This window comes from Gadus chalcogrammus, chromosome 3, assembly GCF_026213295.1.
Source record: "Gadus chalcogrammus isolate NIFS_2021 chromosome 3, NIFS_Gcha_1.0, whole genome shotgun sequence".
NCBI classification, from domain to species: Eukaryota; Metazoa; Chordata; class Actinopteri; order Gadiformes; family Gadidae; genus Gadus; species Gadus chalcogrammus.
In genome coordinates, this window is record NC_079414.1 from 2,362,676 (window position 1) to 2,433,938 (window position 71,263).

At 47.3% G+C, this 71,263-nt stretch overlaps 5 protein-coding genes across 14 annotated transcripts in view; 3 read left to right on the forward strand and 2 right to left on the reverse strand.

The window, feature by feature from the left end:
• The window catches only part of spred2a (sprouty related EVH1 domain containing 2a), a 14,808-nt gene extending 5,589 nt beyond the window's left edge, over positions 1–9,219 (forward strand). The window contains exons 2-6 of one of the 2 annotated variants that reach the window (XM_056584826.1): positions 3,054–3,228; positions 5,564–5,732; positions 6,129–6,196; positions 7,843–7,983; positions 8,363–9,219. In XM_056584826.1, coding sequence (XP_056440801.1) covers positions 3,054–3,228; positions 5,564–5,732; positions 6,129–6,196; positions 7,843–7,983; positions 8,363–9,112 — 1,303 coding nt within the window. In that variant the 3' untranslated portion in view covers positions 9,113–9,219. The remainder of the gene's footprint in view (positions 1–3,053; positions 3,229–5,563; positions 5,733–6,128; positions 6,197–7,842; positions 7,984–8,362) is intronic. The other variant, XM_056584832.1, reaches the window with a different exon arrangement.
• Positions 9,220–17,452: 8,233 nt separating this feature from the next.
• On the reverse strand, positions 17,453–35,130 carry LOC130377725 (actin-related protein 2-A). 2 transcript variants are annotated; one of them, XM_056584867.1, is made up of 9 exons: positions 35,002–35,130; positions 33,530–33,640; positions 24,765–24,980; positions 24,510–24,582; positions 22,328–22,464; positions 19,665–19,814; positions 18,208–18,353; positions 17,892–18,024; positions 17,453–17,682 (listed from the first exon to the last, which is right to left on the reverse strand). In XM_056584867.1, exons 1-9 carry the CDS (start codon positions 35,047–35,049, stop codon positions 17,512–17,514), a joined length of 1,185 nt encoding a protein of 394 aa, XP_056440842.1. In that variant the 5' UTR covers positions 35,050–35,130; the 3' UTR covers positions 17,453–17,511. The 2 variants fall into 2 exon arrangements, with proteins under 2 accessions (XP_056440842.1, XP_056440843.1); XM_056584868.1 differs by lacking the exons at positions 33,530–33,640; positions 35,002–35,130 and adding an exon at positions 27,258–27,995.
• A 2,586-nt stretch (positions 35,131–37,716) lies between these two features.
• rab1aa (RAB1A, member RAS oncogene family a) lies at positions 37,717–41,756 on the forward strand. The gene is made up of 6 exons (XM_056584870.1): positions 37,717–37,909; positions 38,578–38,650; positions 38,832–38,927; positions 39,443–39,538; positions 39,742–39,873; positions 40,105–41,756. The coding sequence occupies exons 1-6, from the start codon at positions 37,896–37,898 to the stop codon at positions 40,300–40,302; spliced, it is 609 nt and encodes a 202-aa protein (XP_056440845.1). The 5' UTR covers positions 37,717–37,895; the 3' UTR covers positions 40,303–41,756.
• Positions 41,757–45,257: 3,501 nt separating this feature from the next.
• Positions 45,258–56,325, forward strand: LOC130377751 (SERTA domain-containing protein 2-like). The gene is made up of 2 exons (XM_056584869.1): positions 45,258–45,491; positions 50,589–56,325. Exon 2 carries the CDS (start codon positions 50,593–50,595, stop codon positions 51,742–51,744), a length of 1,152 nt encoding a protein of 383 aa, XP_056440844.1. The 5' UTR covers positions 45,258–45,491; positions 50,589–50,592; the 3' UTR covers positions 51,745–56,325.
• Positions 54,398–71,263, reverse strand: part of aftpha (aftiphilin a) — a 21,564-nt gene continuing 4,698 nt past the window's right edge. For 2 of the 8 annotated variants that reach the window (XM_056584802.1, XM_056584789.1), the window contains exons 3-10: positions 63,376–63,548; positions 62,672–62,801; positions 61,142–61,198; positions 60,730–60,849; positions 60,095–60,158; positions 59,232–59,315; positions 58,691–58,814; positions 56,422–56,820 (exon numbers count right to left, since the gene is read on the reverse strand). In XM_056584802.1, coding sequence (XP_056440777.1) covers positions 56,676–56,820; positions 58,691–58,814; positions 59,232–59,315; positions 60,095–60,158; positions 60,730–60,849; positions 61,142–61,198; positions 62,672–62,801; positions 63,376–63,548 — 897 coding nt within the window. In that variant the 3' untranslated portion in view covers positions 56,422–56,675. Of the gene's footprint in view, positions 56,821–58,690; positions 58,815–59,231; positions 59,316–60,094; positions 60,159–60,729; positions 60,850–61,141; positions 61,199–62,671; positions 62,802–63,375; positions 63,552–71,263 lie in introns of all 8 variants that reach the window. The other 6 variants (XM_056584795.1, XM_056584776.1, XM_056584784.1 and 3 more) reach the window with 5 other exon arrangements.

A 71,263-nucleotide genomic window follows, 5' to 3' on the forward strand; every position in this document is an offset into this window, starting at 1 on the left:
ACGTTCGTCTGCATTCTTGGGGAGGAAGACGCTGTTTACGATGTTTACGTAGCTGCCGCGGCGATCGACATCCGGCCTACCACAGGGTACTGTCGGCAGTGGAAACGCGACCTCGGAACTGAGCTGGGCCCCGTTTCCCGAAAGCGTCGTTAGCCTAGGTGGATCGTGAAGTGCGTCGAAAGGGCATCGTAGAGTTTTCACCGCGTTTCCCGAAAGCATCGTGGGGAACGAACGTCTTGAAAACGCTCGTAGCTAACGAGTACTCCAGGGGTGCTCGTAGGTACTCGTAGGACGCTAAGAGCATCGTCAGCTATAGCCTCAGTGGCGACACCATCGGACATTCCGTCTATTGGATGCGTTTTATTAAAACGCATTGCGCCTTTATGTTCTTAGTTTGGTAATTAATAAAGATTATGAATTAATTTATTAACAAAGATGTTAAAATGGCCAAAATAAAACGGGACAGTCCAGAAAATGTTTGCGCAGGCAGGGCACTCAAAATGTGTGAGAGAAAGTGGGGGGATTTGTGCAGACTGACATAGGCTACTCATAAAACGTAGCATAAAATAATGTAAAAAATAAAATTAAATTAAAAAAATAAAAATAAATTAAAAATAAAGAAATAGAATAAATTATAAAAAACAAGCAAAGGAGCAGGCAAAAGGCTGGGATATGGTGGGGATTGGTCACGTTGACGGGAATGTTTAGTGACATGTGGGAGGGTGGAGGGGGTTAAAAAAAAGTCTCAATCACTCTTCGACGCGCATGAAAAGCAGCCGCGTAGTTATGAGGGAGGCCGTCCTCACACCGATCTTCCTCGTCGTCATCGTCCTCAGCGTCCTCCGGTTCAAGCAATGCCACCCAGCCTTAGCTGCAATGTTGTGCAACATAGCCGTCACACATATCACGGCGCATGACTTGGCCGGCGAAAACTGGAGCCCTCCGCCTGACCTGTGAAGGCATCTAAAGCGCAACTTCCACCTCCCGATCGTGCCCTCAACGATGCACCGGGCCAGACGGTGGGCTTCGTTGTATTCCTCATCAATACATACCTTACCCTATTTCCGGAGGGGCTTTTATAGCCAATCAAATTATCAATCAAGGAAACCCTTATGCGGAATCAGATTAAGTCGGCTCTCTTTGCTGCGCAAAGCATGTTTCAGAAATCAGCCCATTAAGATAAATGTAGTTGTCACACAAGCTATTTTTAATTTTTTGTCATATGGAATTATTTCAGGGGGGAAAATGCCGTGAAACGCACAGTGCATTCAGGATTAGGACTGATATATGTCGGTTTCAGCCTAATCAATTGTGTTTTAATGTCTTTAGCATTCATATAATTGCAGTCTATTTTTTTCGTAGGCTACTCTGCTGTTGTCCTTGATGGGGATATATTTTAACCCTTTTTAACACAATTTTCCTGCGACATTCCTGCGTCTCCCCCTCCTACGGAGCCCATTTCAGCACCGTGTCAGTAGACAGTTACAATCCTACGACGTCGTGAGTGCAGCGAATGCGCGTTCACGTTAAGAGGAGTTTCGGGAAACGCTCCAAAGAAATTATCGATGGATCGCAAGATCCATCGGGAGAATGATCGTACGAGCGAAGATCCATCGTTATCGGGAAACGGGGCCCTGCCTATACTGCCCCCTCCCTACCGCACCTTTGCGATCCGATCCGTTCCGCACCCTGCAGTGGAAACGCGGCAAAAGCCTCCCCACTAGGGACTGGGAGGTTAATAACAGAGGATGGACGCTTGTTTGAAAGATGGATGAATGCATGAACACCCACTTCCCTTTGTGGGCCTGACAGAGTTGGGAATATGCCCATGCAAGCACACATACATCGGCACACACTGATTTCGCAATTTGTATAAAGACTTTAAATGCTCCACTATTAGTTTATTAAGTACTAAAAAGTATTAAATATTAATCATAAAAAAAAGACTCCAAGGAGGATTGAACCCCTGCGTATTTTTGTGTGTGTGTTTGTGTGTATGTGGCTTGCAGCATGGTTGTGCGAGCATGTGTTTGAATGTATTGCCAATCAATGCAAGCTTTTGGCTAATGCACAATGGGTGTCAAGCAATGACTGAACACCAACACACACACAGACATGCACACACAAACACACCATCTGTTTGACTCGTGCGATGAATCATACAGCGGGGAAGGAGATCGCATGCAGGTAGACAAGCAGACAGGCAGGCAGGCAGGCATGCAGGTAGATAGGTAGGCAGGCAAGCAGGCAGGTAGACAGGCAGGCAGGCAGGCAGGCAGGCAGGTAGACAGGCATCCACAGGCAAGCAAGAAGGAAATGCAGTCCCACTGCAACAGACGGTAAGGCCCAGAGCCCGGGTCACATGTTGTTCTGTTTTAACATGGACTCTTTTACTCCTCGTGGAAGGCACCCGAGAAATCATGATGATAGAAAGTGTATGTTGTGAATCACTACACATCCCTACACATACAAGGAGTGGTGTGTAGGGTGTTAGTGGTTAGTGGTGGTGTTAGGGTGATAGTGGTGTCAGCGTGCTAGGGTGTCATCGTGTTTGTGGTGTCAGTGTAGGTGGTGTTAGGGTGTCAGGGTGGTATGGTGTCAGGGTCTAAGGGTGCTAGGATGTCAGGTCGTTAGGGTATCAGGGTATTGGGGTGTTGGTATTAGGGTGTCAGGGTATTGGGGTGTTGGTATTAGGGTGTCAGGGTATTGGGTGTCGCCACTGATTTCCCCAATCGATTCAATCCCCATTCACAAGGTCCGGATTTGATTTGGGTTCTGATCAATTCATTTAAACTCCCTCTCCCAGCTGGCCGTGCCCAGCTGGCCAAGCCCGGCTGACAGTAGAGGTATATTAGAAAAGACCTCTTGGGTGACTGTTTGGTCAACCACCACCCTCACCATGTTTGTGTGCGTGCGTGTGTGGTGAATCGTAAAAGTAGCATGTGTACACGCTGTATCTAAACAGTAAACGTTTTTATATTCAATTGACGACCGCTCGGACAGCCCAGTTCTGGGAGCGATGGGAGCTGACTCCGTCCCTCTGTGTCCCACAGCGACAGCTACCTGGTGCGCGTGAAGGCGGTGGTGATGACCCGGGACGACTCCAGTGGGGGCTGGCTGGCCCAGGACGGCTGCCTCAGCCGGGTGGGCGTGTGCAGGGTGCTGTCGGCAGAGCTCCTGGGACAGCGGGCCTTCTTTATCCACGGGGAGCGCCTCAAAGACCAGCAGGTGGGTGATCTCACTGTGCCTCTGACCTGGCTTGGGGTATCATTAGGGTATGAGATCTGCTTCAAGAGCATGTTGTGGATAAAGATTGCGGTCTGCAACCTCTACTCCATGGCCGGAAGTGCTCCGCCCAACAGGACCACCTGAGAACACAGCTCCAGGACCCTCTTAACGTCGCCCCAGGTGGCCGGTGGTCTGATCATGTGATGTAGTTGTAACTTGGTGGTCAGCTCTCGGTCTGAGAGTCTAGACCTCACTGTCTACACTGTCGGCGAGCTGGAGCATGAAACAAGGCCCAACATGCTGCAGGCGTGTATACCTTCCTGGATCCTTAAAGGTGAACGATTGCATGCTGTATGAATGTGACGTACAACGATCAACAGAAGGTTAAATATTTCCATGTATTGCGTTGCAGAGAATAACCTTAATGTAATACATTAATGACAAAGATATGTATATTGGGGATGTACAACTAACCAAGTCCTGTCTCACCATGTGAGTGTGTTTCACTTTGCGGTGGCTAGATTTCTGTAGCAGCTACTCTGTCTGACAGAGGCGAGTAACAGCACGGCTGCTGTCGTTACAACAGGATTCCATCAGAGACTCTGTCTTCAGATCGCTTTAACATCAACCATAAGTATCAGATATTAGTTTCATTCCAATATGACAACAACTCAGGGGTTCTGTATCAGAAGTGCTGCATACAAACTGTTTGCAATGTTCCTATGGAGTGAAATCATTGAGTGAGAGGACACATATTTCTGCAGGTCCAGCAACCTCTTAAATCCAGATTGCACTTTGGCTTTGCGGGCTGGGGGCGTGGCCATGGTCCGCGTCCAGCTGCCAGGGCATGACCTCGTCGGTCGAGGAAATGGCCAGGATCCGAGCCAGGATATGGGTCTAGGTTTCTAGGTTTTTCTTTCTCGGTTAGGGACGATGCACCACTGGCTGAGCTAAAGCTAGCGTGGCCAGGCTAGCTCTCCCCCGCTCTCTGATCCTGCAGCCGCTTTTACAAAGGAACACTTATAATTGCCTCTTTTCCACCGACAGTACCAGATTAACTCGCCACGATTTAGCGTGGCACGACTTGGTTGGGTTCCAGGCAAGTCGTGTTTCCATCTAGAATAGTACCTCTTCACGCGTCCGGTGGAATCAGGCCGTAATGTGGGCGGGTCGCATAGCACGCATGCGGGAAACTGCGCATGCTTATCCACGCGACACATAAACAGACAGGACTACGCACAGGAGCGTCTCCACCTCTGTCAGCGTCCACGGCGTGTTCTTGCACTTTGATCCTGCGGTGTTCAATAATCAATCACTATTGTTGACTGAACGCTGATGCTAGTATTTAAAGATGCCGGTGTCGTGCCGAAAATGGAATCCCCGTCTGAAATCGCACCCCCTCTCCGCGTGAACACGCTTTCGCTTATTTCGTCTATGCTTTCTAGGGTCACATCATGCATGCATGTATGACTTGTAAACTATTACGTATTTTAGTGCCCTCGTAGTTCATTATCGTGAATGTGACATCTTACGTTGTGGGTTTCTTATAAAATGTAACAACGCTTTCTGTGACAAGTTGCTCATCTTGTGATGATATGATATCACTCCTATAAACTATAAACCCTCTTCTCGTCAGAAGAAGAAATCTTATGGCTTTCTGTTATCAGTTGCTCATCTTGTGACGATATGATATAAACAGTGCTATAACGCGGAGAGGGGCTGCGATTTCAGACAGTATTCAATTTTCGGCGCAACACCTAGGGTCGGGTTTCAGGCTTGGACCGTCGCGCCCGTCCAATGGCATAACTCTGGCCAATCAGTGGCCAGCAGCCTGTTTACGTCACACAAAAGTACCGGATCAGCTCTCATGGAACCTCGGCAGAGGTGAGACCAAAAAAGTATCAGGTACCACATTTTGTTGATGGAAACGCAAAGAAAGGCGGGCTGAGTCGAGGCAAGTTGAGCTGATACTGTCGGTGGAACAGGGGGGAATGAGACCCCCCATTGGCCCTGTATCATAGTAGCATACGCCAACAGCCGGCTTCTCAATTAGTCATAAAGCCTGTTATGCATAGCATTATAATACATGGGATTGGATTAACTTATTCAATTCACTAATGAATGTTGAGGGGTTAGCAAAAGCTCTGGTTAACGAAAAAAAACAGCCCGCTGGAATAGATCCCAGGATACATGATCAATGACCCCAGTGGTGTATAGTCTCTCGATGCTAGGCGCTTTAGAAGAGTAAATCAATAATTTATTTTGGTAGCATTTCGCCCCCATCATGTCCTGTTGTCATGACAGTATCAGCGGTTGATTGAGCCTCCATCACCAGGTAATCCTGGAGTGCTTCCTGAAGAAAGAGCTGGTCTACACCAAGGCCACGCCCACCTTCCACCACTGGAGGGTGGACAATAGGAAGTGCGGCCTGACCTTCCAGAGCCCGGCCGACGCCCGCGCCTTCGACCGCGGCGTGCGGAAGGCTGTCGAGGACCTGACAGAAGGTGTTTGTGTGTGTGTGTGTGTGTGTGTGTGTGTGTGTGTGTGTGTGTGTGTGTGTGTGTGTGTGTGTGTGTGTGTGTGTGTGTGTGTGTGTGTGTGTGTGTGTGTGTGTGTGTGTGTGTGTGTGTGGTCCTCTCGCCAAAATGCCTGTTCCTCTCAGCTTTAAACATATATCATCTATATATTCTTATTGTATCTTAGACCAGGCATGCAGAAGAAGTATTTGAATATGTAAGGAATAATATCAAGAAGATCCAAGTGCAATTTAAAGTGTCTCAATAGGATTCAGGAAGGGTCTGACTGATCAGGGCGACGGTCAAATCCTTCTCCCTGTGTATATACTTTACTGCGTAATGGCTGATCAGACATCATGAACCAACGACCCCCGTTCCCTCCAGCAGGCTCCACAACCTCCTCCTCCACCCTGCAGAACGAGGCCGAGCTCGGGGACGATGACGTCTTCACGGTCAGTCTGCTCCTCTTCCTGCACCACCCGCCTCCATACAAACCCTAACATCTAACCCATAGACCTGGACACCACCTTCATACAAACCCTAACATCTAACCCATAGACCTGGACACCACCTCCATACAAACCCTAACATCTAACCCATAGACCTGGACACCACCTCCATACAAACCCTAACATCTAACCCATAGACCTGGACACCACCTCCATACAAACCCTAACATCTAACCCATAGACCTGGACACCACCTCCATACAAACCCTAACATCTAACCCATAGACCTGGACACCACTCCTAACCCTACAACTAAGCTCAACCTCAAACCAAAACACTTAACTTACAACTATTCATTTAAACTATTGGATCATTGTCCAACCCAAACACACACACACACACACACACACACACACACACACACACACACACACACACACACACACACACACACACACACAAAACACACACACACACACACACACACACACACACACACACACACACACACACACACACACACACACACACACACACACACACACACACACACACACAAAACACACAAGTCCAGAGGAATGTAAGCTCATCTTTTTGTTGCACATGTATGTGTATACGTTTGAATTCCTGTGTTGTATAGCTCTTCTTAGTTGGCCTGGTTCCCCAGGCGAGGGAGGAGGGACAGAGATGAGTCATCATGCATCGACACAGAGTAGCCATCACTGCTCTTTCCTCTCCTCTGTTCCCAGCCTTAGCCCTCCTCTGTTCCTTTGAGCTCCATACCCATCCCCAGCCACAGTAAGGTGGACCAGTCTAGGATGATACTTGGAGCTCATGGACTTCAGACCCCCTATAGCCCACCAGCCTCTCCTGGAACACGTCCTTGCTCAAGGATGCATTTCTCTAGCCGTCTGCTCTGGGGTTGCTTGCAGAAGATGGGTTGGCGAGCCGGTAACGGAAAACACACATCATCATCATCATCATCATCATCATCATCATCATCATCATCATCATGTATCCCTGGAACAGCTACAGGGGCTCTGGTATAGCAACAAGGGCTTCTGAGACAGCTACAGGGGCCTATGGTACAGCTACAGGGGCCCTGGTACAGCTGCAGGGCCCCTGGTACAGCTACAGGGGCCCTGGTACAGCTGCAGGGGCCCTGGTACAGCTACAGGGGGCCCTGGTACAGCTACAGGGGGCCCTGGTATAGCTACAGGGGCCTATAGTACAGCTGCAGGGCCCGGGTATAGCTACAGAGGCCCCTGGTATAGCTACAGGACCTCTGCGACAGGGGGTATGAAACGTGTCCTATGGGTGAAGCCTCACAGAGGACTATGCAATGAATGTATTTTTATCGAAAAAACGTTATTTTAATTCCATGTCAATTTAGCTACAAGCTTTGACATGGAATTAAAATAAAGTTTTTTCGTACAGCCGTTCCATTAAAATGTCATCTTAGCCATGAAGAGGAAGTGCTGCAGTTAAGGTGCCTGCGGTCTGATCACTGAATCCCCCAAGCAGGGAGACGGGGCAGGGGGGTCGATAACCCCCCCCCCCCCCCGCGGGGGACTGGTTGAGGGTCTGTTAGGCACCATGGATGGGTGATTGCATCATGGTGTCATACTGACGCCCAAGCCTTCCCTCAGAACGCCACAGACAGCTCCTCCTCCAGCTCCTCCCTGAAGAAGGTCCCCGTGCAGCTCTTCAGCGAGCCGCGCCGCCACCACCGCTGCCTGCTAGGACACCTGTACGACCAGAGGCCCTCAGACCACTACCTCCTGGACCAGGTACCTCCACCTCTGACCTTACCTCCTGGACCAGGTACCTCCACCTCTGACCTTACCTCCTGGACCAGGTACCTCCACCTCTGACCTTACCTCCTGGACCAGGTACCTCCACCTCTGACCTTAGCTCCTTCACCTCTGACCTTACCTAGACCAGGTTCCAGACCACAAGGATGTACCTGTAACTGATGACAAGCGGGCATAGCAGACACACACACACACACACACACACACACACACACACACACACACACACACACACACACACACACACACACACACACACACACACACACACAGATAATGGGCTCTGAATGTCTTAGCCATTTTGCCCTGGAGGAGCCGCCGTGTGAACCATGGTGTTGATGTTCTGCGTCCGCAGTCGACCGCCATGTTCCCGCGCCATGTCAGCTTCCAGATCGCCGAGGAGGAGATTGTTCGCATCAACCCCCGCGAGCGGGCGTGGCTGACGGGCTACGAGGACTACCGCCACGCCACCTCCGGGGGCGGGGACGACAAGCCGGCCCCGCCCACGGAGCCCGGCGACGCCTACGTGCACTTCGGCAAGAGCCCTCCGTCCAAACACGACTACACCGCCCCCCCGTCCCCCTACCCGCTGACCTGTGACCGGCGGCCCCTGGCCCCGGACCCCAAGGCTGAACCCCTCACTTCCCGGGGGCAGCGGGACGCGGTGGTGAGCGCCCAGCCCCAGGTGGCGGGGGGGCGGCACGGGCAGAAGGAGGTGGCGGGGGAGGACGGGACGGGCGGCTTGAAGCGCGCCCCACGCTGCGTCTACTGCCGCGACGTGTTCCTCCAGGAGGAGAACGGGCGGGGCCGCTGCCAAGAGGCCCCGGACCCCGTGCGGACGGGTATCCGACGGGTCAGCTTCATGTGGTGCGCCGACAGCCTGCTGTACCACTGCCTGTCGGACCCCGAGGGCGAGCCCTACGCCGAGGAGCCCTGCTCCTGCGACTGGGCCGGAGACGAGCGCTTCTGCCTGCGCTGGAGCGCACTGGCCGGCCTGTCGCTTGTGGCGCCCTGCATGTGCTGCTACGCCCCGCTGCGGGCCTGCTACCGCTGTGGTGTGGCCTGCCACTGCTGCGGCGGCCGGCACAAGGCCATGTCCCAGTAGCAGGACAGAGGGCGGGGCCCAGTAGCAGGACAGAGGGCAGGGTTCAGCAGCAGGACAGAGGGCAGGGTTCAGCAGCAGGACAGAGGGCGGGGCCCAGTAGCAGGACAGAGGGCAGGGTTCAGCAGCAGGACAGAGGGTGGGGTTCAGCAGCAGGACAGAGGGCAGGGTTCAGCAGCAGGACAGAGGGCGGGGTTCAGCAGCAGGACAGAGGGCGGGGTTCAGCAGCAGGACAGAGGGCGGGGTTCAGCAGCAGGACAGAGGGCGTGGTTCAGCAGCAGGACAGAGGGCGGGGCCCAGTAGCAGGACAGAGGGCGGGGTTCAGCAGCAGGACAGAGGGCAGGCTTCAGCAGCAGGACAGAGGGTGGTCTTGTGGAGTGGGAGTGGCTACCTTGCTCGCATTATGTTCTTGTGTTGTGATTGGTGTTTTGTTGTGGGCCAAATTATGTACTGTTTATTAGATTGAAACAGGGCCTACGTGATGTGTGTTTGTTTGTGTGGGTCTGTGTTTGTGTGTCTATGTGTGTGCATGCGTGCATCTTTGTGCATGCATCTTTTTACTTGTGCGTTTGTCTGTGTCCTTCGGTTTGTGAGTGTGTCTGTGTGCGTCTGTGTGTGCCTGCTTCTGTCTGTGCGTGGGTCTGTGTGTGTGTGTGTCAGTTTGTGTTTGCGTGCGTGTGTGTGCATCTGTGTGCGTGCGTGCCTGGGTGTGTGTGTGTGTGCGCAACCCTGTGTGTATGTGTGCGTAAGTGCTCTATTTGTGGACATGCAACAACTCCATATAAATATTACATTACAAATTGACATAGATATATGATATATAGATGTAAATATTGATACATATATATACAGTATATCGTTTGTGAGAGTGAGCGTACATATACATAGAATTATATGTATGTATACACAAATATATGTCCATATATATACATATGTATATACATGTATATAAAACAGGTACTTTATATTTTTGGTAAAAGCTTGAATATGTTATTTTTCTTATGCTCTATATGAGCTATGTTTGAAGGACTCTGGTGTCCCCACCTACCAAAAGCACTGCTAAATCTGGATGAATAGAAACATACATATTAACATGTGCTAATAAGGGGGGGATGGTGCCTATTCTTTATTTGATTTATTCCTTCGGGGTTCTGTTGTGTTTGCTGCCGTGTGATTCTGGAGCTACGGTCAAGCCTACGTCGGCGAAGGCTTTTCCACCATGGACTTCTGCTACGTCACCAGCCACGCCCAGCGGGAACGGGCTGGAGATTATTGTGAACAAACCCATACTGTTGAATATATGATGTTCTCTGTTCATGCTCCATCTGTGTCATTAAATTCCCTGGAGGTTGGTTTGTGTTAGGACCTCCACCTCCAAGGTTGGTTGTGTTATGGCCTCCACCTCCGAGGTTGGTTGTGTTATCGCCTCCACCTCCGAGGTTTGTTTGTGTTATGACCTCCACCTCCGAGCGGTCAGCAGAAAGCAGAGCATCAGCCTTTTGTTTTAAGACCATGTGCGCGCGCGTCTGTGTGTGCGCACACACTTGTCAGAGAACAGCATTTTGGCCATGCTTGTATCTATTTATGAGTTAAGCTGTAATTGTAGAAATATCTTTATAAATATTTGTCTACAAAAATATTTTCTTGAATATATCCAATATCATTTTCTTGGTTTTATCATTTACTTATCCTTGACTGATTCCAAGTCTCTGGTGGGCCAGATAGATCTACAGATCTACAGGTTATTAACTGTAGATCTATAAATCTACAGTTAATAACTTGCAGGAGTTCCTGTTAACCAGATGACTTATAACCAGAGGACCCATATAAAGTACGTTAACCAGAGGACTAATATAAAGTACCTTAAGCAGATGATTAATATCAATATATATTATATATAACTAATATCAAGTACCTTGGGGTTGGAGTGGGCATTGACTGATCCTCATGGACAAGGTATTCCACAGACACACGCTGGTTGTTTTCCTACATTTTCATGCTCAGTTTCAGTTCCAAGTAAAAAAAAATATTTTCGCTATTAGTTCATTAAAACACAATTCCCCTCGAAAGAGAGTCTTCACTTCATGGTAACTTACACATTTTTATTTGCTTTTGTATTTTTAATGCTACTTTTACTTTGCGGGCTAAACCAAATGGCTGCCTTCCTGCATTAATCTCATCCAAAGCTTTAAAGGAACCATTGATCATCAAAAGTGTGACCTTCTGTTGCATTTAGAAGACATAAGGGCTAAACTGTAATTGATATGACAGCAAATGTATATGGCGTGTAGTAAACAGGGCACTAATATCACTAATAAGAAAAAATCACTGCATTAGCTTAGTTTGTTACTTCAGCCTACCGTACATGATGCGTTGGTAGGTTCGCGATACAGTGAACGCAGAAGAGAGATTTTGAAATAAAGAACCCAGACCTCTCTGCTCTGCAGCTGACCAACTGCTTTGGCCTTTCTATAAAATTACACTCAAATGACGGCTCTTAATCTAAAGCACCTTTTCTATCCAAGAAATGTAAGGCTTTTCTCCACGGAGTGGTTTAATTTAAAATGTATTCTGGCTATGGCTCCTGCTAACATGAAACACAACCAACTTCAAACAACACTGTAGGTCTGTGGAGCTCAGTGAAGAACAGACAACCAAAGGAATCTAAGGACCTGAAGATTGAGCCCTTTTCAGACCTGATTCAAGTTTTTGATTAAAAACAGTTCTGTGTATTCTGCTTAAGTGGGGGTTGCTCCGAGGACGAGATATGATTCATGGAGAGAAACATGTCTTTAAAACCTGAACTTAATATGGAAAGTGAAAAACAAATTGCCCTGAAAGTCTAGTTAGTGAGAAGACCATGAAACAGGACTTGGTGTTTCATCAGACCACCGTCGTCCGTCCGTGGGCCTGGACACTAATAACCAGACACTGTCCAGCAGGGAGCTGAGTGCCACATCCCTTGGGTCTCCACGTCAAACATCTACCCAAAGTGGAGAGCCGAACATAGCAACGGGAGGCTCGCTTGTAGAATCTCAACCTCCAGAAGCTGCACTGCAGAGGGGATGTGATCCGGGACAGGTTTAAACAGGCCAGAAGGGATGTGATCCGGGATTAAAGGTCCCATGACATGAAAATCTCCCTTTATGAGGTTTTTTAACATAAATTTGAGTTCCCCTAGGCTGCCTATCGTCCCCCAGTGGCTAAAACTTGCGTTTGGTGTAAAACGAGCACTAGCTGTTCTGCTCGCCTTTGAAAAAACGGAGGCTCAAGTGCGCTGATTTGGAATGTCTGTGTTTAGGACGTCATCAAGCATCTAAGCTCCTCCCCTTACTCTGCCTGGCCCGCCCAGAGACGTTGGCCCACCAATGAGACTCGACCGTGCGAGCGCCACATGTGTGTGTGTGTGAATACACACACTGTAACGCAAGTGTTTCTTGTCGGTTCTTTGACGTTTCTTGTATTTCGAGTTGGGTCTGTCTGCGTCCTGCAACTAAGACGGAGGCGTAACTTGTAGTAGGAGGCGTAACTTGTAGTCGGAGGAGGCGTAACTTGCACTAGGAGGCGTAACATGTAGTCGGAGGCGTAACTTGTAGTCGGAGGCGTGTCTAGTACTTTTCTAAATCGCGGAAGTGATCTGTATGTAGCAGTGGTACGCGGGTACATAAATGAACGCAACTCGGACCTAAAATATTAGGCCTTAAATTTACTTACCGTCATGAATATCGGAAGACCCGACTTCAATGAAGATCTCGTGTGAACCGTGATTTACAGCGCTTTTTGTTTACCGCGATTTAGAAAAGAACAAGTTACGCCTCCTAGTACAAGTTACGCCTCCTACTACAAGTTACGCCTCCCGCCTCCGTCTCAATAGTATCTGTCTGCGTCCTGCAAGACGGAGGCGTAACTTGTAGTAGGAGGCGTAACTTGTACTGCGTGCGCCTCGCCATTGCAATACATCCACTGTAAACAGAGCGCATCTGCCTGCCTCTATTTACACTGACAGAATCGGAAACAAACGAGAACACAATACCCCCTCATGGTCTGCACTCCTGGACGAGGCCGGCCCCTCTCCCTCCCGCCCTCCCACCCAACGCGTCTGACACACCTCTCCTCCTCGAGATCTGGGGCCGTATTCACAAAGGATCTTAGGGCTAAAAGTAGGTCCTAACTGGCGAATTTAGGAGTAACTCCTAAAAATAATGGGCGTGTCACTCTTAAATTTAGGACTCCTAACTTTTTTCACTAAGAGCAATTCACAAAGTATTTTAGGACTAAAAGTAGCACCTAAGTCTAGGAGAGCTTAAAAGTCCTCAAGAGGACTCCTAACTCAGTAAGACCTATTCACAAAGAATCTTAAAATGCCTGCGAGACGAAATGTTAGGGTATTCAACTTATTGTGGAGTTAATGCGCAATGCAATAACATCCCCGACTAACAGGAATAATCCGATTAGTCCCGAAATAAAATGTTATAAATATTATAAATTATAAAAATATATATATAACTTATAAAAAATAAAAATAATTGCGCCATCAAAAGACGAGGACGTGTTCGTCAATAGGAAGAAAGTGCATTCCATCAACACTCAGGTTGTTTTTGATGCAAATTTTAACATAGCCTACTGGATGTTGTTGCAAAGTGGCCTGGATCTTCAGTTTGATTCGCGCATTTTAATGGTGAGCGGTCTGAGGCAGCTTTTTGAGATGTAGGAGTTGGGTGTCACTTGCTGGGTGACAGTGACTATCCATGCAAGACGTGGCTCTAGACACACCCTACCTCAATCCACAACCGGGAGCACAGTTAAAGTGTAACATGTAAGTGATTACGCAGATTACGCTTAGTCCTATGCGTAAAACACATCGTATTGGCTCTTTGCGAGCACACAAACATACACGAAATGTTGTGGAGAGAGGAATTGGGCAGATGAAACGTCGGTTTCATGTCCTCCACGGCGAAATACGCCTCACCCCAGAGAGGGCAAGCACAGTAATCACTGTATGTGCCATTCTACACAACCTTTGCAAGCGGAGGAACATTCCACAGCCAGACGATGATGATGATGATGATGATGATGATGATGATGATGATGATGATGATGATGGCGATCAACATTACAAGGAATTTGGCCGTGTGGAACCGAGTGGACTGGCATTTAGGGATCACTTTGAAAACACATTTTAGGTAAACACCTTGGCACAAATCAGTCAACACTTGGGTAGTTCTCTGTAACATTTATTTTCTTTTAGATTTTACGTATTTTTATTGTTTGCTTTCTCTCTCTCTTGAACGTGCAGGCTACAACGTCATTATCGTGGTCTGCACAAAATTGTCATCATGCGTGTATTCTGCTAACTGCACTATAACTACTTCATTTCGGAATTCATTTCTAGCCTAGGCTATTTCCTTGTTTTTCGGTGATTCAGTGGGCTCGTCTGAACAACCAATCACCGAACTGACCGCTTCTAAACTCGTGCACGAGAATTGACGTAATCCATAGCAACGGCGCGTCACTCTTAGTTCACTCTTTGTGATTTATCCTTAGTAAGAGTAGGTCTCAGCGGCTTTGTGAATAACTTTTAAGAAAAAACTCCTACGTAAAATGTTTTAGCGCGAGTTAAGAGCACTCCTAGCGGTAAGATAAAATGCTTTGTGAATACGGCCCCTGTTCGACCGCGTCTACCAGTCACAAACGCAGCGTCTGTGATTGGTTAGTGTGGCAGGCGTCGTGCCCAGATACTTAGCCAGACAGGAAGTGGGCAGGACTCGAGCTAATGGGAATCTGAAGGAATTCAAGCTGTACGTGTTCAAAATTCATCCAATTATTGAAAATTTAGATTCTACAGACAATACTTTGTCAATGAAATTATAATGGTGGAAAGTTCACTCCTAAACTTTTAACTGGAAGAACGCCTGGCTAAACTATGCATCTTATAAGATATTGATAACTGCTTCCATCATCGATGACAGACCCTGAAGGTCAACTGGTTTTAGCCTGACTGTACTGGTACTGAAGAGCTCCACTAGCAGGAAGTTAACTATTGACTCATTACTTTGAGCTGGATTTTGTTTCTCATGTTCTTCACCGAGGCGTAGAATCCCTTCCACCAGCAGTTTATGACACACCCAAAAACACACAATAGACACCAAGTATTTATAAATCACTTTGCTTTATTTAAATCAGCGATAGGCAATTATGCTATGAAAAAAAACAAAAAGAAACATAAAAAGAACCAAAAATAAGATCCAACTACAATAATTGTACTTGGCACTGAATGACCTTGCTGTCAAGAGAGATATATATATATATATATATATATATATATATATATATATATATATATATGTGTATGTCTGTGTGCCAAGTGCCTTCAATATACACGGGCGATCAAAACAGATATTGCAAACACCAGGTTTTAAATGCTCTTTTTGATGCCACAAGTATTCATTACAAACGACCCCTCCTCAGTTACCAACCCCTCAATCAGTTACCAACCCCTCAATCAGCCTCCGCAGACCAGTCTTACCTAGGAACAGCCAAACACGGATGGGACAGAAAGCCAGAGGTGGGGGGGGGGAGCTGACTTACTTAGGATCTGAGGGGCTGGGTACCGATTTAATTATTTAGTATATGACACTTTCAACTTTACTCAGTAAGCACAAGATGTGATGCAATGCAAAGGAAACACATCCGATACGACCATCCGACAATACATTTAACCCCCCCGCCCCGCCTGCAAAGAAGGCCGAACCAATCTCCTCTCAGAAACAAAAGCACATCCGTGATGTCAAGAAGAAAAAGAAAAACGACAAAGATTAGAAAAAATTAAATACAGACACTGATTTAAACTTCACTCAAATTTTAAGTGTGGCAAATGATTGCCCTGAGTGGAATGACATCCCTAGACATGAGGAAACCAACCGCTGTGTTCAACCCCATAACTCCCGTATATGCACTGGTGGTTGGGTTTCCGTATTACAAGGTTTAGTCCTTAGCTAAGCTAAAAGAAACTCAACCGATACCATTATAAATGTTCAGCAAACCTTCAAATGCAACACTTAAAAAAACTAAACACTAAATTGGCATCCCTGGAGACCCAGAGCCTTGTGGCCTTCATGAGACTCAATCCAAAGACCACCTTCTGGGCTCAGGGGAGGAATCAACCCAAAGACCACCTCCTGGGCTTAGGGGAGGACTCAACCCAAAGACCACCTCCTGGGCTTAGGGGAGGACTCAACCCAAAGACCACCTCCTTGAAAGAAGGCGGGACTCAAACCAAAGACCACCTCCTGGACAGAAGGGGTGACTCACACCAAAGACAAAGACCACCTCTTGGGGACTCAAAGCAAATGAGGGAGGAAATATATTCAAGACAACACCAAAGGCTGTGTCCAGGAGTTGGCTGTGTAACTCCGCAAATACAAAAAGCGTGTCTGGCTTGTAGTAGCCCTTGGCCAACTAGTGGAGCGGAGGCCGAGGAGGAGCAGCCAGTGCCTCAAGGAGACCGAGAGCCGGCAGAGAGGACTTAAACAAGATTGCCGTCGACCCGAGGGCTGGCAGAGATGACTCCAACAAGATGGCTGTCGTCCCTTCACCTGGCCGTCTGTCTCCAACAAACCGTTCCATGGTGTGTTTCCTTCTCTTTCACCTCCAAAAACATCATGCAGCCGTTTTGAATTAAGGAAAATAAAACTTATTTGATATCCACCACAAACAAATTATTGAATAAATAACGGTTAGAGGAAGAAAAAACACGCAGACGATCATTCTTAGCCTTCTCACTGTAGAGAACATCTTTTTGTCTGAAAGGGATAAGAGTGTGGAGTGGAACTCTTTATGGTGAGTAAGATGATCATCATCCTCATCACAACATTCCCAACAGCCCTCCAAAGCTTGGTAGGGGGTGGGGTGGAGGAGAGTATTCCCAGAGGAGTGTAGGGATAACAGAACAACATCATGCAACACATCCCTTCCTCCCAGATGTCTGGAGACCACTTCAACACCCTACCCTCCTGCGGCGCTTGAGGCCACTGAACCAAAAGGATGTTCCTTACGTTGTTGTACGGGGGCGTTTTATCCGTATCCATTCAGGGGCCCGGGTATCCTGAACGCTTGGCCCAAACTCTCCTACCTTCCCTTATTTTTTGCCTTTCCAAATTGGTACGCGCGCGCGTGTGTGTGTGTGCGCGCAAATCCAGAACAAAAGAAAAACCAGATCCATGTGAGCGATGGGATGGGACTGGGATGAATATTAGTGACATAATCAAGGTGATGTGGAGTTGGCTGATGGTTTGCATGTATGGACAAACAGAGATGGGGGGGGGGGGGGGGGGGGGGGGGGGGAGGAAGGGGAAGGGGGATCTCTCTGGGACAGGGGGAGGGGGAGAGGGAGGGAGGAGACTTTATCTGACGGTCACTCCCAGCTTCTCCAGAACACGCATGCCCTTCTCCTGGTACTCCTCGCGTGTGAGCCAGAAGTTGTCCTTGTCCTTCATGATGTCGGCCAGCACTGCCCCGCCCAGGAACACCATGTGCTTACGGCGTGGCGGGTCCTCGATGCGGATCTTGAATTTCTGCTCACAGAGGAGACACACAAAGAACGCTTCAACACACAACACAGTCACTGAGTGTTTAAACTACTCTCTCGCTCTGTGTCTGTGTCTGTGTCTGTGTGTGTGTGTGTGTGTGTGTGTGTGTGTGTGTGTGTGTGTGTGTGTGTGTGTGTGTGTGTGTGTGTGTGTGTGTGTGTGTGTGTGTGTGTGTGTGTTTGTGTCCTCCTCACCGACAGCTTGTCCACGTCTCCCTTCAGCACACGTTCAAGGTACAGCTGCTTGAGCTCCCGCTCCAGACGGGACGGCAAGCCGGGGTACATGGTGGAGCCCCCAGACAGCACGATGTGCTTGTAGAACTCTGACCTGCACAGCGTCACAGACACACTATCAACACGCAGCATCTCTGGCCTCGCAGCGGCGCCACACATACACCTTACAGTGCTAGGGTCTGTGTGGCCTCTACAGTGTCCTTGAGTGTGAGAAAGGCGCTATATAAAATAAACGTATTATTACACACATTGTTACAATGCTAGGGTCTGTGTTTACCTGGTGTCGATGTCCGCAGCCTGGATGGTGTTGAAGAGCAGCTCGGCCACGCCCACCCCCTCCACGTTGATGAGGTGGGGCTGGAATAGGGCCTCGGGCGCCTCAAAGCGCTCCCCGCCCACCTTGATCAGCCGGCCGTCCGGGAGCTGTGGGCACAGACAGCCCCGCCCCCCCTGGGTTACAACACGGCCAAGAACCCCACCCCCCAGGGGGTGGGTTGGGACCCTGACCAGCGGACATGTGCTGCCTCGTACCTTTTAACACCAGATACGTTAATCATAGCGGTTTACAACCCATTCATGTGTGGTTTGTAGTACCCAACCACTGGTAACTAAATCATGAGTCATTCTGGGAACTTTCCAGAATGACTCATGATGAGTAATTCTTCCAAGAGAGTCTTGGTAGGGAGTGCTTTTTGGATCAATTCCCTGATGACCTGCAAGCATGATACATCCTGAGCAGGCTCACGTCTTAAGATGGGCTCCTTACTTAAATATTCTCACGTCCTAAGATGGGCTCCTTTCTTAAGCAGGCTCACGTCTTAAGATGGGCTCCTTTCGAAGGCTCATGTCTTATGATGGGCTTCTTTTTTAAGAAGGCTCACGTCTTAAAATGTTCTCCTTTCTTAAGCAGGCTTGCATCTTTAGATGTTCTCCTTAAGCAGCTTAAGCGTTTTAGCATCTAAAGCTGATACTGCCTTAAGCTGCCCAACATCTAAAGAGCATAGCCTCTAAAGCGGCCTAGCATAGCGAGCTGCCGTCCTCGGGGGCCGGCGAGCGTTCTTTGGATGAAGCAGAGTGCTGACAGTAGCTCTTTGACAGCAGTGTGGAACCCAGCACTGTGCCGGGGGGACATATAAATGGCTCCATTGATGGCGGCTGGTCTGGAGTCAGCCAGGGAAATAAAGGAAACCCCAGAACACGTGGGAGTCTGCCCCACACCCGACCACATGCAGGAATTGAGGCAATGAGGGATGGATGCACGTGTGTGCCAGATGCCACCGCGTGTGTCGTCGTGTGTGCCGGTGTGTTTCGGAGAGTACCCCTAGGCAGCCCTGATTCCTCGCCAGCGGTAGTGCAGCGGCCACCGGCCATGAGTCTATCCCTGACCTCCAAACTGGACCGGGAGCTTTCGACTCACCATACCTGCTGCTTAACCCCAGACTCCCTGAAATAATAGGAAGGATTCTGTATCTCTCTGGATGCAGGTTGACATGCAGTGTGAAAAAGGGGGTCACTAAGTTCTATGCACCCTGTATTACCCACGCTATGCTAAACTATGCCCATCGCAACAGCCCTTCACTGCCCCCTAGAGTAGCCAAGAAGCAGGAAAATAAACAAGCTCACTCTCGCTCCTCCTGGTGATACAACCACATACCTGCCAGACGGGTTCAAAGCATCTTCAACTGTACTTATCTCGTGGAACTCTGAACGTGTTTGTGTCTGTGCGTTACTGACCGTGTAGGACTCCACCAGCACGGTGGTCTCCAGGGCCAGCTTCTGCTCCTGCTCGATGTTATAGCCCACGTAGCACAGCTTCTCCTTCATCATCCTCACAGTCTCAAAGTCTGCCGAGTGGTTGAAGGCGTAACCCCTCAGCAGCAGCAGCTAGAGGAGAGAAGGAGAGAGGCATCACTCAGGGTGACCAGGGCTGCACTGACGACAACGTTCGTTACACCAGCAGTGCTTCATGATTGCCTTACCACCTAAACAGCTCTGCATCAGCTGGCACCTTCCTACCTCACTGACCAGCTACACTGCCATGTACCGACCAGCCCTCCGGCCTGCTGACGCAAAGCTCCTCGCACCACCAAACCTGGGGAAACTGCTCCATCACCTCCCCTCCCTCCGGGGCGCTCCCCCTAACCCCTCCAGACTCCACCCATCTCCTCCTGCACCGCCCACCATAACACACCACCCAACCAGTTTTAGTTTTATTCTAAATTATATAACCGTGCTTCTATTTTACAATGTTTTTATTATGTAATTGTACTCTTGCTTTAAAGTTACTCTGAGTATTTCAAAAGCGCTTTATAAAATAAATGTACTAAAATTATAACCGCCAAGGACTTTATAAGAAAATATAACTATATAATTAAGAGGCGGGAGACGGAACATTATATATTTAGCTGTGTGGTACAATCAACAGCCGTAAAACTCCACCTTTTCTGTGCTCAGTGACTATGTACGTTGATTGAAAGGGGATCATTTATTATTTTACAAAACCCCCAGGTTGTATAGATGCTGAGAGAAGGTGTAAATTGAATATGGCCGAAGGGACAACGCTGTCTGGACTTCTAAATTGCGTTGCCTGATGTTTCAGTCCATCGTGTGCTGGGATGTTACCTTGATGAGGTAGGCCTGATGTTTCAGTCCATTGTGTGTTGGGGTGTTACCTTGATGAGGTAGGCCTGTCACAATAACATTTTTTTCTGGGCGATTAATTGCCCCAGAAATTATTGCGATAAGCGATAATATTGCCGTTTTTCAACTAATATAATGATAAAGTACACCCTTCCGAAGATCAATAAACTTTTATTTTTAAAGAACACTGGGACTGGACGTCTGGAAGACATTTAAAATATCCAGAATAAATGAACAAAACAACCAAAAACAATCTATTATTAACAAAAAATGCTCTTGAATAAAAACGAAACACCACCAAAAACAATAGATAAAATTGAAACACTAAATAAAAAGGATGTAAACGCGATTGCGCATCAAAAAATAATAAACACGCGCAAGGGCTCCGCCTCCCACACAGACCATGCAACAAGGGACTGACACTTGACGAGGGGGTTTACTCGTTGTGCCCTGTAATTATGAGCCGGAGCCCGATTTCAACCCGACATTTGTTACTTAGGCCTACCCTGCTAAATATATATAATATATATAAATATATATAATGCATGTGACGATGAGTCCTTAGCCCAAGTGAAGGAGTTCAAGTACCTCGGGGTCTTGTTCGCGAGTGAGGGTACTATGGAGCGTGAGATTGGCCGGAGAATCGGAGCAGCGGGGGCGCTATTGCGTTCGCTTTACCGCACCGTTGTTACGAAAAGAGAGCTGAGCCGCAAGGCAAAGCTCTCGATCTACCGGTCGATCTTCGTTCCTATCCTCACCTATGGTCATGAGGGTTGGGTGATGACCGAAAGGATGAGATCGCGGGTACAAGCGGCCGAGATGAGTTTTCTCAGAAGGGTGGCTGGCGTCTCCCTATACGTCCACACCAGGAGCGACCAAAGCGTCGCTCACAAAGTTTTGCTGCGAATATTTCTGTTCGCTTTGGTCGCTCAAGTCGCTCATGACGTACAATTAAATTATGCAGACATATTTAAAGGAGCCGTATGCTTTTAGTGCAGACAGCCATATCAAAGAGTGAACTCCCATACACTTTGGCCATTTTGCCGAGACGGTTTTGCTTGTTGGATAAAGTGCTTCGACAACAAGTAGGACAGTGATTTGATAAGCGGAGGACGATGAGATGAGATGAGATGAGATGATGTATAATGCATGGAACGCCGGTCATTATCGGGAAAATAAGCCCCAACAGGCGACCGACGCGCAGCGGAGGTGTCTTGCTTCGCCCTGAATGACCGGCGACGTTCTATACATTATCCCGCTTTTTACAAGGCTACTTACTTTATTCGTTAGCAGCATTCGTAGTGTTGATCAGCAGAGAAATAGTCTGCCAAAGACGTTGACGTTGCTTAGCAACCGAAGTCGCTGGGGTTGACAAGTTACCGGACTACTACCCATGCAAGTGAACGGAGCGTTCCACGGCATTCAGAAGACCCGTGTAATAAAGGCCTATAATATTTCTGTTTATGGCATAGATTTATTTTCAGATTAGGCCAATAAAGCAATGATTTAAAAAAAAGAGTGCGAATGGAAATTATTGCGGCCGGCAAAAAATTATCGATCATTTTAATTTATCGCACAATTAATTGATTTATTGCATATCGCGACACGCCTAGGTAGGCCTGATGTTTCAATCCATTGTGTGTTGGGGCGTTACCTTGATGAGGTAGGCCTGATGTTTCAGTCCATTGTGTGTTGGGGTGTAACCTTGATGAGGTAGGCCTGATGTTTCAGTCAATTATGTGTTGTGGTATTATTACCTTGATGAGGTAGCGTGTGATGTCCCTTCCGGCGATGTCCAGCCGGCGGGTCAGATGTGGCAGCGAGAAGCCCTCGTACACAGGACAGATGTGGGTGACACCGTCACCAGAGTCCACCACCACGCCGGTCAGCAGGCCTGCAGGAGGACGAGAGGGTTACTCCCAACGCAGTCTGCCCACAACCTTCAATAGACACTATCACAGAGGAGTCATCGTAGGACAAAAACACTCGGCCTGCAGCTTTTATGGACCAGGGACCTGAGACTAGTGCACATCTACCATGTGCCCTGGTACAGAGGGTAGCAGACTAAACTAGTGACTACCATGCGCCCTGCTACAGACGGTAGCAGAATAAACTAGTGACTACCATGTGCCCTGGTACAAAGGGTTGGACTAAACTAGTGACTACAATTTGCCCTGGTACAGAGAGTCAGACTAAACTAGTGACTACCATGGGTCCTGGTAAAGAGGGTACAATATCCCTCATGATAATATGTTTGACCGAGGAAGATGCCCCTGGGAAGGGTCAGATATCATATAGGAGGCTGCGTTGTGTGTGCCCTGTGGTGGGAGAGCTTTATGCTTCTCAGCTACGAGGGAGCAGACAGAGAGAAGCCCATCCAAGACATTTTAGATGGACCATATTCTACTGCACACAAAAGCTCATTGAAGGACAGCCTTCTTTCTGATAAGTCTGGTTCTCAGGACCGGTCATGGGACAATATTTCAGACTGGTTGATGCCGATATTAAACACCGTTTTTTTATGTTTAAGAACATTTTGTGTGAAACAGTGTCTGATGTGTCCTCTTTAAAACCAGTCCGTCACTAACCAAATATATGAGATGTCTCAACAATAAGTGTGTGTGTTGTTGTGTACCATAATGCCAAATGCCTTATGATTATATCCATTGTACACAAGACTGAAATAAGGTAGCCTACCTAAGCTATGTAGGCCTATACTTTATGATAATATCAACAGTTCAACTGTCTGAAAAAAGGAAGCCTACCAATGCTATGTAAGCCTATTCTTTATGATAATATCCACTGTTCAACCGATGGAAATAAGGAAGCCTACCTAAGCTATGTAGGCCTATTCTTTACCAACCCTCAAACACTAGCTGTTTGCAACAGGTCATCAGACTGCACCTTGGAGGCCTGAAGGTAAGGAGATGTGATTCCTGGTTTTAACGTGGTCCATGATGCTGGGCCTCGACCACTTGTAGTCCCCCTCCACTCTCATATTTAGTAGGTCTAGTACAGTCCCTCACTGGGTATGACACGCCCTTCATTTCGCACGTCAGTTACATAACAATATTGATATAGTTATAATACATACTAGGAACAAATAACAGTGTCGTTAGTCTACTGGCCTCAGATCTGCTATCCTAATAGGTTTTTGTGGCTCCCTACCCCACACCCAGCAGGGAAGAGTGAACCACTGTTAACAGAATGAACCATGGTCTATCTACACATAAATCAAACAAACAGTGCCCACTGGATCAATGTTATCAAGTGTAAATCAGCCGTCTCTAATGTCGTACAAATATAGTTAGGCCTAGAACCATTCCTATTTCTGTTGAGTAAGTGGCTGGAGGACACAATCTGCTGAATATACTTTGTAGCCGGATGCAAAGACCAGTGGCTAGGAATTCAGCTACGTCTGAGCCCCTGAATGGCCTTACACATCCTTGTGCTGACCAGGCAGCCTGTGTTTCCAAAGGCCTCTCTGCAGGCCCGTTTGCGTCATGCTGAGACCGTTTCCTTTCAAAAGCGTTCTGGATAAATAGTGCAAGTACTGACTAGGCACAAGACGCCCAAGTTTCCGCCGCGATGGCACTTGATACCCCCCTCGAGCGGTCAGCGACGTGTTCAGCGTTCATCTACAGACTTAGATTAGAGAGGCTTCAAACCATGCATGGTCAGGGCTTCGTGTGTCATTCACAGTTCAAATGATGAGCACAGAATCGCCCAATGGCTGTGGACTGTGTTGCCATTAACAGTCACACGCCTTTTGGTAAAAACTCTTCCATTCGACTCTTGGATTATACCGCCCGAGCAAACCACAACCACTCGCAGGCTACGAGTAAGAGACTGGAGTAGAAGGCAGTCATGCTAGATCCCCTTGACAAACACTAGTCAGCACAACGACACCATTGCCTCAGGATGCAGACGTGGACCAACCTTGGGCGTAGAGCGTAAGAACAGCCTGGATGGCGATGTACACCCCGGCAAACTGGTACGTCTCAAACATCACCTGAGAGAGGAACATGGAGATCAGTCAATGTGGATAATTTCACTGAGTCGGTGGGGAGAGGTCAACACGGAAGTACGGGTGGATGGGGTACTGGAAATAACCGGGGGCTAATTGAGTGAGGAAGACCTGTTAAGGCAAAGATGAGATGTGTTTGGTTACTTTGCTTGCCCTTCATGCCGTACCTCGATGATCTTCTCACGGTTCTTGGTGGGGTTCATGGGCGGCTCAGTAAGTAGAATCTTGCAGTTGCGCGAGTCAATGTTGAGCTTCTCGGGCCCGAAGGTGTAGTCCCAAAGGTGCTTCATGTCATCCCAGTTCCTGACGATGCCGTTCTCCATGGGATAGTTGACCTCCAGCATGGAGCGCAGCTCGCTGGCCTCGTCGCCCACCATCAGGTCCTGGGGGGGAGAAGCAGGACGTTTCAAAAAGGGGACATGGGGACACCTGCATCACCGGTCCCTCACCACCTTGCCTCTTCAACACATGCTGAAGAAAAAAAATTCATGTCCCCAACACATGGATCATGGGGCCGGGAGATATGTCCATATCCATCAAACCAAACTTCAAATTAACTGTCTAAATATACAGTATATAAGCAAATTTCAATAAGATGTGAAACAAGTCTGATATTATTACGTAATGACAATCCGACGAACTGTGTAGACTGTCTAGATTTTAATACCAGTCATACTGGTAATTTAAGAAACCATTATCTCCCACCCAGTGCCCGTCCTTAATGTGAAAAAAGAAAATACAATGCATGGTTGAAATCTTTCCATTTGCTTTGGCAATAAGCATTGAGATTATTGATGGTCTGTTGGGACCACAGGGACAACTATCATTCTGCACGAATAACTGCCAGATCGCATGGGTTCCCCTCATAGCATGCCAAAGTTTTTTTGGCAGATGCTTGATTAGTCATCCAAAGTCTCTCATTCACACATCTACTTGTGTGTAGTAGTTACTGGTTGGTGATCGGTGAGTAATGCCGCGTTTCCACTGCAGGGTGTGGAACGGATCGGATCGCAAAGGTGCGGTAGGGAGGGGGCGGTATAGCCCAGCTCAGTTCCGAGGTCGCGTTTCCACTGCCGACAGTACCCTTTGTGGTAGGCCGGATGTCGATCGCCGCGGCAGCTACGTAAACATCGTAAACAACGTCTTTCTCCCCAAGAATGCAGACGAACGTCTCCACCTCCTTGTTCGCCCAAGCAAGCGTTTTACGCGACATGTTAATTGTAAAGAATAATACCTTGCGGCTACTGTTTGTTTGTTTTTATCCCCGCGTCACCCGGAAGTGATGATTCTGTCGACCAATCAACGGAGGGGGTGTGTAGCTAGAATTTCCCGGGACCCTTTCAGGCGTCTCGTCTCGTTTTCAGTACCCCAACGGAGGAGTCCTGAAAACGAGGCCAAAACGAGTACGGCTAAGTCCGGGTCACGCCCAGGCGGTGGAAACGCGACCCGATCCTCACCTTTGCGATCTGATCCGTTCCGCACCCTGCAGTGGAAACGCGCCATAAGTGAGAGTTCAGCATCATTAGAGAGACAGAGAAAAAAAAAAAAGGGAAGCAGTCTGGCCACCGAAACAGTTGGTATGTGGATAGTGGATAACAACAATGCTGATGACGAATTAAGTAATAGCCCTTTGTCATCAAATAGTTTAAAGTTGATCCTCAATTTAAAGTCATGCATTCGGTGTATTGCCTGTAATTTCCTTCTAAAACTAGACAGTAAGGAATTTTGTTTAAGTCCATGGTTATGCACAAGGGTCATCAGGTATCTACCCTTGATTTGAGTAGTTGTCAGACTTAAACTGCAATCTAGGCCATCTGTATATTAAACAAAATCCCAAGTTAGCCAACACAACAAACATCAGCAGCAAAATGTAGAGCGGGCACACCCATTCTCAGAGGTTATTAACATGAGTGTTCTGCTTTCTGGGCAGGGGCAATCCGCGGCCACAATTTCGATGCAAGCACATCCGGGCATGCACTTACGATTATCCTGTTGTGCTATCTCAGAAGAGAAGAGGGCAGGAGGATGATGACAATGGTCAGGGTGTAAAGATGGAGAAACGGGAGTAGAAACTAACAGATCACATTCTGTGCCACCAAATGACAAACTAATTTCACGATGATCCAACAACCTGGGATTTCCATGTTGCTGTCCCTGAGGTTTTCCTTTCAGAGCTTGACCCCTCTTCTAGGGCTGTACGGTATAGACTAAAATGTATATTTTAGTCTATACCGTAGTATACTATGATATACTATGTATATCATAGTATGATTTGAGGCATAGACGGTAATGGTATTATATCACGGTATGTTAATTGTATCTTTTAATTTTGATATAAATGCTTCTGAAGGGGTAAAATAATGATTAGGCAGCAAAACTGCTAAAGTTACTTCCATATCTGAAAAACACTAATGTTTAATTGTATGGATTTCTTTCTCCACTTGCTCGCAGACCTTGCCGTATAGTTTTGCCCTCTCAATTTGGCTGGAGTGTATGCAAGAACGTAAAGCGTAGCTGTCTGTGAAAGAGATGCCGAGACAGCTTCGCCGCTGCCAAATCTGTCCCTGGGAAAAGTAACGTTGCGCCGAATTGAAAAAGGAACTATGTTTCTAAAACATAACATAAAAGTAGTTATGTTATTGTATTAACGTGTTACTTACTTTGTAACGCGTTACACACAACACTGTCTACCCGTCCTCACGATAAAATCAAAATCCACACCGTTGCGCAAATTCACACCGTTCACACCGCCTGACAAAACTAAAGCAGGGGAAACCATCTACGCGCCGGGAAGGTGAAGCTTGTGCTAGAAGCATTATAGTTACTGTTTAACAGCTTGATAATGGCAGAGGTCTGTGATTTGACTGCTGCACCCAACTTCCAATGTACCAACAAAGTAAACAAGAGACACACATAATATTGTCTGCTATGACAGAGCGTTTCATGAGCCTTATTTTTGCCACCTGAAGCTGAATTTTTGACCTCATAGTTATTAGAAATCTACCCTTGATGAACTTTGGCATCTAAGAGGTGGCAAAAACCACAAGTTACATGTACGATGGCCCACAGCCGTAATTTCAAACCGGTCAGACGTGAGAGGGCGAATGAGGTATTGATGAATAAATGCATGGTCAGAGGAGAATGATTTGAGAGTTGCTATAATTTAGCAACGAGTGCTGTAGCTAGTCAATGAACACCAGTGCATACAATAACAACACTTTTATTTATTTTTACTGTCAGTGAATAGCACCGAGTGAAAGTCAACGTTTTCTTTATATCTAGTGTCAGCAATTATGTCGTTCACATAAGTACCAGTAAACTTAGTCAGAAGATCTAGAAATAGAAGGCATAATGCTAGCTATGGGCTAACTTGCCAGTCCCACCTGTGAAATCCCCCCCAGATAATCCATAATAAATCTTTCCCCCGACGTTGTAAACAGATTTCCGATTCCGTTTTGATGGTAGCCTACTAGCTCCAGTAACAACATCTTTGCCTAGTGTTTATTTCTAAGATTTATTTTACCCAGTTTTCGAAATACCCATCAATATTCGGGTGGTCCCAATCTCCCGATTGTTGCGCAATACGATATACATTTTGCAGTAGGCCTATAACATTACAATATGTCATGGATGCAACCCAAGACTATCAGTCTTTAGCCTACATGACAACACAAACACGCACACACTTAACAATTTTGATAATCCAATATGCTATAGTATTATAAAGCAACACTGACATAGCAGGATGCATTGGCTAAAGTTGTTTGGATGCACGTTGATTTATAACAAGGAGAGTCAAAGGTGTGCATTACAATGCAAACACTACAATAATTGGCACCAATCTGGCGCACTTAGAGCAATGAACTGAATAAATGCATGGTATAGCCTATCGGACACGCAATCAGTGCACTTGCAAATTAGTGCCTGCAAGTATGACCGATCGTGGTGTGACATTATTTAACAATCTACTGCAAATACGATCAGACAGATGTACATTGAACACATACACAAAGCACATTTGTCCAACCCGGCAGATGCCGACAGACAGCCCACAACAAGCCAAACATCACCACGCCGGGTGTGCTCTCTCTCTCTCTCTCTCTCTCTCTCTCTCTCTCTCTCTCTCTCTCTCGCACGACCGTACATAATCACTCCAACTCCAAGGCTGCTTCACTAAGACCACGACTAACCACAAGGCCTTCATAACCATGCAGTATGGCGAAGCCTGAAAGGACACACGCACAGTCGCACACTCATCTTATGCAAAACAATCTGTTTTATCATCAACATTCAGTCACTGTAAAGTTTTAAAGAATAGCCTCTTACCATAAGTTAAAATGGACTCAAAGTGTTTGAGTGATACAATCGGTTTTAGCTTTCGCTTGCTATCCGTTTTTAGTATGACTCAACATTACTTCTTTCTTCTGTTTGGCGCACATGGGTAATTTTCATACGTGCACAGGACTGGCTGGCTCCGCTTGGTAAATAATATAACATATCTATCCATCAATCTATCTGTCTAACTATCTATCAACGCATATGTCTAGTTTTAATGTGGTGTATTTTGTGTATGTCCGTGCAGTGATGTTGCTAGGTACGCGTCCTGCGTCCCTGACGCATTCAAATCTGAAAGGACGCACTAAACTCACTATCCATGCGTCCCGGGGACGCATCTCATTTTCCCCATGAAAAACGATACATTGTGAACATTAAACAACTCGTGTTTAATCACAGTAACTGGCCAAAGAAACCTTCTTGTGAGCAGATCGGACAAGCGCTGTTTCAACCCTCTGCGCATCTACTCGGCGCAGACGGGATCCCCTGTACAAAGTATCGCGACATGCTACTTTAGCCGCTACCAATACAACTAGCTCGTCACCGCTGATTTCATTTCAACAATTAAAGGTTGCATAGGTGATTTGCTTTTTTGGCCATTTTTGCAAAATTACTTGAAATCCTTATCATAACCCGCTTACAGCCACTGAGTTAGAAGTACTGACATGAAAATTAAACTTGTCAATCATCTGTGGAACGGGCAGGGCTCGAAAAACTCCAGCCAATCATATCCATTGCCACCGAGTTTCATTGGACAGTAAGTACGTCAATCAAACGGTCGTACTGCACTCCCCCTCCCCCGCGCCCCGCGCGCGACCCCTTCGTGCAGTACTCGTGACCCAGAGCTCGTGACCCAGAGCAAGCTCCTGTTTGTTGTTATCCTGCGGTAGCTACTGGAACTAGTTAATCCACATTTGGACCTAGCAGTAGAAGACAATTTCCATGGCAGACAAGACGCCACCATCCCCACCACCACCACCACCAGCAAAGAGAAGGAAAACTCTTTTTCAGAGAGTAATTTATAATAAAAACGCTGAAAGAGAAAAACTGAAATCAAGAATAATCCTAGGCGCTGCTTTCGAACGTTGGCGGCAACTGAAGGACGAGAAGGGTCTAAAAACCGATGCTTGTGTGGCGGTTGACCTAGTTTCAAAGTTTATACCGTTTATACTCGGTAATACCGGTGTGGAGACGAGTGTATTACTCGGTGTGAAAATGTCCACACCGCGGCAACCCGAGTGAAAACCAGGACTTCCAATACAATTATATGAAACAAACATACATTTTCTAAAAATAGTAATGATTTATGTGACCGTTTAATGTTTATAACATCTGGTGCAACCATAGCAGCGAGAACGTATTCTCAGCAGGGGGTGCTGGGAAAAAAAAAACTCAGCCTGCACTAGACTCGCAACTCGTTACATTGATAAAAAAAGATGTATAGCAGCGCAGCTCAATTACACCAGTGCATGCGCGCACAGTTGAAAATCGATCGTTCACATCCAGCTGCTCACAGAACAAGTTTAGCGCACCACCGCTACCCTCACACTTTTTCATATAACCTTTTTTCAGCACTAGGTCATATGAGCATTAAATAAATGCTGCGTCTCAAAATGCCTTGGACAGCAGCGAGGATGACTCGCTTTGCCACGGGCCGAAACAGTTCGGAGCGACCACAGCCAGAGCGAACACAGCGGGGCAGAGGAGTGTCAGGAATAGTCTTTGGTGTACACATCAGTACGGCCTATTTGCACTACTGTTTAGTGGCAATGCAGTGTTTTATTCGATGCCTTTTTATTTTCGTATATTATTTCAATGAATACAATTTATTTATTCATAAAAACCGGATCTGGTCTTCAAATCTTTTTTCCAAATATAGGTCGTCTTACAATGGGGTTTGTGTTTATATTCGGACCAATACGGTACAGCGGGCGCTCACATGACGTTAAGCATTTCCTGGTGCATAATGTGACGCTTCAGAAACTAAAATCCCGTTTCTCCCCGTTGAACCGACAACACATAACCGGCGTTTTCAGAAATCTCCACTCTGGCCGGAGTTTTTAGAAATGATCGTTTTCTGTGATAAGACAGGGCCTCGGACAGGGGGTGTTGCAGCACCCCCAGCACCCCTACTTCCCGCGGTACTGGGTGCAACTTACAGCTGAATGTAGTGCCATGTTGTTAAACGAAAACCTACGCTAGCCTGGCTCGCTCTCGCGCATCTCTGTTCGCGCTCGTGCATGATTGCGCGTCCAGGTACTTGGAATGGGTGGAGTCAGAGTCAGCGTTGAAGGAGAGGGGGTAGGACCATTTGAGTTGTGCATTTTCAAAATCTGCTGGCGTTTCGCAAATCACCTACCCAACCTTTAAAAATACGAACTTCATAGGAAATAAACCCACGTTTCCACTGCTCGATGCTGTGCTCATTCGTGTCGAATGAGCAAATCAAACAGGATTTTTTTTACAATCCTTCTGATTGAATATATGTACATTTATGACAAAATCGTGAGGACTAGGCTTGTGACACACACACACACACACACAAATGTGGCGCTCGCGCGGTAATAGCTCATTGGCGCCACCTAGTGATCATTATGTGCAAATGCACAGCCTCTCATTAAAATGACTTAGGGGTCATTTGACCCCCTCTTGCGGCGCTAGGAGTAAGTAAAAATGGCCCGGCGTTTCTAGTGTTAAACATGAACGGTTGAGTACTCCAGCTCTAACCATATCATACCACCATCAAGGAGTTTAACACTATTAATTGAATTTAAGAAATAGAATAATAATAAAAAAAAAACACATTTTTTAAACTGGGGAGTCGGGACCCATTGAATTTCTCAGGGACCCACCCAACTAGCCACCTGTGGGTCCCGGGGACTCACTACATTGAAAACCTATCAACATCACTGCCAGTCTCCCTTGTGCTGTGTGAGCCAAATCACCTAAATGAATCCCGACGATTAGTGTCGTTTGGCATTAATAAAGACCTGACTAGGCCATCCATCTATCTATCTATCGATCTAGGCCAGGGGTCGGCAACCCTAGGCATGCGTGCCACCACTGGCACGGGGCAGCATAATCATTGGCACACTTGAAAAAAAAAAAAAAAAATCTTTATTTTAATTTTATTATTAAATGTCACCGCAAAATGCGGAGGCATAAGCATTGCTACCGATTTTTTTTTGCACTTTATTCTGTTTTGGGCATTTCCTCCCAGTGCAAATATATTTAAATTAGTTACAGAAAGCAGTTTTCTGAAACGGGATCAATTAATAGTTTTTAAACCTATGTTGTGAGTAATAGAGAAGAAAATATTTAAAATATTGTTGGAAGTGGCCTGTATGCACCTTCACATGGTTTTGCAAGGCTGTACATGTCTTAATGATATTGATGGTTCCAACATTCTCATTTATTCTCGTTTTTTACAATCCTCACAGTGCAAATATGTTTTTGAATGAGTTTCTGAAAATGGTGTTTTAAGATGGGACATATGTAATTATAATTTGTACGCCCATGTTGCAAATATAACAACCAAAAAAACATTTGAAATGTGGATGCATGAATGTGGACTATGTGGAAATAATACGATTCCAGGTCTTCTGGAAATGTTTTTGGTCACTGTGTCATAATTCAGCTTAATTTTTTAATATATTGTTGCTTAAGGCACACTCATTAATGAGAAAATGTAAAACTGGCACTGCATGTTGAAAAGGTTGCTGACCCGTGATCTAGGCTATTAATTAACAATTATTCGCCGAAGGCAAAGTGAATAGTGGGGAATAGCCCCCGAGACCGAAGGTCGAGGACACTCCAAAAATAAACAAGATAACTCTTTTTGCCGGGATTTATTTGTTTTTATTAGCGGTTTATTTGTTTTTATTAGCGAACATTTTTTGATTAAAACAATATCCCGAGTTTGAAATTTCAATCATGGGACATTGCCCAATATCCCATACCAATCAAATTGCGCTATCTTAGGTGGTTCACGTGTTGCACATACTAACTATCTATGTACTTATCTATGCATCTGCTGAACCATCTCTTACTAGTCTCTACTCTCAAGGGTCTCAATGCGGTCTGTGTCTCCCCAACGTGACGCCATGCAATGCATTCTGGGGCAAATGAGAATCAATCGCAAACGGCTAAAATAGTCCCTACTTTTTCGTTTAACATCCCGTTTTGTGATACCTAACAACCTTAAATACAATGGATAACAGTTTAAATCTTTATTACCAGCAAGAAAATTGCACAAATTTGTTTGAAAATTAACCCTGCAACACAGCCTTTAAGAGCCTGGACCAGACTCAAGGTTTAAGAGCCAGGAACAGAATCAGGGTTTAAGAGCCAGGACCAGAATCTGGGTTTAAGAGCCAGGACCAGACTCAAGGTATAAGAGCCAGGACCAGACTCAATGTTTAAGAGCCTGGACCAGATTGAAGGCCTTTCTCCATCCGTCCATAGAACAGACAGATGGAAGAACCAACATGTGTTTGCATCATGTCTCAAAGGACAGGAATGTTGTGCAGCAGCTTGTGGGCCTTCAGTATGCTGTGAAGACATGCTCTGTGTGCGGAGAACCTCTGACCGGCCATACCTTAATCTCGATGTTCCCCACTTTGGCTGTAGAGCGAATGATTGGCCTGCCAACCAGTGCTGGGAAGATGTGCTCTGGAAAGTTAGACCCGGCATAGCCACACTTGACAAACTGAAGAAAAAAAAAAGGATGAAAAGATCATTAGCCTAAAGACTAAACTACAGACATTGAATACATTTGTTGTTTATAAAAAAATCGATATGTGTAAATAAGGCGTGGGACTGAACACAGGTTAGTAATAGTAATACATTATTTACCACCTAGTTATATGTAAAGTTGTAATCGATCATATATATATACGTTTGTCATTGGCTATGTACCCTTGCTTTTCCAAAGGGAAGCTTAACCAATAAATAAATGAAAGAAAAAACCAAGAGGACATCAATATCATGCTGTGTTTTACTGGGTCACAGTTTTACCAGGGTTGTCACTTATCTGCAATGATCAGAATGGACCACATTCACTGCAACCAACAATCCTGATGGCATTTTAGACTATAACTTGTACAAAAATGTAGATAATTGTTGTTAAGAAAAATAGCTTGACAACTCGTTAAAGGCACGAATTAGGTATTAAGGAAACTATGCCCCAAAGTTTGGAGAAGCACACAGTGAGAAAGATTTGTGCAGAGATATTGGTTGGAAGAATCCCCATACATGGAATCTCTTTAATTGTGTCAAGAAGGCTCGCTGGTTATTTCTCTTTGGATAAATCAATTTATTTTATAATTATGAAGAAAATATTTAATTTACATTAAAAAAAAATCAGGTACGTAAAATATGCGTATATTAGCTGGGCGGGGCATCTTTATGACCATTTGCTTGCCCATAAATTTAACAATATTTGGTAGGAATTAACATTAAATTTGATATTTGTTTTAACTAAACATTGTACGGGTTATTCTAACATTCTGGAATGATTGGAAGATGGATAAAAGACGAGTGAGCCTTTAACAGAAGCTTACACTCATACTGCAACAACACATTTATGACAGACTGGAGCTGAAATAAAAAAATATAGGAGAGAATGGAGCTGAAATCATCCCATCTACTGACAGACTGGAGCTGAATTCAAGCCATCCAATGAACCTCAGGAGGAACATCAGGTCAGCCGAAACAAGTCCGCTGCGAGCTAAACCAGTAACACGAAGGATGACAGCCTTTATCAGCACCGATTCATCGGCGGGGGCTCGGATTTAACAACTACACCGACCCCTGGCCAACCAGCTCGAAAGAAATATCAACATAAGTGTGTAGAAATACGACAGACCGACGTATGTTCCCTAATCAAACTGACAATCACATTCCTTTCAATAGCCACCCAAAAAAGCTAACACGTTAGCGGCAAGCTAACAGTGCCGCCGCTTCAGTGACTTCCTGTTTCTCTTATCCCGTCTTTAGTGAACCCCAGCGCCGCTAGAGACCCCGGACCCCCCGCACGGTGCTACCCGGCCCGTCTGCTCACACACTCACCCCGGTTCCATTGTCACAAACCACCACTTTCCGTCCTTGACTATCCATTTTTTCAGCCCTGAAACCAGTCGGTTTCCTCTGCCTGGTCCACTTTTTTGGTCAAGTCGGAAGTCACCACCCTGCGTTAGGGGCGGGCCGACCCTACCGGAAGTAGCCACCCTGCGCTAGGGGCGGGATGTCTCTACCGGAAACAAAAAATATACTGCAGACAAGAGCAAAAGCTGGACTCAATCCATCTCCATTATAATCTTTATATATAAGGCTTGTAGTGGGAACATTTTATTTTCACATTCTGTTTCTCTAGCTGCCATTTGTATGGTATGTGCCTGTTTTCTTGACCCCTTGGAATGGTTGAGAAGCCAGGGCTCCAACTGATTAGGCATCGGATTATTGTATTATTGTTTAACGTTGGTTTGCATGTTTGTTGTATGCTTTTTGTATATTAAGTACTTTTATTTAGAGGTGGGGGGGCACAAACGTAATAATGAGCTAAACCTGTTTTTAAACAGCTTTGACTCAACCCCCGCCCCTGTGAGATCAGCAGGTCAGTCTTGGCCCCCCTCCTCCATCACCTTTATCACCAACCCAGACACTGCCCTCCCCTCTCCCCCGCCCTCTCCCCCCGACTCCATTGACCTACTGCAGTTTGCGTACCAGGCGCAACTCAGCATGGAAAATGCCATCATCTACCTGCTGCACAGGGCTTACTCACACCTGAAGAGGCTGGGGGAACACAGTGAGAGTCAATGTCTTTGACTTCGCCAGTGCGTTCAACATACAGCCTGTCCTGCTTGTGAAGAAGCTCTCAGCGTTATGGTTAGACCACGACATGGTGGCCTGGATTGGGGACTACCTCTCCAGCAGGCCACAGTACGTGCGGCTGCAGAACGGCCTTTCTGATGTGGTGATGAGCAACACTGGGGCACCCCAAGGAACCGTACTTTCACCTTTTCTCTATACCATCTACACCTCTGACTTCACCTTCAACTCTGGAACGTGCCACCTACAGAAGTTTTCAGATGACTCCTTCATCATGGGCTGCATCAGTGATGACAGGGAGGACGAGTACAGAGGTGTGGTGGAGGGTGTCGTAAGATGGAGTCCGTGGAGAACCACCTCCAGCTCAACATTGGCAAGACCAAGGAGCTGATGATGGACTCCCGACAGAGCAGGAAGCCCCCAACCCCCATTGCCATCCAGGGGGTTGAAGTAAAGACGGTGGACTCGTACAAGTTCCTTGGAGTAGGCATAAACAATAAACTGGACTGGACAGACAACACAGAGGTCCTCTATCAGAAGAGTCAGAGCAGACTCTTCTTCCTCAGGAGGCGCAGGTCCTTTGACCTGTGTTGCGGGCTACTAAAGATATTATATCAGGTTTTGGTAGCCAGCACACTGTTCTTTGCTGGGGCGTGCTGGGGAGGAGGCATCAAGGCTTTGGAGCCCAACAGAGTCAACAAGCTGGTGAGGAAGGCCAGCACTGTTGTGGAACTAGAAGTGGATGGTCTAGAGGTAGTGGTGGAGAGGAGGATGAGGGACAAATTCAAGGCTAACATCTTGGCTAACCTCTCCCATCCCCTCTATGTTGAGCTGTGGCAGATGGGGAGCACCTTTAGCCACAGATTAATTTCCCCCAGGTGCAAGACGGAGCGCTTCAAGTGCTCCTTTGTGACAACAGCGCCTTGTGTATGTGCATATGTATGTGTATGCATATGCATGTATGTGTGTTTATGTATGCGTACAGATGTTTTTATGTGTGTATGTGTGTATGTGTGTATGTATGTATGTATGTATGTATGTATGTATGTATGTATGTATGTATGTATGTATGTACGTATGTATGTACGTACGTACGTACGTACGTACGTACGTACGTACGTATGTATGTATGTATGCAGATAGGTATATGTGTATGTGTTTGTGTGTGTGTGTGTGTGTGTGTGTGTGTGTGTGTGTGTGTGTGTGTGTGTGTGTGTGTGTGTGTGTGTGTGTGTGTGTGTGTGTATAGATAGATAGATAGATAGATAGATAGATAGATAGATAGATAGATAGATAGATAGATAGATAGATAGATAGATAGATAGATAGATAGATAGATAGATAGATAGATAGATAGATAGATAGATAGATAGATAGATAGATAGATAGATAGATAGATAGATCATATGATATACGTCACCACACCCGCACTTGGAACTCGGCACAGAGATGGCGATCTCTCTGCTCCACTTCACCACTTTTTTTTCAAGGCGATAAAAGCATAGAAAGAGGTCGGGGCATGTGGAGAGTTTTAGTTATGTGCCATCTCTATGTGCCATCTCTGTGCCGAGTTCCAAGTGCGGGTGTGGTGACGTATTTCATATGCGTCGAGAGCAGCGAAGAGCTGTAGTTCATAAAGCGGCCTCACATAAAACCTAAAATTATCAAACTTCTTCACGAAATTTTTTAGTTTTCTTTGCATGAAAAATTATCATTTAAATCCACAAACAACATATGTGTAATCCAGGGCATATAAAGACTGGGACCAGAAAATAATTATTTTCTCTCCATTGACACCCATTCATATTTTTCGATCTCATAGGTCCCATGAGCTCTACCGGAAGGGGCGTGACTTCGCCACTCCATGAAGTGGACGTGTTTAACGCGTTACATTAGTGACTACAACACCCAGAGGCCCAGACTACAACACCCAGACGCCCAGAGTCAGGTACTTCCTGGTCAGACCGACAGGCAGCCATATTTGATTCGATTATGCTTTACTGGTTGCGACGACTAGTTCAGCTAGTTCTGGAAGAATACGGTCTTTGTACTCGATCTCAGCTACATTTACAGGTTTATCTACGACAACCTTAGTGGTATCTCCAATAGTAACTTTATATCGTGTGTAGTCAACGATGAATCCTGAATAGTAAGTGGCCCTTCTTCAGATGATTCCTTTGCGGTATAGCTGTCAGTGTGGCGCTAGCCGCGGAGCTATCAGCAGCTAGCCTCTGACTCACTGTGTACAAGATGAGCGTCAGCTGCTTTGTCTTCATGTACGACCTGTCAGTCACCTGTCAACCGCGCTACACCACACCCATGGTCACATTCGTTATTCCATATATTCTATTAAAACTGTTTATAGCCCTGATCTTTGTTTTGTCTTCGTCATCAGCATCCGAGGACGCTAGCATGTAGCTCCAGTAGGGTGCTAACGTTAGCTGCTCTACGAGAGATGTCTTTAATTGTACATTTATTGTAAGGAGTAACGACTACATTTGACATTTACAACTGTCAACCTGGGAAATACAGATTTATGTGAACCACTGATTTATAATAAATGTTTTTTATTTCACTAATTGTTTAAAGGTTTAGTTGATGCTCGACGTGACTTTTAGTTCAAAGTAATCTGGCACTTTGTGGCTCGGAAATGATGTATGATCGTGTTGAAAGTGTTAACTATTTTGTATTGCATAACAGCTTAGTGTAAAATTGTTGTGCCACATTATGCTGTTATATATCTTGTTATATATACAGTTGGGGCAAAGTGCAACTTCATGAATGTCGTCTAAAATTAACGTTGTTTATTTTTTGCAGTGACTATTTATTCAAACTGCTCCTGATTGGCGATTCTGGTGTCGGAAAGTCATGCCTCCTTCTCCGGTTTGCAGTAAGTTCCTTTTTTTTTAGTTTTAAGAAAACGCCCATGAAACATAATTGACTTCTAAGCTGCATTTCTATGTTGACCTATTTTACTGTGTGTGTGTGTGTGTGTGTGTGTGTGTGTGTGTGTGTGTGTGTGTGTGTGTGTGTGTGTGTGTGTGTGTGTGTGTGTGTGTGTGTGTGTGTAGGATGATACTTACACAGAGAGCTATATAAGCACCATCGGTGTGGACTTCAAGATCAGGACCATAGAACTTGATGGCAAAACCATTAAACTTCAGATTGTAAGTTCATCCACCTCAATTGGACAATACAGTGCACACGTGTTGCTCATGCTAAGTTATGCATCCCTTTTACACGGACATCCTGCAATATTGCTAGAAAGAAGATCCTTCTTTCCTCCACCGTCGGCGTGATGCGGCCCGTGTGTGCGTTGGCACAGCATGCTGGTGTTCTAGAAACAAAGCGCAACGTCTAACACGACAGTGCCAGCGTCTTGACATCCAGTTTTATATGCGATAAAACAAAACAGAAATGATGAATGAAAATATACATGAAGTTTTATTCACAAACTCAATGAAACCTCCATGAACATAATAAATAAATAATTGTATTTCCAGGCAATTGCATCGATAGTTGTCTGATCAATAGACTGGTCCTGGTCCCAAACTTTGGCGGCCGGAAGAGGGGGGGGTGGGGGGCTGTTGGCAGAATGGCCTGGATTGTATTCAGTTTTTTCCTCTTCCTGATGCACGCTGAGCATTTTCTGCAATTGACAAATTTCCCTCTGCATTCACAGTGGGATACAGCCGGTCAAGAACGGTTCAGGACCATTACTTCCAGTTACTATAGAGGAGCCCATGGCATTATAGTGGTTTATGATGTCACAGATCAGGTAGGACCCTCTTCCTTGCTCTGATTATAATCCACTTCCAGTACTTGTTATTGAAACACAAGGTACAGGGAGAAGACATTTTACTGCCACCAAGTGCCATGAGATTGGAATGAGTAAAAATTATCAGTGGAATTGCAAACGGGATTTTTATGGGGTGCAGTGCTTTGATGGACTAACAGTGTTGTACACCCCCCTGTGCTCAGGAGTCCTTCAACAACGTGAAGCAGTGGCTCCAGGAGATAGACCGCTACGCCAGCGAGAACGTCAACAAGCTGCTGGTGGGCAACAAGTGTGACCTGACTACCAAGAAGGTGGTGGACTACACAACAGCCAAGGTCAGCCACTTTAGACTCAATCAAAACATCTCTCCGTAATGGTTGCAGATTAATTTCCCTATACTTTACAATTGTGTAATGACTGAATGATGTAATGATTGGAGTGGAAAATAACCTAATTATTTGTAGCAACAACTCCAAATTCCTCCCTCATTCCTGTTCTCCTACCCCTCTACCTCAGTATTGGCGTGCAGTACCTTCAGTCTGTTGATGGTTGTTTGTCTTGTCCAGGAGTTTGCAGACAACCTGGGCATCCCCTTCCTGGAGACCAGCGCCAAGAGCGCCACCAACGTGGAGCAGGCCTTCATGACCATGGCTGCCGAGATCAAGAAGAGGATGGGCCCGGGGGCCACGGCCGGCAGTGCGGAGAAGTCCAACGTCAAGATCCAGAGCAAGCCCGTCAACACCACCTCCGGGGGCTGCTGTTGAGGCCCCCACCAACCCATCCAGTGAGGGGCGTACCCCAAGTCAGCCGGGCCCCGCCCCCCAGTGCCCCACCCACCAACAAAACCCTGACCCATCTAATGTCCCCCTGCTTCAGACCCCCCGCCAACGACAAGAAACACGACCAGAACCCTGACCGTCTCGAACGTCCCCCTGCTTCATAGACCCACCACGACCAGGACCATGACCAGAACCAAGACCAGAACCACATCTAGAATCCCGACCGTCTCTAACGTCACCCTGCTTCATAGACCCCCAGCCACCAGGACAACGACCCGTCTTACGTCACCATGCTCCACAGGGATGGCAGAGGGGGAGTGAGAGGGATCCAGCAGAATGATTGCAGATGAGGGTCATGTTAGCAGATACAGAACAGGCCCCAGCACGGTGAGCCCACCCGCCTGGAGGAACACTGCTGCTCTCATTCTTTTATCTTTATTATGTCTTTCATACTCAAATGCACACCCGATTTGAGAAGTTAATAAATCAGCAATTTTTTAAAAGTCTAGAAGTGACTTCGACCAATACATTAAATGCAAGTATCACTATTTGTGTTCCTTCCCTTCTTCTTCCCCTATTTTTGGTTCATGTGCCGAACTCAGCTGGGTTGCTTGTTTCTGATAGTTTAGGCTGTGGGTAACCGGCATGAGGTCCTCAGGACGAGCAGATGAAGCTGCTGCTGTTAGAGCACGCGGCATGCATGTCAGCAGAGCTCATGACATTCCCCCTCTCTCTATCCCCCTCTCTCTCTCTCTCTCTCTCTCAGTGCATCTGGTATGCAGTCGTTTGGGGAACCTGTGGTGGTTTCCTTTACTATAAGACCAGATTAGGTGGAGGTAATGTCCTGGTTCAACCTCTCAATGTGGCACCACACCCGCCCCCTCCTAGTTCAGAACTAAACGGCCAGTGCCTTTGGGGCCAGAGTCAGACGTGATGTTCTGCCTCTGATGAACCGTGATTTTGGCATAGCCCCCCCATTCCACCGCAACGGGCTAGCTCTTACTGCTTAAGAGAGTTTATTGTTAGATGGAACCAAGCAATCTTGTGAGTGTGTGTGTGCGTGCGCGTCTGTGCATGCATGTATGTATATGTATGTACTATCCCAGACAGGGCTGTGTGCTGGTATAAAGGATTCAACCTGAGCAGGGCTGGGACGCAGTGTCCATATTGTTAATTACTTCGCTTATAGTTTCTCAACCAACAGCACAACCGGAGAGACGACCACCATCTAAGCTATGAGATACATCTATAAACTGTATATATTTATACATAAATGTAGGAATTGATTTGCAAATTCGATAGAGAACCAAGTGAATGACATCAATTTAAGGAAATTGTTTGTAATCTCAGTCCGTGATTAAGTGGCTGCAGACATGAATTTTTGTGGCACAATGTCTAATATTAAACAATGAAGGAGATCTTTGATAACGGCGTGTGTTGGCAATATTTGTTGTGTGTCTTCAATCAAAACGCTTGCTCTACATAACATGAATACCAGGATGCCTTGATTCATCCCCGCCTGCGACAGTAATAGTTTAGCTATAGATGCAGGATGCTGTGGATATTAGGCTCCATTAACATCCATAAGTTGCAGACACGCAACAAGTCCCCTCCAGTGGCCCGTCTTCTACCAGGCATGTGCCACCTCATTGGGTCTGTAACTTCCACTAGAAGGCAGTGTTCCATTATATTGATATACTGTTTAATTCAAGTTATATTTCTGTAACGCAAATATATATTTGCTAGAAGTACACAGTTAGAATATTGGAATATTAGCGTTATTTGAAAGGCATCCATAGGTTGGCCTAAGCTTTACGTACATGTATCATTGCCATGATCCCTGCAGGACCATTACGCTCTGTACCATGCGATGGCGGACATGTCGCCGACTTGTGTCGTGATGCATTAAGGACGATAACGATTGAACCAGGTCGAAGTGGATAATCGTTTGTTTTGGGGTTGACCCAGAGTGGCCCAGCAGGGGTTTGTTGATAGAGTGTGTGCTCCTCAATAAACATCTGGCCGTGCGGAGCAGCTGAGCGGTGGTCGATGCGGCCCCCCGTGGCCACAAACACTATGGGTTGGGCCTACTGGTGCCACACACACTCTGGGTGGATGCTGCACCACTAAACAGACTTTCACACAGAAGAACCACGGACAAAAGAGAGAACAACTCCCGCCCTTTCAGGAGAAAGACGATGTTTGGCGAATGGTTATTTCCGGTCGCAAGAGGCTGTGCCCCTTGTTCAGCGCGAGCCGCTTCTCCTCGCGCCGCTTTTCCATTTTGGGGGAAAAAATGCGCGTTGAGCGTCAAACAAAGAGCGGGATGGTTTGTGATGACCACGTTGAAAGATGAGAGGGTCGCGGCCTGCGTGTGCATGCGCGTGCGTGTGCCCAGCCGGTTTCTGTTTGCCGGCTTCGTTTGTTCTCGGTTGCTCAGCAATGGCGAGGGAGAAAGCATCTGTGACAGCTGTAGAGGCCGGGGGCCCCCGCCCGGGAACCCCCATCCGGCTCCCTGAAAGAGTCCCTTGGAGGGGCTGCTTCTAGGGGGACTCAAGGGGGCTGATCATGTGTGAAGTTCACTCCATTTCTGACAATACTCCGCACACACCTCACCGCCCAAACGAATCCAAGGCTCCAGCTGATGACTTTTGGGTGTTAGTATACAGTCCGAAGGCCTCTACATGTCCGTTGTATGCCTACAAAATGTGAAACATGACACTTTTTGTAAGGTGGTCAATTGTACACTGCCTGCCTCATTATCATTATGTTTTAAGATCTTTTTATTGCTTTGCTATACCATCTTCCACTTCTTATATTGAGAATAGATTAACTGCTTTCCTTAAGACTACAGCACGGACAGACTCCACGCTCCATGTGTCTCCCTGTAATGTTCCCACATCAGGCAGTACTTCAGTTTATCAGCAGTGTGTGGCATGGAAAGGCACGTGGAAGAGGGCAGGATGTCACACTCTTCCTACAGTTTACTGAAATTATGGCAAATGGCTCAAAATGTCAGGCATTTTCATCATCAGTCGACATTGACAACAATTATATATTCTGTATATATTGTACTTTTTGAACCACACACACACACACACACACACACACACACACACACACACAGACACAGACACAGACACAGACACAGACACAGACACAGACACAGACACAGACACAGACACACACACACACACACACACACACACACACACACACACACACACACACAGACACAGACACAGACACAGACACACACACACACACACACACACACAGTGACCTTACACAGTTACAGAATAAAAATAGTTTAAGCAATTTTGAATAATGTTAGGATCATAACAATTTAAATAAATTGCAATATGATCCAGGTTTGTCTGCCTTAAGGGGGTAAAGTCGTTATGTGTCCCAAACCCTTCGGTGAGTAGAGTCTTGATCAGACGGCCCCCAACCCTTCTGTGGGTAGAGAATTGATCAGACGTTCCCGTCTGTAGATTTTTGATCAGACGGTCTACATCCCGTCGGTAGAGTCTTGAACAGATGGTCCCTCAGTAGAGTCTTGATCAGAAGGTCCCTAACCTGTCGGTAGAGTCTTGATCAGACGGTCCCCAACCCGTCGGTAGACGGGTTTGAACCTGCACCCCCCCCTGCATGTCCTAGCCCAGGTTCAAAAGGCCCCTACTGGAGAAATCAAGGCATGGTTTTGAAGACCATATGGAAACAATCCCATATGGTCTTCAGAAGGATTCTAGCATTTTACCGAATGGAGTCAGAATAATGAACCTTTAGCCTTCCTCAACCTGCCGGGTCAGGGTTCAGGAGGCAAGCCTGCAATAGGTTCCCATGAGCAGCCATGAGGAGTGGACTTTGGATTGTTTTGGAGAATGCAGTGGCGTTTGGGGGATGTGTGGGGATGACTTCCTCCCCCCCCGCTTGGAGGAAGTCTTCCCCGGGGCGTAACTGGACGTAGAACCGCCACTGGGAGAGTGATAGTAGTGCTCCGTTCACTGGACTACGTTGGGCACTTAGTGCGGTGGGTTGGCCATCTTTCACATCCTGAACAAATCTCCCATCATCTCTGTCAAACGTACTGGCACGTACTGGGCAGTATTAGATCCAAATGGGCAGGATCTGAGTATGGCATGTGCTCGCACACACACACACACACACACACACACACACACACACACACACACACACACACACACACACACACACACACACACACACACACACACACACACACACACATAAACACGTGTTCAGGCATACACACACAAACACACACACACACACACACACACACACACACACACACACACACACACACACACACACACACACACACACACACACACACACACACACACACATAAACACGTGTTCAGGCATACACACACAAACCCCCCCCCCCCCCCCCCCCCACACACACACACACACACACACACACACACACACACACACACACACACACACACACACACACACACACACACACACACACACACGCACACACGCACACACAAAAACAGTTCGCCTGAACTAGTCAAACCGGTTAAACCCCTTTATCCCCAGGCGTAAAAGGTTTATGAGGTTTGGTGAGGCCGTAATAACGACGTTTGAGGCGACACACACATACATGGTAATTGTGATGTTATATTAACGTTTGTCGAATGCTATATATGCAATGATTAAATAGCTGAGATACTTTACATAGTTGTGGTAACACTCTCACTGCGGGGGTAGTCAACGAAAGAATGCTCAAAGGAAGAAGCTAGTCCGCTGATGGGTTCATGGCAGCCGATCATTGACCTCCAATTTGAAAACTCATCTGAAGAGATAGAACAAGCGATACGACTTGAGTGACGCAGTGTATCCACTATGAGCCCCCCCCCCCCCCCCCCCCCAGTCCACTGTGAGCTGAGTGGACCTGACGTCACACCGCTGCTGGCTGCTGGTGATCGGTGACACATCGCCTCCCTCGCCTCTCTACTCGTTGCTCTCGCCATTGTGTGGAGGAGGTCTCCGCGTGTCTCTGGTCCGCGATCAGAGACGGGAGTGTAGGGAACAACTGGAAGCAGCAGCGTCGTCGATGTCCGTCCGCACCGCCTCGTCTGAACCCTTTCACCAACACCCATGCAGGATTTGAAAACCCTCAGACCGAACTACATGTGGTAAGTTAAGGTTATGTTCCCTACAGCAGGCTCTCTACCCCGGTGCATGCTCGGAGATAACAGAGAGGCATGGAGCCCACCAAGCAAAGGCTTTTTATCAATTGTCTTTTTCTAAACGCTGGTGGGAATAGGGATAGATAGTATATAGATAGTGGATAGATAGTAGGCTGTATTGTGTCTCCAGTCACGCTGCCCTGAGCGTGTGGGGGGAGACCGTCTGCGTTCCGTTTCTAATGTTGCCTCCTCACTGCGTAATTACGCCGCTCCTACCGCCGGCTTCCTCTGAGGAGCACCGTTCTTCTGGTTCATACACGGACCGATTTTGATTTGCAATCACAGCGGGTTGGTTGTAACCCTTTAACTGTGTGAGTGGCAGATGGTGGTGAGTCCCCCACTCCCCCCCCCCCCCCCCATCACACACATAATCTGGTGCCTTCTACTTTGGAAGTTGGGGCAGCTGTTGTGACAGGTTTAGACACGGAACCGTAGGAACTGTATACAGGCCTACTTGTTGTACCTTTCAAATAACCCATGCATTAAATAGGAGAACAGTATGTGCGCCAAAGGGCCCGCGGGACATATTAAGCTTTAAACGTGTAGTATTGGCCTCATATCCCCCGCAGTCCAGTGTCCCAGGGCAGCAGGCTGCGGGTTTGAGAGCGTCTACCCCGCCAGTGAAGAATGTCCTCCTGTCTCTTTAAAGGCTGCGGTGGGCGTGGCCTCTGCAATGCAACTTGTGAGTGAGTCCAGCCAGAGCCCTGACCGACGTGCATGGGGCCCCCAACAATTACTACCTTGTTTGTGCATTATTCAAAACGAGCGTCACAATAACCTTTAAAACTCGGTAGTGATGCGATGCGATGGTGGGCTGAGCGTTTGGTAGTCAGATGTCTTCATAGCATATTCGCTATGAAGACATGCTTAATATATTTTGTGCTATTATGAATGTGGCACAAAAAGTGAAGCCCTGCAACAAAGTGAAACTCTTTACCCAAATTAATTAACGGAAGAGCGAAATTAGTCACGTGTGAGTCATTCCGGCCGTGGAGATCAGGTGTGAGGAGGAGCCCATGCATCGCTGGCCAAAGTCCATCTTTACTGGCTCCGAGGCGGGCTGTCGCCACCCAGATTTTAGCACCCACCCCCTGCTCCCAGTCACAAAGTTTACCTCATTATTATAGCCAACAGAGTCCTGTTTGGACGATCAATAAAACACAGCTCTTTTCTCTCTCTTTTCCAACCGCTTTTAGACCCCAGACTGAGTGGGGAGTGACCACAGCCAAATGGCACAGCAGCCTTATTGAGCTGCGTCTCCTGTAAGAGATATTAGCTCTGCTCTCCGCTCACTATAAGAACAGTCTTCCCTTTCAAAGGGATCCCAGGTGGAGTTCTGCTTCAGACACAGCGTTCAGCTGAGGAACTGGTTCCTGCATGATCGGATGGAAGCCAGCAGCCGCTTGGATCACGCAGACACAAATGCAAACAAACGATGCCCCTGATCCCCGTCTTAGTAGAAGTGTTCGGACAAAGATCCGTGGAAGAACAGAGCCTGTGGTGCTGCTCGGAGACGGCTGAACTAGTTGGCCAAATAGAACGTTGGGTTACGTTGACATAAGATCAGATGCAACAGCTGGTATACTATTGCTGTACAACATGACAGTACTACACCAATATCTGCCTATTCCAACGCTGTTAACGACCCCTGCTCTCCTCTATACACCCTATTTGAGCATGCATACAGAGCATTGGTTATTGGAAAAACAACAACAACCCTCTGGAGGGGGTCTCTGACATCATCACTAGGTCCTCTGTGGTCTGGTTGGGGGGAACCCTCTGGAGAGGTTCTCCTTCCACCCTGAACCCTGAGGAGAGCGGGGAACCCCAGGCTGGTGTCATTGGTCTAGCACAGAGCCCCTGGAACCTGTCAGAGGGTGTTCCTAGGTCTAGCACAGAGCCCCTGGGACCTTTCAGAGGGTGTTCCTAGGTCTAGCACAGAGCCCCTGGGACCTGTCAGAGGGTGTTCCTAGGTCTAGCACAGAGCCCCTGGGATCTACCAGAGGGTTGTCCCTCGAACACCATTTCCAAGACATCATAGACACGTTGATGGACGGCTGCAGAATGGTCAATGTGTTGTCCTATGTAGGCTACACTCCCTCAGGGAACCCAATCCATTGAAGCCCTCCATGAATAAACCCTGTGATGGGGGTCTGGCCCTAGGCCCCTGTCCCTGGTGGTCCTCCTCCTGACTCTCTGGCCTTGGCCTGCCTCACCTCCTTGGTTTGTCTCCCCCACCATCCTCCCATTATGTCTCCCACTCAGCCTTTCTCCTCCTCTCCTCCTCCCTTTGTCTGTCCTTCTTACTATCAGCACCAAAATGTAGCTGGCCTCTGGCATTCTGTCTCTCCCTCCCTCCCTCCTTAACCCCCTCGCTGCCCCAACCCTGACTCAGGAGTGTGGGAGCAGATGGTGGTGAGTTCACCCTCGGCGGGCCCCCACATGTGAGAGAGAGAGAGAGAGAGAGAGAGAGAGAGAGAGAGAGAGAGAGAGAGAGAGAGAGAGAGAGAGAGAGAGAGAGAGAGAGAGAGAGAGAGAGAGAGAGAGAGAGAGAGAGAGAGAGAGAGAGAGAGAGAGAGAGAGAGAGAGAGAGAGAGAGAGAGAGAGAGAGAGAGAGAGAGAGAGAGAGAGAGAGAGAGAAAGCGATGAATAATTATATTGGGCTGGTAGGGGGTAGTTTGAGTATGTGTGTTTGTGTGGGGGGGGGTTGCTTACAAAACCCATGTGACAGCAAGGCACTCAAATACAGACAGCTCAGACGCACACACACACAAACCAAACACACACACACACCCACACACAAATGCCTCTATCACGTTCTGGGAGAACCTCTCGTACTGGGAGTTTACCATCAGTGTTGTTATATTTTACCTCTCATACTGGGAGTTTACCATCAGAGTTGTTATATTTTACCTGTCGTACTGTGAGTTTACCATCAGTGTTGTTATATTTTACCCCACACCCTCCCTTTGGTGTGCAGCAGCAGCTGCACTGGGGAACGGATAACCCTTCCCCCCTCACCACCGACCCCGCCCCCACCACCACCACCACCAACCCCATAAGCCCCACCCCCACCTCCATCACCTCCACCTCCACCATCTTCACCTCCACCAACACCACCCCCATCACCACCAACCCCAGTTCCACCACCATCAGCACCACCACCATCAGCACCACCCCAACCACCATGGATTCTAGATCTGATATCATGTGGTCTCCACCAAGGGATGGTCCGGAGAGGACTTTAGTCCTCATGTGTGTAGAGGGGGCGCTGGTGGTGTAGATAGGACCGACATTGAGTAACCTTGCTGTGGAGCAGACTGGGGTGGAGGGGGTGGACCAGTCAAAACCAGTAGACGGAAGTCTTCTCTTTCCTGTGTGGCCTGACATCTGTTGTACTGAGTGGGAGGTAGGAGTCAGTAGTACACACACACACACACACACACACACACACACACACACACACACACACACACACACACACACACACACACACACACACACACACACACACACACACACACACACACACACACACACACACACATATAACCACAAACACACATACACACAGACACACCAGGGTATCAGCTGACTCGTCCTCACATGGTACTAGAGGGGGGGGGGGTCCATTTGGACTTCTTGAGTCTAACTTCCCCGACCAAAAGCTGTTCTTGAGTTCAAAGGTTTTCCAGACTCTAAAGGGCTGATTATGGTCCCACATTCACGCAATGCAAGGACCACACAGACACCTGTTTTGGTTCTGCGTCAGGTTTTAGTGAGCGGACCAATCACAGCCCTTGCTGCTGCATCGCCTCGACAGAAGGTTACATTTTTGGGAGGAGCACACAAGGCCATTGCTGTGGACGTAAGGAGGGTCCACAAGGACGTAACGGGTCCGTAATCCCCTTGCGTTGCGTGAACGTGGGACCATAATCATCCCTTAAGCCAGTGGGGGTTAGGCCTGGTACTCTGTGTCTCTGACCCGGGAACTAGCGGGGGTCAGGCCTGGTAGTCCTCTATGTCTCTGACCCGGGCGCTAGCAGGAGTAAGGCCTGGTAGTCCTCTACGTCTCTACCCGGGCGCCAGCGGGGGTCAGGCCTGGTAGTCCTCTATTTCTCAGACCTCTATTGCCTCTTTTCCACCGACAGTACCAGCTCAACTCGCCACGACTTGGTTTGGTTCCAGGCACGTCGTGTTTCCATCCAGAATAGTACCTCTTCAACGTGGGCGGGTTGCATAGCACGCATGCACATGCTTATCCACGCGACACATAAACAGACGGGGCTACACACAGGAGCACCTGTCTCACGGTCCACGGCGTGTTCTTGCGCGCTGATCTTGCGGTGTTCAATAATCAATCACTATTGTTGACTGAACGCTGATGCTAGTATTTTAAGATGCCGGTGTCGTGCCGAAAATGGAATCCGCGCCTGAAATCGCACCCCCTCTCCGCGTGAACATGCTTTCGCTTATTTCCTCTGTGCTTTCTAGGGTCACATCATGCATACATGTATGACTTGTTAACTATTACGTAATTTAGTGCCCTCTTGGGTCATTATCGTGAATGTGCCCTCTTACGTTGTGGGTATGATATATACACTTCTATAAGCTATAAATCCTCTTTTCATCAGAAGAAGAAATCTTACATGTCGCTTTCTGTGATAAGTTGCTCCTCTTGTGAAGATATGATATAAAAACTGCTATAACGCGGAGAGGGGCTGCGATTTCAGACGGGGAATCCATTTTCGGCACAATACCTGGTGTCGGGTGTCGGGCTCGGACGTCACGCTCGTCCAGTGCCGTAATTCCCTGGCCAATCAGTGGCCAGCATCCTGTTTAAGTTTCACAAAAGTATCAGATCAGCTCTCATGCTCATGCTCAGGTCGGAGTGGTTCTCCGTCACCCGACCGAGGTGGAGCCCAGGGTCAGGGTTCTTCAGAGTCCAGCATGCTGCCTTCTCTTGTTAGCGCTGTAGTCTGTGGGCTTCCTGGCTCTTCTCTGCACCGCTGCTCTCTGACCTGTACCTCCCCCCTGCTGCAGATCCATGTGGGGCCCGGGCGTGAAGAGGAAACTGGAGCAGGACCAGGATGGTGAGGAGGAGGACGGGGGAGGGGAGCGGCCGCCCCCCCCAAGGGTGCCTGGCTTCTCCTCACGGGCTTCCTATGCGCTGCAACGGCAGATGGTGCTCAACATCTCCCTGGTGAAGCTATACCGCCCGCCGGCGGGCCGGGCCGACCCGGGCCTGCAGCGCCGCATCCTCATCAGCAACGTCATCCGCCGTATCCACGATGATCTGCGGCGCGAGGGGGGCGTCCGGGCGCTCTTCCTGGCCACGCCGCCACCGGGCGTCGCCGAGCTCGACGAGGAGAAAGACGGGTGCTACCTTGGACCGCCTCCTCCTCCCCCCGCCTCGCAAGCCTCCTCCTTTGGGCCCACAGGGCCGGAGACCTGCTTGACGCCCGCCTCGCTCCTGGAGGAGGACCCGCCCCCTTTCTTCACCCTGCCGCCCTCTCCGTCCTTCTCTTCCCCCTCCTCCCCTCACCCGCTCCCCCCCCAGTCCCCCCCCCAGCACCTCCACCCGTCCCAGCCGGTGGACTTCTCCTCTGCTCCGCCCTCGCTGCCGCCTGAAGACAGCTTCTCCTCAGCCCTGGAGGAGATCGAGGAGCTGGACTCCTCCTCTTCCTCCTCAGACTCTAGTGCCCCTCCTCCCCTCGTTCCCCTGCCCACCTCCAGCCCCCCTGGGGAACCGCTGGCAGGGGCCCCGGGCCCCGGATGGGACAGGGACATGGAGGTGGAGGCGGAAAGACGGGAGGAGATGGAGGAGGAGGAGCAAGAGGAGGAGGAGGAGGAGGAGGAAAGGGAACTGATGGAATACCGCCCAACCTCCCCACCCCGCTCCACCGCCCTCGCCCGGCGCCCGGTGGTCCCGTCGGGGGGCTTCCTGACAGACTTCGCCATGGACGATGTGCTCTTCACGGACATCGACACCTCCATGTACGACCTGGGGCCCTGTGGCCCCCAGGCTGCCGGGGCAGGCCCCGGGGCTGGCGCGGGGCCGACCAAGGTGGCGGCCGACGACATGTTGGTAAGAGCCATCTCGGGCTACGGTGGCGGGGCCGGGGGCCACCAGGGCCAGCCCTTCAGGATGGACCTTGCCGAGCTGGACCACATCATGGAGGTCCTGGTGGGCTCCTGAGGGCCCGAGCTGGATCACATCATGGAGGTCCTGGTGGGCTCATGAGGGCCAGAGCTGGACCACATCGTTGAGGGTCTGAGCTGGACCACGTCATGGAGGGTCTGAGCTGGACTACGTCATGGAGGGGCCGGTGGGTTCCTGAGGGCCTGGGGTTTTCTTGAGGGCCTTTGGGTGCCTGAGGGCCATTGTACTCTTGAGGGCCGGTTGGTTCCTGAGGGCTCGCTGGTCTCCATAGGGCCGGTGGGTTCCTGAGGGCCCGTTGGTCTCCTTAGGGCCTGCTGGTCTCCAGAAGGCCGGTTGGTTCCGGAGGGCCTGCTGGTCTCCAGAGGGCCGGTTGGTTCCAGAGGGCCCCCTGGTCTCCAGAGGAGTGGTGGGTTACTGAGGGCCGGTGGGTTCCTGAGGGCCTGGTGGGCCCCTGAAGGCATGGTGGGTTCCCTGAAGGCCAGTGGGTTCCTGAGGGCCGGTGGGTTCCTGAGGGCCTGGTGGGTTCCTGAGGGCCGGTGGGTTCCTGAGGGCCAGTGGGTTCATGGGGGCCGGTGGGCTCCTGAGAGCCAGTGGGTTCCTGAGGGCCGGTGGTCTTCTGAGGGCCGGTGGGTTCATCGGGGCCGTCGGGCTCCTGAGAGCCGGTGGGTTCCTGAGGGCCGGTGGTCTCCTGGGAGCTGGTGGTTTCATGGGGGCCTGGAGGGTTCCTGAGAGGCCCCTGTCGGCCCGGTGGGTTCTTGAAGAAAAGCGCTGAAGGTGTTCTCAATGTTGGGAAGATGTTTTTTTTTACAACCTGAATGAGTTGAGAGATTGTGTTGCACACTAATAGATTATATTAGAATCCATCTTACTGGGAGTCTGTCAACATGCGTTTATCTACTGGAAATGTATGCTAAACAAGCCACACAGAAACTTATCTGAGTCAACAGGTAGAGCTTGTGAGGGAGGTGCAGTCTAAAGCAACAACAGAGCACTGAGTGACTCATCTACATCACTTTTGAAATGTTGTCTCCTAGTTTGACCACAAAGGCTATCATCATGACAGCATCAAGATGAGACCGTGGTCTGTTTTCGTCCACTAGATAGCGGCAAACTGACATGAGTGCTGGTGTAGTCTAGAGTTCCTCCTTGGGGGGGAAAACTCTGTTTTTCAATATTTCACGAGCAGCTTAATCGACACAAGCAAATGAAACCATCAACATGCTAATGTAGCTCTAGCAGACCCAAGTATTTCAAACATGTCAGTTGCCTCTCTTCTCATACTTTCTTTATAAGCTTTATGACATGCAAAGTCTTAGGAGATAGTCAAGCCTTTTAAGTGAAGTTGCTCGAGACTAGTGTCCTGTTGCTAGTACAATGCCAGCTTTTACAACTTTTGACTTTTCAAAGCTTTTTACACCACTGGAAATAGATTACTGTGTAATTTGTGTGTTCTTAACAATGCATAACACTCGGTTAATACCCAGGTTATAGAATGGAATAAGGCCATATAAATGTTGGTCATTCTTTTCTGTGGCTATTTCAGAATTATATGATAACAACCTTTTGTACAGACTGCTTGCATAAAGAGGGATTGTCAAGAGGATTTCTAATGAAAAGAGTGCCTTTATTGGAGGTATTGCCAGTCTTTACCAAATGTTTATTTTGCCAATGTTCTTTAGCGACAATAAAAAAAAATGAAGAGTTATATCCTATAAACTATTATATTATCGTATTATTATATTTGATATGTTGTTTCTTTGGTACAAAAAGTTAGTCAAAATGTTTCTTTTTAATATATATATTTGAAATGTGTTAATGTAGCCGCTCCTTGTGTATGTTGTTAAACTATTGATACTAGTTGCATTTTGTCTAAAAATGGACCATCATTTGTTTTAGTTTTTCAAAGTCTGAAATGGAGGATGCCCTGTTTCACAAATACTTACAAAAGTTTGGAGATTTACCAACTAATGGAGGAGTTGTATTTCATGGTGAAATAAATTGCTTCAAGTTTGATTGATTAGTAAATGAATATACTCGTTAAAGGCCTAATACGGGAAACAAATCTCTCTGAATCATTGCCTTGCTAAACTGGACGAACATAATATCTGACACCTTGATCCTGCTACCAAACTGCTAGTAAGGCTGTTTTATCAGAACTGTTGAGGGCTGAAAAGGTTAGGTTTAGTGTAAATATATATATATATTTATATTTATATATTATGCTGCCCTGGCTCCACCAAGCAACACAACACCAGTCTACAGTCCTACACACAGCTTTTGATTCATAAACATAAGCGCCTTTCTAAGTTAAATAGTGGATGTTAATAATTCCAGTGGCATGGATGTCAATCAGTGGTGAGCTGGGTGAGCATCCTCTCTGAATCCTCTTTAGGAGTGTGTCTTGGATTATTGATCAATCTGGGAGGGATCAGGTCTGCTTTACAGGGAACATTTAGATCAATGCATACATTTTGACAAATCGCATTGAATGGATAACTTTTCACCAAGTTCTCGTAGTGCTCCGAGGGACTGGGACCACATCGCGTCCAGGACCTGGGGTACTGGGACCACATCATGTCCAGGACCCGGGGGGACCACATCATGTCCAGGACCCTGGCGACCACATCATGAGATGTGACTCATCTCTGGTCTCCTTCATGAAGATAAACCCAACTATTAGTTCAGAAAGTTGGATTAAACAATGTTTTTCCATGATAAACCAAGTAAAAAGAGTAAACGGGGTGAATATATGTTCTTCAGCGAGGCCAGCCTTGCTACCGGTGCATATAGGTGATGATCACACCAGCAGCCTATATACTGATGGGCCTATATAGGCCCATCACACAGAGCTAAATCCTCTATACCTGCTGCTGTCTAACCAGTAGGCCCATCACACAGAGCTAAATCCTATATACCTGCTGCTTCCAAACCAGTAGGCCCAGCACACAACGTCCAGCAGCCAGGCTTCACTTTACCTTTGGTACGGTAATGCTATGAATGAAACAAACAGGAATGTAATGTTCATTCCAAACGGTCATGAGGCATTCTGTAAAACCACCTGGTATCTGACGGTTTACAATCTGCCTTCATACCAGCGATGTCCAGTAGGGGCGATCAGAGGTGTAGCCATCAGGATGCTCGGATCGCTTTACGCCTCTGATGTAGCAGTGTATGATGCAGCAGGCTCAAATGGGTTTTGTTCATTAGTCATCTTCATAGCAGCTTCACATATGTGATCAGAAGGAGGCGCTTGACTCGTTGACACCTTAAGCATGATAGAGCTGTTTCTCCAATTGTAAATTTGAGACACAACAGAAGAAACCAATCTTTCTCTTAAATTACTTTAATTTCTTGTGTACACTAAATGTAAAGTTGACACACGTAAAGTCTCGAAGAAGCCGGGCATGCACGCTGACCTTTGACAGGCTCTTCAAGTCAGAGGATGTTTCCATAGGAAATTCCCCATACATTTACAGTTCATAGTTTTAACTGTACAGTCTAAAGCCACAGTGGACTATGATTACATCCATTTCATCTTTACAATGTGCAAAATCCTCCTGGAGAGACGGGGTGACAGTGGTACGACAAAAATAAAACTAAATATTAAGATCAAACAATAAGCTGCAAACAAAGCAAATGAAAGAAACAAACATAAATGCACTTCATCTTGGACAGTGATACTAACTGAAGCAAAACCATTGGTCCCTTAATTCCCTTGCAGGTCGACAGCTCTCAGAGAGGTGTTGATAGTTTCAGTGGATTTTACCAAAACATTATTCTGCTTCATCAACCGCCAGCACCAAACCACAAACACCCAGACAAAAAACATTAAGATAAAACAATAATCACAGGAAGAGTGTTCCTCTCTGCTTGTTCTCAGAAGCAGCCTCCCATGCAGGCCTCCTCTTCATGAGGCAGACGAGGGGAAGGTGACGGACAAAAGGGACAGTCCTAGTCTTACTAGTAGTGTACTAGGAGCCCTGGGTCAACATAATCAAACACTTAAAGGTGACATATAATACCAATAGGTGTGAGCGTGATTAGGCATTACAAGCCGTTTTGAAAATCTGCGTCTTCTGACATCACTACCTGCGTTTCCACCTAGATATGTGCTGGATAAATCAGTCTGCCTGCCTACCCAGTGGACTGTAGCAAACATTGCTCATCTATCCAGCACACATCAAGTTGGACACGCCCACTTGTGGTGTCAGAAAATGCCAATTTTCAAAATGGCTTGTAACTGCTAATCACACTCACACCTGGTGGTATAATATGTCCCCTTTAAACACAAAGGAAACTTAAAAGATCATAAACACAACAGGCAAATACATTGGACTGGATTTCGCAGGCAGTGTGGTTTCAAGTTTATACAATATATATATTTATGTATAGATATTAAATATGCATTTTATTTATACTATACATTTACTTACTTTGATTTAACCTTTGCAGGTATAATGCCAGCTCGAGATTCCTTCAAAAAGACACTGATGCACTTCCACTAGACAGCAACATAGGAAATCAAACCTCAAATAATGATCTAAAGGATAAAAACTAACTCCAAAGGGAACTGGGGCTCCGGGATGTACTATGTACATGAGTGATTACGTCCCTATCGCTGACCAATCACAAACATGACTGCCATTGGACCAAATGATATTGATATCTTTAGTTGGGCAACAAGTCCCCAATATAGCTCCCCCCCCCCCCCCCCCCCAGGCAAGGAGCCAATCACCTGCTTAAAGTTAAAAATTAATAATAATACGCAAACCCAACATCAATTTAAAAAGATGGGGGGGGGGGGGAAGTTGCAATAGAGTTGCTCAGAACCCAAAACCTCAGCCACCAAAATAACCAAAGAAAAACAGACACAAAACCAACAACACACTCATAACAAATGGAAAGCGGGTTGAGTATGATGAGGATCAGGAGGAGGAGCGCGGCGGTGCAGAGCACAGGAAGGGCCCTCAGTCGGGTGTGGCCCTGGAGCAGCCCAGGGGTGTGAGGGTGGTAGGGAACATCAGGACCTTGGCCTGCATAAAGGACAGGTCGGGCAGGGAGGCCATCACTTTGGCCGCCTCCGCACTCAGGTGCTCCTCCTTCTTGGGCTTCCTGTTGAATCGTAGGGAAAAAATACAAAAAAATACAAATAAGGACAAATAAACACTTAAAGAGCTGGTGAAGATTCTGATTCAAGATTCTGATTGGCCCAGAGAAATGTCAATTATAAGAATTATCCAATAATGTTTCGCAATTCTAGCTTGCATGGCATGCAAGCTAGAAATACTCTCCGGTTCTACGCGATTCAGCTGAATGACCCAATTGACCAAGAAAACGATTATTGTCACCGAAAAGCGACAAGTTTGCAGGTGTGTTATTATTATTATCTGAAGAGCCAGTGATCCCAGGATCCCGTAATCATCAAAGTCAAGGGTCAGCTCGAGCTCCACACATCTCGGAGTTATACTACAAGAGTCTGTGAAGCTCAACTTTCTCTCGGATGCCGCGGTCAAACGTCGCGCAGATGGAGCTCCAGACGTCCACACACACGACGCCCAGACAGATCACCCAGACAGAGCTCAACACGTCCACACCGCCCAGACAGAGCTCCACATGTCCACACACACACACGGCCCAGACAGAGCTCCACACGTCCACACACACCACCCAGACAGAGCTCCACACGCCTCAGAAAAGGCCCTCAGACATCAAGAAACATCACGAAGCAAAGCCCTCGAGCAGGGGGGAACGTTGACATCTTGTTTTGGGGAGACTGGGAAAAACGTCAAAGTCAAAGCGAACTTTAACAGAGGTTTTAACTTAACCCTATTAAAATCCAAAGTGCCAGGTAAACAGGGGAGGCGTGTCATAGCAGCAACCTTCCTCAAGGACCTTACACTGCAACAGATCAATGGCAGCATGCACTCATTCGCAATGATGCCGCCAACACACAGCATGTTATGTCGGTAGTTCCTGCACTGAGCTGATGTTTAAACAATGATGATTTTGTTAAAGGACCAATCACAGCCCTTGCCATCTCCGTTGCGTTGATGGATAGTTGCCATCTCACGACACTATTTCAACAACCCCTGTCGGGGAATTCAGAAATGCAGAGGCCATAACCAAGTTTATTGGTGTTTTCATTGCTGCTGACTACGGCCATTCCCCTTTAAGAAATGTCAATTATAAGAATTATCCAATAATGTTTCGCAATCATAGCTTGCATGGCATGCATATGATGGACAGACCCGACAAAATGTCGGGTCATTCACCTGAATCGCGTAGAACCGGAGGGTATTTCTAGTAGAAATACTCTCCGGTTCTACGCGATTCAGCTGAATGACCCAATTGACCAATAAAACGGTTATTGTCGCCGAAAAGCGACAAGTTTGCAGGTGTGTTACTATTATTATTATCTGAAGAGCCAGTGATCCCAGGATCCCGCATTGGTGTTATCATTGCAGCTGACCACGGCCATTCCCCTTTAACCATGACCGTACCGCGACTTCAAAACCGAGGTACGTTCCGAACCGTGACTTGTGTACCGTTACGCCCCTACTCAAAAACGGTCAAACCGCAAAGTGTGGACCGATGCACTTTTCGTACTCAAGGGCAGCCATCTTAGCTACGCAGCGGAAGAGGGCGGAGCCAGGCTGAGCCAACGTTGGCACATTTTCCACATTAATCAAGTCATTTTGTAGTTTTTATAGCTTTTACAGCTTTTTATAGCTACTATGCGTAAAGAGTTCAACATTCAAAGCGGGATGTTTATTGCGGGAGAGGAGCCCCAGCGGCAGTCTTGGTTGAAATTTCTGGTTAGTGCAACATGGAGTATTCGGTTTGGAATGACACTGAAATCTGAAAATCAGCGCACTTAATGATTGTGGATGGTGTACTACGTTTAAGTACTCATGGAAGCATGGATATCAGAAGATATAGAACACAGCAAAGGTCTCCTCCGACAACACCGGTGACCTCTGACCTGGTGGAGGTGCTGGTCTTCTCCATGGTTGACATGAGGCGTGCAAAGGCGTCCACCACGCGGCGGCCGGAACCGGTCGAATCCAGCTTTGCCGTGGTCAACTCGTACAGCTCTGGATCTACACCTGAGATCGGGAGAGAGCAGGTGTACAAATGTGTCAAACCCAGACAACCGGAGCACACGGCCTCTTCCATGCAGATGACAATCAGCAGATGCCCGTCAGACCCGTCATGCACTGAAGGGGACGCCAGGGGACACAAGCACCACAACACATTGTCGTGGGGGGCAGGAGGGTCGTCCCGCCGGCGCCTCCAGCGGGACCTCCAACGAGGAGGGGGACTTCACAAAGAAGCAGGGAGGAAAAAGCAGGGCAGAAAAGCAACAGAAAGAAGCGGGGATGCACCGACATGGCTGCCCTTACTGACAGCCCGTGTGGTGCCTGATGCCGGCTCTGTGGAGGAGCCCTGTGTTGGGTTGCTCTGTGTCAGCACATCCTGAACTCAAGGCACCACATAGCAGAAGGACGCCCCATGCTGCTGACCTGGGATAGAGGTGGAGCTGCTTGGGCCCGAGTCCTCAACGGGGCCAAAGAAATCCAGGTTTAACAAAGAGGAGCCTCCGCTCGCTGCATTGGGCCACGCAGGGCCCGGGAGAGACCAGGAAAGACAAACAAGAGAGAGAGACCAGGAGAGACAGAGAGACAAGAGAGAGGAGCAGCCATGGTTAACATGGGGGAGGAAGAGAGAGCGAGAGAAACAGCGCGAGGAGCAGCCATGGTTAACATACGGGGGGGAAGAAAGAAAGAAAGAAAGAAAGAAAGAAAGAAAGAAAGAAAGAAAGAAAGAAAGAAAGAAAGAAAGAAAGAGATTTCCATGGTTAACATGGGGGAGGAAGAGAGATAGAGAGACAGAGAGGGTGAGAGAGTGAGAGGGGAAGAAGAGACATGGTTAACATGGGGGAGTGTGCGAGAGAAAGCGAGGGAGCGAGGAGCAGCCATGGTTAACATGGGGGAGGGAGAGACAGACAGAGAGACAGAGCGAGAGAGAAAGAGACAAAGGAGCAGCCATGGTTAACGTGGGGGAGACAGAGACACAGGGGAGAAGCCGACCAGGAGGGGGGGGGGACCGGCCAATCAGGAGACACCCTCTGTTCACTTTAAGAAAAAAATATTTCTGTGGTTCGAGCTTTTCAGTTAAATATAATTTTTGTTTTTAGTAAACGTTCTTGATAAATGCTATGACGGGTCATTTTAAATGTCCATCTTTAATTTATGACCAAGCCCTTTACTATTGTATTCCCTGAGTGGGTGTGGTCTTCATCCCCCATCTATCCCTGTATGCTCTGAGGATGCGGAGGGAGCAGGAGAGAGGAGCAGGAGAGGAAGAGGAGGAGGCAGACACTTACCATCCAGGGGGTTTGTAAGGCCACTGCTGCTCCAGTCAAACTGGACAGGTGGGAGGGCCTCCTGCTGGGAGCCGCGGGGACAGGACCGAGAACACAAACACAGAGACTGGTGAGAACATCCTACTGTCTGCTGACTTATGGAGCCTTCTTCCTAGAATAACCGGTTATTTGGGGAGTCATGCCTGGTCCCTGAGAAAGGAAAATAGCCCTGCAAAGCCATATCAAACACACTAGATAGGGGCAGGGAGGCTCAAGTGAGCATTGTTCTCCGTGTTGAAGAGGGCAGGATGATGCACAACCATCCAAATCTAGTGGAGTCATCTTCCTGCTGAAGGTCTGCTCACAGGTCACACAGGGCTGAAACCAAGGGTGTACCTTTATGGCTCCTTTACACATGACTAGCAGCAGCTAAGCAGTAACTGGGAGGTAAAATCATTTACAGCAGTACGTTGAAGCATGCCCAGACGTTAGGAACACTATCCAGGAGTAGCAGGGCTCTACCTCAGATCGACCTTTCAAGGACAAATGCAGAATGAAGTCCACCTGAAAAGGGCACTGAACAGTAGTGTACATGCTACTAGACATCCCTACCAGCGTACCAGGAGTGGGTCCTGGAAGTGTAAGTGATGAGGTACCTGGGCCGTGTCTGGACAGGGGCTCTTCTCTGTTCCCAGCGGAGGCGCTTGTGCTATGGAGGTGATCATCTCTGCGGCCGAGATGGGTTTCACAGGTTCTTTGGTGGGTTCCAACATGCCCTGCAACACACACACACTCAGCGTCTTGGTAGCTTACATTTAGCCTGTGCTACGCCAAGTAAAAATACTTTGAATTAAAGTTTTGCAAATGATTTTAATTCTCAAATGGGTCACTGGCCTTGTTGAGCAACAGCATCAGGCCTGAATACCATGAGCAGCGGGCTGGGTTTTGTTCTACTGGTCCCAGTGAGAGCTGGGTTCTGTTCTACTGGTCCCAGTGAGGGCTGGGTTCTGTTCTACATGGTACTGGTTTGGAGGGTCTAGGTAGGAGCAGCGGTTATGATGCACTCACCAGGCTGGCAGCATACATGGGGACGATGATGGCCTGCTTCTTCTGGCCTGTGAAGAGCTGATGACGAGAGAGGAGGTTCAGGAGACAACCAGAGCACTAATGAACTGAAGTTATATTTCTAGAAGCAACACAAAAGCCAATCGACTATAGTATTTAAAAGGTCAGACGGCCGGTCCTTGCTTTCCAAATAATGCAACCTCTACGTTGCAATATTCAAAAACCGGTTAGCAATATAAAGATGAAAGGAAGGCCATGATGAATGAAAGCTTAATTTGAAGGCATTGTGTAATGGCCGGTTCAGACTACACGATTCTCAGACATTCCTCTAAGATTTAACATGTCACACTATACGATCACAGAGCCAGGAAATCGGGCCTTGTCTCGTCGTAAGACTGGCCACACTACAAGATTTGAGGGTGCGATGCTCTCTACTTTGTATCATTCACGTTTGCAAGATATTTGGAAAATCTAGGATTTAGAACTAACATAAATGCTTTTTACATTTTTGTCATAAAGGTTCCAGTAGTTTTTATATCTGCTCAATGCGGCAATTCCTCACAGTAGATGCGTTGCGCGTGACATGAACTATACAAAGTAGACGCAGCAACAACGTAGCCTAGCAACAAAGCGTCAACAATGGATCCCGAGTACCTAGCACTAGGCATTATGCTGGCGGTCCTTTGCACAGAGATGGTTTATGATAGGTTATGATAGCTATTAGCACGTCAACAGCTGATGGCTCCAAACTTACCGGGTAGGTCAAGGGTGTCGGCTATTTCTCGCCAGAATGTATCCCTTTTCACCCTATCGTGAAAGTCCTTTGAGGACACGTCGAAAATGCAGGGACATTGCTGCCACATTTCCACCAAAGTTGTCTCCATTATATCGCTCCATTTTCTATCGTTTTCTTTATTAGCATTCTTCTTGTTATTGTTTGTATTCATTATTGCAGTAGTTACTCCTACTCAGTGTAGTGCAGTGAAGTCAGTTGTTAAACACTGCCCGTGAGCTCCAGCTGTTCGCAGGCTTCCCTCACGCAACTGGGGCGTGGTTCCCTCATGTCAACAATGTATACGTCATGCGATTCCCCAAAAAAATTCTGACATGACAAACTTTTCGTCGTGGGGTTTTCAAACGTCGCAGACGAAAACATCGCAGATCGCAAGCATGTCAGATTACAAGACCTCGTCTCGTCGCCGAGCTGTCAAAATTGTGTACGATTCGCAAATCTGTCTGCGACGAAAGAATCGGGGCAAAATCGGGCTGAAAACGTGTAGTCTGAACCGGCCATAAGACAATGATGAAATAACATAGCTGGGCCTGGATGAGCTCAGGGGCCACCAGGTGGAGGACCAGGGCCTGGCTGAGCTCGGGGGCCACCAGGTGGAGAACCACGGCCTGGCTGAACTCAGGGGCCACCAGGTGGGTCGTGTGGGTCCCCATCAGGAGGACCAGGGGCCACCAGGTCCTCATCAGCGCTCTGGGTCGAGAACGGTTTGAATGCGAGCCGACTCTCGAGCCGCTACTCACGATGTTCCGGGTGTCAATGCCCAGGGAGCAGAGCAGCGTCTTGTTGCTATGGGAACCTCCCCACTGGTGCCTGAGCCCGAACGCCTCGTGGATGTCCAGCAGCTGCCTCCACACGTTGGCCCGCAGCGCTCTACATCGGAGCACACACACAACACAGATCAATGGGTGGTTTTGTATAGACCTGGTTTAAAGAGGATTTCACGGTGGACTCAAGTACAAAGATCTTTTATTCCCAGGAACTATTTTTCAAGGGACTAAAAGGTTCCTAACTTCTGGGGAGAGTTCCTGCGGTGGACACGCAGCTGTAATGAGTACAGGTTACAGGTTGTCCTGAGAGCCAATCACCACCACCATCATCCAGGAAAACCAGTCTTTTTGTTTAAAGGAATGTTGTTTGGCTCATCTTGGCAATGTGCTCCACTTGCATGTCTCCCTTTCCTCGTCTCTTCAGATGCTTTCACACTTCAAAAGTCCAAGAGCGACAGTTGTTCATATTTATTGATGGCCAAGACATCACATTAACGTTCTGTTTCACCAAATCCACAGTGGGTTTTCCAATATAATCTAAATACTAAACATTTCATGTGTGGCACAAAAACCTGTAGCTAGATTCAACGAGTCAGAATAAAGCTGACATGTCATAACTCTCTGCCGAGGGGTACGCCGAGGGGTACACCTAGGATACAGGTGGGGACGTGACTGACCCGTTGGGTGGTGTGGTCCTGGGCCCTTTTCCTGGCCCCTGGGGGGCGCCCCCCGGCTCCTCCGTGGGCTCCAGGAGACACTTCAGAGGGGGCACCTTCTCCTCCACCTCGGTGACGGGGTTCCCTGGGAAGCTCTGCTGAAACAGCCTCTCCACACGACCTGAGAGCGCCACCTGCTGCCAGGAGGACATGCTTTTACAATCAGCACCACCTGTCGGCAGCCAATTTATGTACACATTATACATTTCTATGAAGGTATTATTGTAGCAAAAGTCTTTAGCACGCGTAAACTAAAGTCACAAATATGTAACAGTTAATAAGTTGTCAATATTTATTTTGCATGTGTACACTTAAGTCACAAATGACTGAGTAACAGCAAATTTGAAGTCGTAAATATTTTTTCTACCAGTGTAAACACAAAATAGGGACTACAAGTTCACAAGCCCTTTGTTACGGGTGCACAAATCCTATTCTGTGCATCACAACTTCAAAGAGTCACACACTTTTGCTACAATCATTCCAGCGCAGTTGGTGCACAACACATTCATACACCAGTGTTTCATAATCTGAGAACATGCACAAACATTGTGCATTCCTAAACCCAAATCTGAGCTAATGGATCAGAAGTTGCACATCTGCGTAATATTTCCTCAGATTTGAAATTATATAGGTCGCTATGTTCAATGAGCATTTTAATAACCGAGCACAAGTCCATCGATAACACTGCTCAAATCTGCTGCTACAGCTCAGCTGCTCAGCTGTTGATTTTCTTGCAGATGCTTTTGCAAGACGTCTATGTCATGGACCTATTAAAGGACAGCGGATTAAAATTTTCTTCCGTATCATGGGAGCCAGCCACGCCCTAGTGCATGACGTGCCGGATGCAGAAATATTCTTGTTGTGAAGCATTGTTAGCATTGTAGCATCATAAGCGAGATGTCTGTCTGCACATCCCTCTGCGACTTTAAGTGATAAAAAACCATCAACGTCATTCATGTTGTAAAAGGAAAAACCTCGAATGAGAAGTTAACGAAGGCCACTGAGCCCTCTCGGATACCGAGCCGAAACATTTGTTTCACTACGACTCCTTGCAGCTGCCCACCCCTCCTTCTCCAGCAATAAATACATAAATAAAACAGCTTATAAAACGCTTGAGGTGGCGTTTTGAAGGAAAAAACGTACAATTTATTATTACATGGTATAAAGATAATTATGAGGCTTTGATTGATATCCAGACATTTTTTGCGGAGACACATTCCTGTTCCCCACTTGTATAGAGTGGTGGAGTCACGCCCCTTCCGGTAGAGACCATGGGACCTATGAGATCGTAAAATATGAATGGGTTTCAATGAAGAGAAAGTTATTATTTTCTGGTCCCAGTCTTTATGTGCCCCGGTTTAAACACATGTTGTTTGTGGATTTAAAAGATAATTTTTCATGCAAAGAAAACTAAAAATGTTTGCGAAAAGATTTGATAATGTTAGGTTTCGTGTGAGGCCGCTTTGTGAACTACAGCTCTTCGCTGCTTTCGACGCGAATGATATACATCACCACCCGCACTTGGAACTCCGGTACAGACATGGCGATCTCCCTGCTCCACTTCACCGCTTTTTTCCAAGGGAGGATAACAGCATCGAAGGAGGTGAAAAACATGATAAGTCAGGGCATGTGGAGAGTTACAGTTATGCAGATGGGGAGATTGTCGGTCTTGTCCACACCAGTCGCAGGGAGCGTGACGTCACATACGAGACATGTAGTCCTTTCTCATTGTGTTTTCTCTACAGCCTTTAACTGAACAATTGCACAATAAACAGTCAAACTCTTGACATGAAAAATGATCATTTAAATTAGGGCTGGGAAATAAACCGATTTTATCGATTAACTCGAGTGTGTAGCTCACGTCGACTTGTTTAAATGAAAATCGGTTTTCTCTTCAACATCCGCCAATGCTTCCCTCTCCCGTAGTTCGGAATGGGCTCAGCCCTCCCCCCGCAAAGAGCGCGCATTTACCAAAGTGATACACAAACATGGCAGCGAGTGTGACAGGTTGTATACAACAATTTATTCATATATGTATAATCTATTTTGAGGTTAACATAATTCATTTGAAATATATCGATGTGGTTTAATAATTCGTCGATCTGTTGGTAATTCGTCGATCTGTTGGTAATGCCTCGGGTCTCCAGTAGGGGGATCGCGCTCCTCTTCCTCATTCAATACAGAAGAGTGAAGGAAAGAGCTGTGTGCATGGGTGGATTACTGCACGGGCACACCGGGCACATGCCCAGGGGCCCCAAGGGCTCAGGGGTGCCCTTGGGCCCCCCTGAGCCGCCCCACAAGTTACTAACAGTGGGGTCCTGGAGCTTGTGGGTCGATCTGTTGGTAATGCCTCGGGGCTCCAGTAGGGGGATCGCGCTCCTCTTCCTCATTCAATACAGAAGAGTGAAGGAAAGAGCTGTGTGCATGGGTGGATTACTGCACGGGCACACCGGGCACATGCCCAGGGGCCCAAGGGCTCAGGGGTGCCCTTGGGCCCCCCTGAGCCGCCCCACAAGTTACTAACAGTGGGGTCCAGGGCCCCACAAGTTACTAACAGTGGGGCCCAGGGCCCCACTGTTAGTAACTTAAGTAAACTGAGCCGCCCCACAAGTTACTAACAGTGGGGCCCTTGGGCCCCCCTGGGCCGCCCCACAAGTTTCTAACAGTGGGGCCCTTGGGCCCCCCTGAGCCGCCCCACAAGTTACTAACAGTGGGGCCCAGGGCCCCACAAGTTACTAACAGTGGGGCCCAGGGCCCCACAAGTTACTAACAGTAGGGCCCAGGGCCCCACAAGTTACTAACAGTAGGGCCCAGGGCCCCACAAGTTCCTAACAGTAGGGCCCAGGGCCCCACAAGTTACTAACAGTGGGGCCCTGGGCCCCACCGTAAGTCACTTTTAATGTTGCATTGTCGAAGCAATCAGTAGAGAAATACAAAAATTAAAGCGAAAACAGCAATAGTAGGCCTATTACTACTGAGTTAATAAATTAATAAAAAGATCAATAGGGGGCACTATTTCAGTTTGTGAATTTGAGACCGGTCACGAACAAGTGGAGCGTTGAAGCAATGAATTTATTCAGTTCAGATCTTTTAACAAGCCTGGAGGTGATGCAACCCCAAAAGGACTGCAACGAATTATACTTGATTGTGGACTGCAATCTATGTTTCCAAATGTGTAGGCCTATTTAGTACTACGGCTTTTTCTGACTCTGCCCGTCAGTAATTGCGAAGGGGAGCGGTCATTCTCTCTTCTTCTGTCCAGGATTAAAAATGAACCGAGGACGAAAATGTCACAAAAACGCCTCAAGGCACTTTCTCTCATGGCAATTGAGAGCGACCTTACCAATGCACTGGACTTTGATGATATCGTGGAGGATTTTGCACGGAACAGAGCCCGGAAAAAATGCATTTCATAGGTGAAATGCATTACTGTCAATTGATGTAAGGAACTGTTCGTATTGAGTTGCTTTAAGTCGTTTTTATTTGTGGTTGAAAGCTGTGCATTCGAAATTCGTTCAAATCGCCAAAAATTTCATAAATTATATATATTTTTTATCCTGTTTTGGTTAAATAAAGATGCATTTATTTGCATAATTATTGTGAGGTTTCCTTTCCTGTGCTACAAATCCTGCTGAGTTGCAGGTATAGGCCAATGACTTATTATCGCCAATAAGTGTGTGTGTATTCTGGGTGCATGTGTTTATGTTGGAAGGGGGGGGGGGGGGGGGGGGGGGCCTGCGGAGTCCACGTGCCCAGGGGCCCGATATGTCATAATCCGTCTATGGCTGTGTGTGTGTCTTTCTCATTCTTCGCCCGTTACTATTCCCTTTTTTTTTAAGGCAATTACCGCTTGCAAAACACTGTATATTTATTAACACATGTTGAAAGTTTGAATGTTATGTTGGCACTCTATCTCTTATCATTAGTAATATTTTATGTTTACAGAAATATTTTATTTTATATTTTATATATTTTAAATTTTATGTAATGTTACAGGTTACACTGTTTACAATGGCAGGGCCTGCCATAATGCCTTTTTATGTAAATCGATTTGAATCGGAAATCGGATTTTTTGTGAAAAAATCTGGGATTCTTTTTTTAGGCCATATCGCCCAGCCCTAATTTAAATCCTCAAACATCATATGTGTAATCCGGGGCATATAAAGACTGGGACCAGAAGATAATTACTTACGCTCCATTGAAACCCATTCACATTTTACGATTTCATAGGTCCCATGGGGTCTACCGGAAGGGGCGTGACATCGCCACTCTATAGAGTGGCGAAGTCACGCCCTTCCGGCATTAACCAATGAAAGTCGCCGGCAGGGGGTGCATTTTTCAAACTATACTGGGACCATCCAAGCAGACCATTAAAATACATTGAAGGACACTTGCTGCATGTTAATGCAATAATTTGGTGGGAATTTAGTTGAACTAAGTAATTTAATTTGACATAATGTAAGATACCCAGCTTCGTCGTGTAGGATGCCCTCGACTACTTTCAAGTAGGGATGGGCCGATAGTCGATTCTATCGACCATCGACGGATTCCATCGTCGATCGTCTCAAGTAGCCGATAATTATATTTTAATAATTAATTATTATTATTATTTATTTATTTTTTTATAAAAGCTGTGGTAGCTATTTTTTCAACTTAAAAAGCACCGCAAATTGTAATTGAAATGAACTGGCACCGGTGGAAAACATACTATGTAGCGCTGACCTGCCGTATTCACTCACTGCTGCGAGAGAGGGGAGGGGCACGAAACCTACCGGTCTGCTCGCACGGCGAAATGACATCACACCCCGCTGCACCATTTCCGGGTCACAGCTGTGGTACATGAGCTGTGTTCGAAATCGTTCCCTATTCACTCACTCACTATTCCCTATAGTGTTCATGATATAGTGCACTACATAGGGAACGAACAAACGAGAATTCGGATACTACGCTGAACATTTCTAAACGTCATTTGCGTCAGTAAATGCGCCGGGTATTTGTGTGACGCAGACAGATGCGCCCAGATTGTGTAAACAAACCGGGCACTCTAGAGGAAAGCTGGAGGTTGTATTGATGTTGAATGTTACATTTCCTTGAACAAGGTTTTTCTTATTAATTTTGAATGTTTAATTTTCTTGTTAAATCCCTAATAAATTGTTGATATTTCTAAACGAAAGCCGGAGATTCCATCATTAAATGTGTCGTTTTCGCCGCTTGCGGTTATTGAGCTTCTTCTTCTCCTCCGGAAAAACACGACTGCATTGCATTGTGGTATATGGGAGTAACAACACGTAGGGAACATCATATGTACACTCACATTTTGGGTATTTTAAGTGCATATAGGGCATGAAATTAACCAGTGAGAATTCGAACAACACTACAAAATAGCGAGCACCCTATATAGTGCACTATATCTGTGATAGGGAACGATTTCGAACACAGCTATGAGCTGTGTGTCATCAGCGTGTGTCATGACAGCGCCGCCGGCGCCGACGCATCAAAACTTAAATCAGCGGAGGCTCACGCTGGTCCAAGGGGAAGACCATCGGATTTGTTTTTAAGAAAAAAATCGAAAAATAAAAACTCGATTTTTTCAAAGTGATAAATTATTATAAATAATTAATATTATACAATTATTATAAAGGTGCCCCCCCCCCCCCGATAGTATCGACTATCGGCGATCGCTAGGGGGCGCTATCGGACGATGGAAGCTTGTAGACGATTGCCCAACCCTACTTTCAAGACACCAGAAAGTAAGAGTTTGCTTGGAGTGTAATCGCTGCAATTTTTTCCCGCCCACGGACACTCTGCGTCATACGGATACGAATCACATTTGCTACACTTGTACCACAGAAACGTTACAAAAGTATCCGCAAGAAAAACAGCCGAGACTCTTTCAAGCAGATTCGAGCAGTTGTATCGATGGACTTGTGGTCACTCATTAAAATGCTCATTGAACATAGCGATTTAAACTTAGCACAAAAAGTTAGGAAATTAGTGTTTGGTAGACTATTTCTCTGGGGTAACAATGCTTTTTGGCAATAAATCTTATACTGTTGGAAAGCCTGTTTAGTTCCCTTTCAAATGGTGCCCCATTTGTAAGGAACATGCATTTGTGGGATGTGCAGCAGCGCTGAGTATGTCGGTTACGCCCATGAAAAATTTGCCAAATCTTTTCTGCCATTGCCAAACAGGTTATTTTGCTGTTGCTATCGACACTTGTTTTGAGCTTCTGGTACCCCCAGGTGCTGCCAATCAGGTGCCTGATTGGCACCTGTGAGCATGGGCCCTACTACTGTAAATACAGCTAGTCAGTAAGTGTCTGCTCCAAGAATTGGCATGCCGCGTTTGACTGATCGTGATAGGGCTCTTGCGATAGCGCAATTTCAAGCTGGTGTTTTGCAAAACCAAGTTGCTGCATTATTTGGACTGAGCCCTATTACCCTCTCCAAAATGAAGGCCAAGTTCCATATAACGGGGGATGTCAAAGACAGGCTGCGAAGTGGCCTGTCTTTTAAGACGACACCCCAAGAAGACCCTTACATCACCCCGTCAGCACTTAGGTGCCGTAGGCTGTCTTCTACAGATTCACAGTCAAGGTTTGCAGGACGATATGACCGACGGCTCTCTGCTCAGACAATCCGGAACAGACTACACGCAGCCAATCTCCGGTCTCATAGGGCTGCCAGGAGTCCTGCCATGACTGTCCTTCCCCGTCAGCCCGTTGGCGCTGGTGTCGGCAACACGTGCACTGGAACCTGAACATGTGGAGGAACGTTATGTTCAGTGATGAGTCCAGATTCTGCTTACGGCAGTTGGATCGTAGGGTCAAAGTATGGAGGAGACGCGGAGAACGCTATGCTGATTGTTGCACCGATAGAATAACATCTTTTGGTGGAGGCAGTGTGATGGTGTGGGGCAGCATCTCCCACACTGGAAAAACAAGGCTTGTCATCATTGGAGGAAATCTCCATGATGAGATTCTGCAACCAGTGGAAATCCCATATCTCCACCGTCTGGGACTGAACTCTATCCTCCAAGATGACAACGCTCGCCCCCACAGGGCGGGGTTTATCAGAGACTACCTCCAGAATGTGGGAGTGGAGAGGATGGAATGGCCTGCTAGCAGTCCTGACCTCAAGCCCATTGAACACTTGTGGGATCAGCTTGGGTGTGCTGTTCGTGCCAGAGTGACCAACACAACCATGTTGGCTGACTAGCGACAAATGCTGGTTGAAGAATGGGATGCCATCCCACAGCAGTGTGACAAGGCTGGTGACCAGCATGAGGAGGAGGTGCCAGGCTGTTGTGGCTGTGTATGGTTCTTCCACACGCTACTGAGGCTCCTGTTTGTGAAATGAATAAATAGTCAAATTGCCATTATGTCTTATATCTTCAAACTTCAATCATCCAATCCACCAAACACCAAACGAGTCAATGGCAGAATAAGCTGTTTGGCATTGGCAGAGAAGATTTGTCAAAATGTTCATGGCCGCAACCCACATACTCAGCTCTGCTGCTCATCCCACAAGTGCATGTTCCTAACAAATGAGGCACCATTCGAAAGGGAATTATACAGTGTTTCGAACAGCATAAGATTTATTGCCAAAAAGCATTGTTACCACAGAGAAATAATCAACCTAACACAAATGTCCTTACTTTTTGTTTAGATAATTTAATTTGTGAGGAAATATTTCAAAGATGTGCAACTTCTGATGCATTAGTTCACATTTCGGTTTACGAATGCAGTATTTTTGTGCATGTTCTTAGATTATGAAACACGGGTGTATGAATGTAGCCTGGCTAACGCCAGACCTCATCTCAATCTACATTGAGATGAGGTCTTGGAACC

Excerpts from the sequence above, each read along its gene's own strand:
- LOC130377751 (XM_056584869.1), top strand. The coding sequence starts at position 50,593 with ATGTGGGGCCCGGGCGTGAAGAGGAAACTGGAGCAGGACCAGGATGGT.
- rab1aa (XM_056584870.1), top strand. Across the intron at positions 38,651-38,831 it reads GCCTCCTTCTCCGGTTTGCA|GATGATACTTACACAGAGAG; the intron begins GTAAGTTCCTTT and ends GTGTGTGTGTAG. Across the intron at positions 38,928-39,442 it reads AAACCATTAAACTTCAGATT|TGGGATACAGCCGGTCAAGA; the intron begins GTAAGTTCATCC and ends CTGCATTCACAG.
- LOC130377725 (XM_056584867.1), bottom strand. The coding sequence starts at position 35,049 with ATGGATAGTCAAGGACGGAAAGTGGTGGTTTGTGACAATGGAACCGGG. Across the intron at positions 24,981-33,529 it reads TGGGGAACATCGAGATTAAG|GACCTGATGGTGGGCGACGA; the intron begins GTATGGCCGGTC and ends TCTCCCCCCCAG. Across the intron at positions 18,025-18,207 it reads GCTGCGGACATCGACACCAG|GTCAGAGTTCTACAAGCACA; the intron begins GTAAACACAGAC and ends GACGCTGTGCAG.